This window comes from Helianthus annuus, chromosome 3 (assembly GCF_002127325.2).
Source record: "Helianthus annuus cultivar XRQ/B chromosome 3, HanXRQr2.0-SUNRISE, whole genome shotgun sequence".
Lineage (NCBI taxonomy): Eukaryota > Viridiplantae > Streptophyta > Magnoliopsida > Asterales > Asteraceae > Helianthus > Helianthus annuus.
In genome coordinates, this window is record NC_035435.2 from 159,877,882 (window position 1) to 159,947,990 (window position 70,109).

The following is a 70,109-nucleotide window of genomic DNA, read 5'->3' on the forward strand; positions in this document are numbered from 1 at the left end:
GGAACCATTTCGAGCTGAACCGTTTCGACGCGAACCGTTTCGACCCGTACCGTTTCGAGCCGAACCGTTTCGACCCGTACCGTTTCGAAGCCGAACCGTTTCGAGCTGAACCGTTTCGAACCGAACCGTTTCGACCCGTACCGTTTCGAAGCCGAACCGTTTCAAGCCGTACCATTTCGAACCGAACCGTTTCGAGCTGAACCGTTTCGAACCGAACCATGCCGTATCAAACCGAACCGTTTCGAACCGAACCGTTTCAAGCTGTACCGTTTCGACGCGAACCGTGCCGTATCGAACCGTGCCGTATCGAACCGAAACGGTTCGGCTTCGAAACGGTTCGATACGGTTCAGCTCGAAACGGTTCGGTTCGATACGGCACGGTTCGGTTCGAAACGGTTCAGCTCGAAACGGTTCGGTTCGAAACGGTACGGTTCGGTTCGAAACGGTACGGCTTGAAACGGTTCGGCTTCGAAACGGTACGGGTCGAAACGGTTCGGTTCGAAACGGTTCAGCTCGAAACGGTTCGGCTTCGAAACGGTACGGGTCGAAACGGTTCGGCTCGAAACGGTTCGGGTCGAAACGGTATGGACGGTTAAGCTCGAAACGGTTCGGGTTCGAAACAGTTTGCGCCGAAACGGATTTTTTGGATTTTTTAGTATTTTTATGATTTTTTAGATTTTTTATTATTTTTTAGAATTTTTTGGAATTTGTTTGGTTTTTTGGAATTTTTTTGATTTTTTGGAATTTACTATTTTTTTTGTTTTAATGTTTTAGAGTTTACACTTAAGTCCCTGTGTTTCTAAAACTGACGCAAACCGTCCCTGAATTAGTTAGTTAACTCAAAGTTAACAAAATAAATGGATGGAGTTAAGTTAGTGGACTGAAATGGTTACGAAAATGAAACTAATGGACTGAAATCGCAATTTTTAAACTAATGGACTGAAACCGTTATTTTTGACAAACCTCAGGGACGAAAACAGTAATTAACTCTTCGGTTTAATATAAAAAAAATTAGTTGGAAAACCCTGACCATTACATTGTGTATAAAAACTAGTTTTTGCCCCGCCGGCGTTGCGGGGCATGAGCCGAATATTTCTCTCTCATAACATGTATGTCTGTACAGATGGCAAAATCATAATTATATTTTGAACCGAAGACGAAATCATAATTTTAAACTGAGAGTAAAATCATAATTTTGAGCTAGGGGGGAAAACATAATTTTATTTTGAACTAGGGACAAAAACGTAATTTTGAGCTGAGGGCAGAATCGAAATTTTGAGCTAAAGGAAAAAAAACATTTTATTTTTAACCGGGGGCAAAAACGTAATTTTAAACAGAGGGCGAAACCGTAATTTTAAACTGGAAATAAAATTAAAAATGAGTTTTTGAACAGAGGGCAAAAGCGTAATTTTGAGCTAGGGCAAAATTATAATTTTATTTTGAGTTGGGGTAAAAAAGTAATTTTAAACGAAGGACGAAAACATAATTTTAAACTGGGAATAAAATTAAATTAAAAATGAGTTGGTCCAATAGGGAAGTGACAGACAGCTAATAATTTTGAGCTAGGGGAAAATATAATTTTATTTTGAACTGTGGCCAAAAACGTAATTTTGAGCTGAGTGCAGAATCGTAATTTTAAGCCAGAGGAAAAAACAACATTTTATTTTGAACTGTGGGCAAAAACGTAATTTTAAACGGAGGGCGAAACCGTAATTTTAAACTGGGAACAAATTTAAAAATGAGTTTTTGAACCGAGGGCAAAAGCGTAATTTTGAGCTAAGGGCAAAATTATAATTTTATTTTAAGCTGGGGTAAAACCGTAATTTGAAACGAAGAACGAAAGCTTAATTTTAAACTGAGAATAAAATTAAATTAAAAATAAATAAGTCCAACACTATTCCCTCAAGTTGAAAATGTATATGTAGGTAATAATTATATTGTATACAAATTCTCCCTTTTATGAAAACTTTTAGTGGTATAAACTTAAAAGAAATATATGCATCTATTTATATAACATCAATTTGTAACATATGTAGGTACGAAGGATTGTACCATATGTTTCATGGGTTGTATTCATATTTTGGTTCTTGTATTTCTAATTTGTTTCACTTTTAAGCACATACAAATTAACATTTGTAGGAATAAGGGTTGTACTCATATGTTTGGTGGGTTGTACCCATTTTTGGGTTTTTTTTCTTTCTTTTTTATCTTTAAATTTTTTAGCCGGGGGTCTCACTGGAAGAAGGCTTTCTATTCTTACATGGTAGGGGTAAGACTGTCTACATCTTATCTTCCTCAGACCCTACCTTAGCTTTGCTATTGGTGGGATTTACTGAGTATACTGATGATGATGACGATGACGACTCTTAACCCCCAACATTTATATGTTTTACATTTTAACTAATCACTTTTAACCCCATACAGATTTTTTGTAATACGTTTTGGTCAAATTTTGCGAGTTAACATGCTATAACGTGCGTGTAACATCAATTTGTAACATATGTAGGTATGAAGGATTGTACCGTATGTTTCATAGGTTGTATTCATATTTTGGTTCTTGTATTTCTAATTTGTTTCACTTTTAAGCACATACAAATTAACATTTGTAGGAATAAGGGTTGTACTCATATGTTTGGTGGGTTGTACCCACTTTTGGTTTTTTTTTTTCCTTTCTTTTTTATCTTTAATTTTTTTAGCCTGGGATCTCACTGGAAGAAGGCTCGCTATTCTTACAGTGTAGGGGTAAGAATGTCTACGTCTTATCTTCATCAGACCCTACCTTAGCTTTGCTATTGGTGGGATTTACTGAGTATATTAATGATGATGACGATGATAACTCTTAACCCCAAACATTTATATGTTTTACATTTTAACTAATCACTTTTAACCCCATACAGATTTTTTGTAATACGTTTTGGTCAAATTTTGCGAGTTAACATGCTACAACGTGCGTGTAACATTAATTTGTAACATATGTAGGTATGAAGGATTGTACCATATGTTTCATAGGTTGTATTCATATTTTGGTTCTTGTATTTCTAATTTGTTTCACTTTTAAGCACATACAAATTAACATTTATAGGAATAAGGGTTGTACACATATGTTTGGTGGGTTGTATCCACTTTTGTTTTTTTTTTTTCCATTATTTTTTATCGTTAATTTTTTAGCTGAGGGTCTCACTGGAAGAAAGCTCTCTATTCTTACAGGGTAGGGGTAAGATTGTCTACATCTTATCTTCCTCAGACCCTACCTTATCTTTGCTATTGGTGTGATTTACTGAGTACAATGATGATGATGATGACGACTCTTAACCTCAAACATTTATATGTTTTACATTTTAACTAATCACTTTTAACCCCATACAGATTTTTTGTAATACGTTTTGGTCAAATTTTGCGAGTTAACATGCTACAACGTGCGTGTATGATTTAATGTTTTTTTGCGTAGTTTTCCTGTTTAACACCCCATCGCAGCGCGCGGTTCTAGAACAACTTAGTTATTGTTTTCTATGTTTTACATTTAGCGTGTGTGGTTCAACATTGTTTCATTGTCTACTTTTGTTGGGTTATATATTTCGTTTTTTATTTCTTTTTTTACACGAACTTTTCTGGTGTTGATGGTCGCTCACGGTGATATAATATTGGAGCTACTTAGCACGGTTTTACGCCCCCACCACAACATGGGGGTATAATTTGCAACATATCTATGCATTATGATCTGTCACATGATGCTTAGTGGGTTCTATCCACTAAAGACAAATTTGTATTTCATTTAAATACTATAAATAATTTTGTATTTCATTTAAATACTATAAATAATTTTGCAAGTTAACACGACACAACGTGCGTGTGTGGTTAAACGATTTTACGTCGTCTATTTTTTTCCGTTTGACAGGTTAATCGTAACGCTCGGGTCCTAGATCGACTTAGTTATTTTTTTATATGTTTTACGTTTTGATTTAATTTCTTCGTATACTTCATTGTTGGTGGTCGTTGATAGTAGTGTAGCATTAGTGTTCGCCCTCGCCGCAAGGCGGGGTGCTTAACACTAGTTAAGTATATTTAACATTAGCATTGATAACTAAATAATAATAACTAGGATTACGACCCGCCGCAATGCGGCGGGGAGTCTTTATTTATAACTAAGTCGATCTACGACCAACACGTTATGTTAAACCTGTCACACGGGGTAAAAATAGACAATGTAAAAACGTTCACCCACACACGCACGTTGCGTCGTGTTAACTCGCAAAATTTAGAACGAAACGTAAAAACGTTAAGCCAAAGACACAGCTGTAATGTGTTAAGTCACAAAATTTAGAACCAAACATAGAGCGAAAAATTTGCGAAAAATGGAAACTATAAATGACCAAAGTTGAAAGTAAAAAAAAGTTATGAGGATAGATTGCAAAAGATAAAAAGTTTTGGGTTAAAAGTAAAAAAACAAATAGTTTTGGGTTAAAAGTAATTTATGAAATACTTTTGGGTGAAAAGTAAAAGAAAAAAAACATTTTTTTGAAACCCCCCAAAGCCAACGTTACGACAATAATATGCATAACAATTTTTTCTTTGAAAACCCCCAAAGCACACCCCGCGTTGCGGCGGGGCGTAAAACGGTATCAAATAGTACTAATGTCATACAACCGTCATCGACAACCAACACTGACCTGACCTATAATATGCGTATTGCGACAAACCTGTCAAACATGGAAAAATAGAGGTAAAAACGTTGAACCACACATGCACGTTGCGTCGTATTAACTCGAAAAATTTAGAACTATACGTAAAACGAAAATTTGCAAAAGATGAAAAGTATAAGTGACAAAAGTTGTGGAGTTAAATTGCAAATAATGAAAAGTTTTGGGTTAAAATTAAAAAAACAAATTATGTAGGGTTAAAATTGGAAAAGGTACAAACTTTTGGGTTAAAACTAAAAAATCAAGTTTTTTTTTTTTGAAAAACTCATAAAGCACAACTTACAACTAATAATGCACAAAAAGTTTGCAAACTTATATAGGTTTTAATATGTATGCATGTTTTTTTTTTGTTGAAATACCATATTTCTTTTGATACTCAGGACAGGGAAAACCTACTTTTATAAATACTGGTTCTAAGTATTCACATTCACTACTCCTGTGGATTATCAACACGATAATCACTAAACAACTAACAGATCTCGCCTCTAAACACACAGATTTAGGCTGAATCTGTGTTGAAAATATAAGAAAACCCTAATCGCCAAAGGAAGTGAAAGAGAAGAATTATTGAAGTGAACAATGACTTCTGAACCGATGCACCTCCTTTTATAATGTATAAGAATATAGTATATGCATACGGATACTTGGGCCAGGGTAATATCAGCTGGCCTAAGCCTTCTCAGCATTAAGTCAGCATGTCAAATCCAGCATAGAACATTTCAGCATTTCCAAAGCATAAGCATAGCCCAATTCAGCACTTCCAAGCCCAACTCCATATATATTTAAGTATATTCTCACACAAAAATTAAGACACCATTAGTTACAACCACAACATAATATAAGCATAAACCATATATATGTATGTGTTCAATTATAACACATCTAATCTAATCTAATCTAACTTATAATAAAATACTTCAAATAATGTCACATGTCATTCTCTCCTTCAACCTCATAAATTTTATTTATATTTGTTTAATAAATTTCTTTTAATATTAATATTAATTAATAACCAATATACAGATATCACTTATTTTTATCCTTATCTTTAAATAAGAATTAATAAATAACTTCAATTTTACAATTTAGACCTTTTTTTTTCTTTACTTTTAACCCAAAATTTTTCATCTTTTGCAATTTAATCCCAACTCTTTTTTATTTTCAATTTTGGTCCACGATACTTTTCATCTTTCCCAAGTTTTTCGTTTCGATCTAAATTTTGTGAGTTAACACACCGCAACGTGCGTGTGGGGTTCAACATTTTTTTTCGTATATTTTTCCCGTTTAACTGGCCTATCGCGTCACATCTATTTTTCTGTGTTTGACAAGTTCGTCCAATACGCAGGTCCTGGATGGACTTAGTTATTTTCTTCGGTGTTTTACATTTCGGTTTAATTTCTCAGCAACGAGCGTGCGTGATTCAAAGATTTTACGTCTGCTTTTCGCTCAACGTTATTTTTTTCCTGTTTTTATTTATTTTGTTTTTACGAGCTTTTCGGTGTTGGTGGTCACTAACAATGGTATAATATTGTACTATTTAACATAATTTTCTGACAACCGCTACAACGCATGAACTTAATGCTAGTCTCTAATATAAGCCCATTGATATGAAGATGTTGGTATTTTTAACAAGCAAACAAATTGAATGAATATATAAATCCTCTTTCGGATTGCACTTTATTTACTCAAAGAAGGACAAGAAAGACCACCCAAAACTCCAAAGGACTTGGATCAAAACTAATATTATATGCAAAAAAAAAAAAAAAAAAGAGTTTCTTGAAGATTTCCATTTCCAATCAACAGTTTCTTTGTAGACTTGTAATCTAAACCCAATCCCTTTTTACGATTCTTCAAATCCAGGTACACCTTACCAATTCATAAAATCACATCATCCTTTTGGATTTCTTGGGTTTAAAACACAAAATATTATATTCCCCAAAGGAGAAACACGATAAAGTTATTTAATAAGCATAATTATCTTAAAACAGTTGGTTTCGTGGTGTAGTTGGTTATCACGTCAGTCTAACACACTAAAGGTCTCCGGTTCGAACCCGGGCGAAGCCATGTTTTTTCAACTTCTTCTTTTACGCTGTTATTTACTTTTAAAGCTTTTATCTTCGTTCAATCAATTTTGTATAGAAGATACATATAAAACCATGGTCTGTTCATATACTCATTGAAGTAATTAAAATCAAGTTTTTGGGCATCTGATATTAAATGATATTGTTAAAATAACAACATTAATATAGCGACTGATAAAATGAAAAACCGGTCCCAAATTACGTTTGGAACTAAATCCCAAGTCCTTACATAAAGTGAACAGTTCGCATAAAAAAAACCATGAGCTTATCAATTACATGATGTGCCAGTTGCAGACTGTGGTGGGCGTAAGTGAACGCAGTTCTCCAAGTGTAAATATGGTCTCCTGGCTTCAGTTCATCTCGATCAACTCAGTGAGAAAGCTAACCCATTTTTATTGATTATTTTGACACTTACTTAGACACATCAAATTCAATTATATTTTGATTATTTTCCCAAACATTCTCTTCTTCACCTATTTGGTTGGATGGAACCGTAGCATCATTAATTAACTTAAACGATTCGACATCTTCCATTGGAACTCTGACGGCATCATTTCGAACACCAATGTCAGAATTATATCTGCCTAAAGGATTCAAAAAAGAGGATGGAAGAAATGCAACAAACTTTGATACACCAAAGATCTGCAACACCTGACTACTAGGAATCAAAAGGCCTGTCTTGCAATACAAAGCGAAATCCTCACAGTTGTTGCTGACCAAATTATAATTTCTAAATCCCTTTTGCTGTCTCAACAGATAGATGGCTCTGTTGATCACATCTTGGGGTGGATCTGATTGCGCAATGGTGCATGTGCCACTTCGGTATTTCGCAAAAAACACCCATCTGCTCACTCCATACTCATAGAGGTACAGTGAATCTTTTTCGAGGAAACAATTCAAACAAGAGAGGGTTACACCACTCTCTGGTTGATGAAATCCACAGTAGTAAGTGCATAAACAAGAACCAGAACCACAAGTGTGTCCATTTATAGGTTGTGAAAACTCACAGTCAGGGGAGTTTGATCGCTGTGGAGTCAAGTTCGATCCAGAGGCAGAAGTAGCCTTTGCTTGATCACTGTTGAAATGGATAACCTTGTTTTCACCAACATAAATACCTGTATTAAGTATTGTTTTACCATAGTTGAGGATATATTAGCTTTCACAAAATTTGATCAATATTAAGAGGGGGCTTTATTTAGATAAAATGATTAACAGTTTTGAGTATTTTAATGGAGGCAATCTAATTATTTGGGGATGAAACAATCAGCTTATTCAGAGTTGCTTTGCAAACAGGTCAAAATTTAGGAACATTAACTTGTCCAAACACTCATCTGATTGTAGAACACAGAATGCATATATTGTTAAAAATGTGTAAAAAAAGAGAGAGTACACAAAGCAAAGACAAAGGGGATACACAGTTATAGGGATACCGTGGTGGGAGTAAATGAATAGAGTTCTCCAAGCGTAAATGTGGTCTCCTGGCTTGATTTCATCTCGATTAACTCTGTGTGAAAAAAAACCCATTCTGATTACCGATTGTTTACAGAATTTTGATTCGAGGATTCGGAAGCATAGTATAGTCTCTCTATCACACATGCCCTTTACAAAGCCTTGAAGGCTTTAAATAAAAGAGTTAGTTTTGTTGTTATATAATTTAATTACTAAAACAAAATACAAGTAACGGTTAAACGTCATCTTCATCTCCATAATACCTATGGGGTATACCTTAATTCGTCTCCATAATACCTATGGGGTATACCTTTGGTGGAACTGGGGTGTGAAAACTGTCACATATCGAGCTAGTTTTAATTCATAAATAATATAATCAATAAAATCAATAAAACAATACAAAGTCACTTAATGTAGAAAATATAATGTACATTTAAATGGCCAGCACTATTTCATATGTCATGGCCCAACTTCTTCTGCCTCCATAATACCTCTGACAATTCTGTCTTTCCCCAAAAACAAATTTGTTATCTGGTGAAACTTGGTAAAGTTATCTAATAAATATAATTAACTTAAATAAAAATGGTTTCGTGGTGTAGTTGGTTATCACGTCAGTCTAACACACTGAAGGTCTCCGGTTCGAACCCGGGCGAAGCCATAATTTTTCAAACTTTTTCTTTTGTTTACTTTCAAACCTTTTATCTTCTTTCAATCAAATTTTTATAGAAGATACATATAAAACCATGGTCTGTTCATATACTTATTGAAGTAATAATTAAGTTTTTGGGCATCACATACTAAATGATATTGGACAAAAACAACGATAAAGCGACTGATAAAACGAAAAAGCCGTCTCAAATTACAACTTTTGGAATAATTCCCAAGTCCTTACATAAAGTAAACAATCCACATAAAAAAACCATGAGCTTATCGATTACAGTATGTGCCAGTTACATTCCACAGGTTTGTTAGTAGCCACGCTCCAACCTAAACGCTCCAACATCTTCCACAAGAACCCTAATAACATCACCTCGAACACCAATGTCGGTTTTATATCTGTCCCATGTATACCGCCCAACCATGGCTGCTACATCAAGTGGAGTCATAGGGGTCCGAAACACAACTTTTTGAAACATTTGAACAAGAGCGGGCTTCCATGGTGCATTAAGGATGGAATTCACCTGACCACTGCCTCCAGTAGCGAGCTTGCCATCGATCATAAGCTCTGTCTTGCAATACAAAGCGAAATCCTCACAGTTATTCCTAGCCACGTTATAATCTCCGAATCCTTTTTCTTCTCCCAACAAATAGATGGCTCTATAGATCACAGCTTGGGGTGGATTTGATGGTTTAACGGTGCAAATGCCGCCTCGGATTCTGGACATATGCACCCATTTATTCACTCCATACTGATAGAGGTATAGTGATCCAGTTCGACTGAAGCAATTCAAACATGAGAGGGTTACTCCACTCTCTGGTTGATGAAAACCACAGTCGTAAGTGCATAAACATGAACCGGAATCGCAATTATGTTGAGGGAATCCACAGTCAATAGGGTTCAAACATGAAGAGTTTAATGATGAAGAGTTCAAACATGAAGATGGAATCGGAAGACTAGAAGACAAGTTCCATCCAATTCCAACATCAGACTTTGCATTCCGTCCAATTCCAACATCAGACTTAGCATTTTCTTGATCACTGGTGAAATGGATCACCTTGTTTCCGCCAACATAAATACCTGTATTAAGTATTGTATTTCCATAAGTAAAATCAATGTTTTAAAAACCAGTATTATTGTTTCCAAATGTAAATCATGTACGAAACACCCCGGTAAATAAGTGAAACGGCATAAGGTTTGTACCGGCGGTAAAATCCGGTATACCGGTTTGAAACGTAGTACCGGTACCGGCCCAGGGTTATTTTAGTTTGGGTTGTTACTTATTTTTATTATATATGTTACTTATCTTACGTAATTTTTATATATTATGATTATATTCGTAACTAAAAGTTCTTAGTTAATACTGTATGAAACGAAAATAGTTGATGTATTCAACACTCAAATGACTTAAACATATCGTACAATTTCATTTAAAAGAGCTTGTTGGAAAACTGAATGATTTTCGATTATCTTTTGAATTATTTTTTATTATTGATTTACTTTTGGATCATCTTTTAATATGTAATCATGCATTTTTGGATTAACTTTTGAGTTGATGTTTTAATTTATGAAATTTTAGAGTTAGCTAGTCAACCACCGGTTGAACCATTTTCTAGCCTAATCCGGTTTGATTTAAAAACCGGTTTTTAAAACATTGAGTAAAATATGTATAGGAAAAAATTCATATAAATGTACAACACTGCAAAGAAAAAGAAACAGCATAAATCATAACCAAGGTTTTAACTAGGGATGAGATTTTTTACCGAAATACCGGTACCGTACCGGTACCATACCGGTACCGTACCGATGCCGTACCGTACCGATCATAAACGGTACCGGTATCGGTAATAGATTTTTTGAAATTCGGTATCGGTAAATAACGATATCGGTACCGGTATTTTTTGGTAAGTACCGATATTAATACCGAATTTAATAATGACTTTATGTATCAAGATTTATCATTATGCATTCACATTGATATAGATTTAGCTTTCTAAATACATGCTAAAAGTTTTGTGTCTAGTATATAAACTTGATTTATTTGTTGACATACTGACAAATATATATAGAAAAAATAAGAGATAAAATATCTGGAATCCTATCACTACAAATAAGCTACAATAAATCTATTAAAAGTCTATCAAAAATACGAACATAATTTGAATTTTGAATTATTTCTTTGGAGTGTATTATTATCTCTAATATCATTTATATAATATATTTATATGCTTTCATACTCATGTTCCATGTGACCTTGGCAAAGTCTTATTCTAATATACACTATACAGTTTTTTCTTGTTCAATTTATACTATTTTGAAGATTTTTTTAGGTAAAGTTTTATTCTAATATGCTTTCATACATGATATTTTTTAGGTAAAACAATGGATGAAACCAAAGCGGTACCAATGTGGTAAAATACCGAAAAACCGGTACCGATACCGGTACCGATACCGGTACCGTACCGGTACCGAATCTATAAATACGGTACGGTAATCGGTATCCACATTTCCTCAATTTCGGTAACGGTATTTACGGTAACGGTACCGGTACGGTACTGGTATCGTACCGATCTCATCCCTAGTTTTAACACCCGGTTTAAACCGGGCGGTTGAACCGGTTAATCCGGATGCTGGAAGCTTGCCTGGCACGAATCATACCGGTAAACAGAGGGAACAGCTAAAAAGTTGTACCGGCGGTAAATTGCGTTATACCGGTTTAAACCAGTATACTACTGGTACCAGGCCAAGGTTAAAATTTAGACTTTTAATTTTTTTATGGGCCAAAAAAGGTGACAATTTAACTTCTTAGTTTACCTAGCGCGCACAATCCACATAGATCAAACTTCATCCACAACCACATCGATCATTTGGTTATTTTTTGATTATGGATTAACTTTTGGAATATTTTTTATTATGGAAAGAAGTAGTTTTGGATTATTTTTGGAGTTGAAATTGTATTTTATGGATTTATAGGGTTACTCAACCCGGTTGAGCCGCCGGGACGCCCGGTACAACCTGGTTCAATCAGTTGACCATTTCTGAGTCTAACCCGATATGATTTTAAAACCAGTTTTTAAAACATTGATTATAACTATTGTGATCCATCAAAACCTGCAAACCCTAATTAGAATACAAAATTAAAACAGCAAAGTAAAAGAAACGAAGCCGAAACAGCATAACTATTGTCACCTAGTTGATAAATTTGCAACTTTATTTCCGAGTTATATCATGATAGAGTTGTTTTTACTGAATTTAAAACACAGAATGTATATATTGTTCAAAATGTATGAATAAAAGGGGAAAACAGAAAAGCAAAGACAAAAGGGGATGAATATTTGCAGGTACAGCATAATACAAAATTAAAACAGCAACAATTTTTCACTAAACAGAGCTTTGGCCATTTAATACCCAGTTAAATAACGAGAGACTTGTTCATGAAGGTAGAACACATATTGTTAAAAATGTGTGAATAAAAGAGAGAGTATACAGACAGACAGACCATGGTGGGCATAAGTGAATGCAGCTCTCCAAGTGTAAATGTGGTCTCCTGGCTTCAGTTCATCTGGATCAACTCGGTTCCAAACATAACCCATTTTGATTGATTTCCCGATTGTTTACTTAAGATGTGGAATTTTGTTCTAGGGTTTGGAAGGTCAAGTGTATATTTGGACAGTCTCTCCCTCATTGGCCCTTTACTTTGCTTTAACAAGTGTCTTTCTCAATACTTTAAAATAAAATATAACTATTAATAACTTTATTTTACACTATTTTTTATTTGAACCGTACAATTATACGATTACAACGTTAGGATAAACATTTGGTATTTTGTATCGAATTTTCCATATCAATTTGTTTTGTTCTATCCATTTTTTTTGCATTTTTTGTATAGTACTTTCAGTTTAGTACCAGTATTTTAGTGACTTTTACTTTTAAATACCAGTAACGTATCAAATAATTTTAGTACCAGTGCCGAGCTTATCCCTAAAAATGAAAAATACTTTTTCTTTTTAAATGATGAGAATTCAATCTATATGATGGATAAAAGGTGTATATTAGTTGTAGTTTTAAAGAGTGTGTGTGAGTTTCATTCTAAAAAGAACATTATCCTTATTATCAACTTTTATTATATACATACACATATCATTATCATTATCATCATCATACTTGGTGAATTTCACCAATAACAAAGCTAAGATAGGGTCACAACAGGTAAGAAAAGTGAGCATAAGGAGTCTTAGTGGTGGAATGAGGAGGTACAAACCAAAATAAAGGATAAGTAAGGACTTGTAGGGATCTTTTAAGGTGCACGGATGAGGACGTGCGAGTGGGATTAAGGGAGAGTTACAAAAAGACCAAGAGGGAGGCAATGACGGACTCAAAGAACATAGCCTATAAGCGGATGTATGAACGTCTGGAAACAAAGGAGGGGGAGCATGAGATGTTCAGGATTACAAAAGCGAAGGAGCGTAGAAGGCAAGATCTAGGGGTAGCGAAGTTTATAAAAGGAGAGGATGGACGAGTTTTAGTCAAGGAACACAATATTAAGTGGAGATGGAAAACCTACTTTTACAGTCTTTCCAACGACGGGATGGCTCGCCAACAAGGAAGTGACAACCACATTAATCGAAGCCAGCAATGGAATAACTACTACTGTCGACGTGTCACACCAACAGAGGTGAAACAACACTTAGGAAGATGGGAAGGGCTAAGGCAATTAGTCTGGACAACATACCAATTGAGGTGTGGAAATGTTTGGGAGATGAAGGAGTTCAATGGCTAACTAATTTATTCAAACTTATTCTCAAATCTAGAAGAATGCTAGATCAGTGGAGGAGTAGTGTCATAGTGCATTTATATAAGCACAAAGGAGACACCCAATGTTGTGGAAATTACAGAGGGATTAAGTTGTTAGGCTATACTATGAAATTATGGGAGAGGGTAATCGAGACTAGACTAAGAAAGTTAACTAAGGTTACGCTAAACCAATTTGGTTTTATGCCGGGGTGATCAATTAGTCTGTAGAGGTAGGCCTTCACCAAGGGTCAGCTTTGAGCCCGTTTCTCTTTGCGGTTGTCCTGGATGAGTTGTCAAAGTCGATTCAAGATGCGGTTCTGTGGTGCTTGTTGTTTGCGGATGATATTGTGTTAGTTGTGGAGAGTAAACAAAGTCTGAATGCGAGGTTAGAGGAGTGGCGAGAAGCTTTGGAGGACAAAGGTTTAAAGATTAGTCGCTCTAAAACTGAGTACCTTTATTGTGATTTCAGTGGGGCTGATGTAGACGAGGACACTCGGATGGTATTCAGGACCAAGTGGTCCCCTAAATAACTAAGTTCTAGTATTTAGGATCATTTGTCCAAAGGGATGGGGAGATAGATAGCGACGTAGCCCACCGTGTTCAGGTTGGATGGTGTAGGTGGGGAGTAGCCAAAGGGGTATTGTACGACAAGAGGTTCCCAACTAAATTAAAGTGGAAGTTTTATAGGGTGGCAGTTAGACCTGCTATGTTCTATGAAACAGATTGTTGGGCCACAAAGAAGACACAGGCGTGTAAGTTGGAGGTAGCTGAGATGAAGATGTTGTGGTGGATGTGTGGACACACTAGGTCGGACAAGATAAGAAATGAGGTTTTTCGGAAAAAATTAGGGGTGGCTACGGCTAGTATATTGGATAAGATAAGGGAGGGGAGGTTGCGATGGTTTAGACATGTTAGGAGGAGGTAGGTGACGGCCACAGTTAGAATAGTAGAATAGTGGAAACTCTCAATGTTGAGGGGAAGAGGGGTAGAGACAGACCGAAATTGACTTGGGATGAGCGGATTAGACAGGATTTGCTAGATAATGAAATCAATAAAACAATATTTACGCCTCGTCGTCGGAAAAAGTCGACTTGTCCGATAAAATTTCTTGTAGTGATAATACCTATGGGTATATCTTCGGGGGAAATGGGGTGTGAGAAAGATAGTTTTATTCATAGATGATGAAATCAATAAAACTATACAAAATCACTTAGTGCAAAAAATATAATATAATGTTCATATGCAATGGGCCAACGTCTTCTGCCTCCATAATACGTCTGACAATTTTGTTTTTCCATTTCCATTAAGCTATGGGGTAGAGGTATACCTTCGGAGTAAATAAGGTGAGGAAATTTCCACACATGCACCACCTCATTTCCATAGTATATGTTTTCCAAACAAAAACACAAAGGGAGAGGGTGTGAAACTGTGAAAGTATACCCACCGTCTTAACAATGTTGGACTCAACTAAATTTAACGTATAATAAGTTCCCGCAGATTGAACTTCACAAAAACGGTTTCGTGGTGTAGTTGGTTATCACGTCAGTCTAACACACTGAAGGTCTCCGGTTCGAACCCGGGCGAAGCCATATTTTCTACAACTTTTTCTGGTGCGTTGTTTTTCGTTTTAAGTTATTTATCTTTTTTCAATCAATTTTATATAAGATTCATATATAAAAACCATGGTCTATTCATATACTTACTGAAGTAAAAAAAAAAAAACCAACAAAACAATACAGTGACAGATACAATGAAAAACCTGTCTCAAATTTCAACTTTCTAAACAAAATCCCAAGTCGCTACAAAAATTCCCATAAAAAACCATGGGCTTATCGATTACATGATGTGACAGGTTTCTTTTTTTTTAACAGCCAAACAAATTTTATTCACCAAAACCGGGATAACATATCGTTAGCCCAAAGATTACAACCACCAATTACACACCAACAGTGCAACACTAGCTAAATTAAAATTACACCAACTATCCCAGCGACTTCGACCTACTCCTAACCCAAAGGAAGCTCAAGGACCGAATCTCGTCCTTAGTTCTCGCTAGATTAGGTTGCTTCTGCTGGAAAATGTACTCATTTCGACACTTCCAAAGGCACCAAATAGTGGTCATAACTACTGAACTAATGATTTTCTTCCACCGCACTGAACCTCGGCAAAAGTTTTGCACTTGAACCAAATCTTTAAGCTCTAGAATATAAAAAGAGTTCAGTCTGCACCAAACTGTGATGAAATCCCAAACCTGTTGCGTGAAGCTACAAAAGACGAACAGGTGGCAAGTCGTCTCCTCATGCCCTGCACAAAACTTGCATAAAGAAGAGTCTCATGGTATTTCTTCTGATCAAATTTGCAGCCGTAGGGATCCTATCTTGCACCACGCGCCAGACTAAGAAATTGACTTTTAGAGGCGCCCACTTATTCCAGGTAAACCCGAGACCCTTGTCCTCGAAAACCTTAGCTTCCATCTTGTTTCTCAAACTTTTTACTGAAAAGGCATCCGAGCTATCTAAACCCCAAGCCCAGACATCCGAAGCCGAACCAAAAGAAGCTGAGAAAAGGGCGCTGGAAAGCTGGTTCCGCTCCAAAAACTTGATTTTCTTTATCGTGCCCGGGTCATGTAAGGAATTATTGCCCCTAGATGTTAGATTTATTTGTTATTTCCCGGCATTATTTTGTAATTTTTGGGGTGTTTCAGCAAAACGTTGGCATGTTTCTATATTTATGTAGATCCTCAAGTCATATGTAATGGGTATTAAGATAATTTACTTATTTTTTTTACCTTTTTAGCGACTATATGTGATTGAGTAGGGTCTGAACCTAAAATCGGGGTTAGTCTAGAAGGAGTATCACCAATAATGTGACACCTTATGCATATTCCGCATCGTTGTGTTTTGTTTTATTCAGATCAGAGATATTGGGTCATAATAAATGTCTCGTTTCAAAGATTACCAACGTATTTTAGAGGCAACGGATGTGGATGAAAGGAAAACTCTACACTTAATAGCAGTATAGCACCCTTAATGGAAGTATTACTAGAATGCGTGACCTCGTGGGAAGTTTTCAATTAGATAATAAAAATATTCATGAGCTCCTTGTTGGCAAAGCATATAATATTGGTTTTGACGAGAGGTAGGATGTTACAGTGTAACTTAAGCAACAAGATGTTATACTTCGCAGAAAACAAATTTGGATTCTGGTGAAATGTAGTAACACTTTATGTAGCAAAAATAATTAACTTTAACCAGTTGGTTTCGTGGTGTAGTTGGTTATCACGTCAGTCTAACACACTGAAGGTCTCCGGTTCGAACCCGGGCGAAGCCAAGAATCTTTTATGTTTTTTTTTGTAATCAGTTCTGCATGGAAGATTGACCCTCATAGGATAAGCTTATTGATTACATGATGCGCGAGTTATTGATTACATAATTGCTACGAAACTACCTAAACGAACCAACATCTTCAACCGCAACCTTAACAACATTATGTCGAACACCAATGTCGGTTTTATATCTTTTCCAATAATGCCTCCCAACTACGTTGAGTGCGAGACCAGTGGGGATGTAGTTATACACAGGCTTCCATTGTGGATTAATGACGGCATTCACCTGACCACTGGCTCCAGTAGCGGAATTAACATTAACCAAAAGGCCCGTTTTGCAATACAGAGCGAAATCCTCACAGTTGTTCCCAACCAGATCATACTTTCCGAATCCGGTTTCTGAGTTGAGCAAATAGATGGCTCTGTGGATCACAACTTGGGGTGGATCTGATGGTGCAGTGGTGGATGTGCCACCTCGGAGTTTGGAAACATGCGCAGATACATTCAGTCCATACTGATAGAGGTACACTGATCCAGTTCTAATAAAACAATTCAAGCAACTGATGATTAATCCATTCTTTGGTTGATGAAATCCACAGTAGTAAGTGCACAAACATGAACCAGAACCACTTTCATGTCGCCAAAATTCACAGTCAACTGATGACTTAGCATTTTCTTGTTTGTTGGCGAAATGGATAACCTTCATTTCCCCAACATAAATACCTGTATAAAGTATTGGAAAAAGTTTTAAATACAAGAGTTTTCAACTTTATACCTAACATGGAGTAATCAGAATCAGAGTTGCACTCAGAATCTTAAAGCCTCTAGATAATCAGAACTGTCCAAGCGCTCATCTCATAATCTCATTATATCATATAGTTTTTTTTTTTTTTTTGAACGGCCAACAAACTCAATCCCGAGCACTCTCGGGACACCCACTGGACAAACGGAGTACTCCGAGAGTAACCCGAGTCCACCACCAATTCCGGGGAAAACCCGGTAACCCACCCGCCCGTAGGCACGACGGTGAAATTACCGGTAAAACCCGTTTGGCTCAAGGATCCAACCCAGGTTTCCCTGGGTCTCCTATCACTGCCCACCAGTGCCTCACTCTGCACCAAGTGGAAGTCGAACCTGCATCTCTCAAGAGAAATGCAAGTCCTCCACCACTTGATCTAGAGATCATTAGCAGTTTTAACAATTATAGTCCCAATACAACACAATTGTGATCCATCAAAACCTCCAAACTTAATTAGGATACAAAGTTAAAACAGCAAACTTAAAGAAAGAACTTAAATTCCCAGTTAAATCAGGAGAGAGATGTTCATGAATGTAAATATTGTTTAAAATTTGTGAATAAAACAGAAGCGAAGGTACAGACCATGGTGGGCGTAAGCGAATCCAGCTCTCCAGGTGTAAATGTGGTCTCCTGGCTTGAGTTTATTTCGATCAACTCGGTGAGAAACATTACCCATTCTGATTGATTTCTTGATCGTTTACTCAATATGCGGAATCTAAAAAAAATATCAATGCGTTAAATGAATTATAAAAGAGTACAATTTTTTGCACCCCTAGTTTAAAGTTTGTGAAGGATCTGATGCTTACGGGTCCCATGCGTGTCCGGAATATATTTTTAAACAAACTTATGCCCAGGATTCCAAACAATGGCAATGGCGTGGGTTTGAGACGGGTTTAGGTCAAATCATATCCTTCTAAATCAAAACATTTTGAAATTTTAATCAGAGATAGATGTGTAATAAGTTTTTGCATGACCATAAGCTTCATCAAAATTCAAGTAAATCTACAATATCTGAATCATATCATAAAGTACCCAACGATATAGGTTCATCCAATACCTGAAGAAAATGACAAAATTGCATGATTTTATAAGACATGGCCTGATTTCATTTTTGGACCAAAATGACAATAAAACTGAAACCACGGGGACCCAGATGCAAAAGGTTTGAGTTTTGGACTAAAGTGACAAAAGTAACCAAACCTCAGGGACCAAAATGACAGTTTACTCGATACAAAATATCATAATCCCAGAAAGCAAATTGGTTTAAAATCTACATGAAAGATCCATTTAAAAATGGCATGTTCATATAATTTTATCTTCTTTTAACCAATCCTACATTGTAAGATTCATATAAAACAATGGCCTGTTCATATAATTATCCTACTAATAATCACGATTTTGAGCGACATGGTAATGATATTGCATAAAAAAATAATCAACCACATTGTAAGGAAAGCGATTGAGAAAACAAAAGACCCGTCTCGAATTACAACTTTTTGAACAATAAACAATGACATAACAATTCACATCAAACACCGTAAGCTTATCGATTACATGATGCGCAAGTTACATTCCACCGGCTTGGTAATAGCGACGAAACGCTCCAACATCTTCCACGTTAACCTTAACAGCATCATCTCGAACACCAATGTCAGATTCACATCTGTTCCGATAATGCTTCCAAACTGTGTAACCTCCACCGAGTACACCCGCGACGGTGCCACACGCAACTCTTAGAGCTATTGAAACAAGAGCGGGCATCCATGGAGCATTATAGATGAAATTCACTTGACCGCTGCTACCAGTACTAACGTGCTTGATAGGAATCATATGGCCCGTCTTGCAATACAAAGCAAAATCCTCACAGTTGTTCCTAACCAGATCATACTTTCCGAATCCGGTCTCTGAGTTGAGCAAATAGATGGCTCTGTGGATCACAACTTGGGGTGGATCGCATGGCGCAGTGGTGGAAGTGCCGCCTCGGAGTTTGGTAACATGTTCAGATATCGTCACTCCATACTGAAAGAGGTACAGTGATCCAGTTCCAATGAAACAATTTAAACAAGAGAAAGTTACTCCACTCTCTGGTTGATGAAATCCACAGTAGTAAGCGCATAAACATGAACCAGAATCACAATTAGGTAGCGAAAATCCACAGTCAATAGAGTTCAAACATGAAGAGTTCAAACATGAAGAGTTCAAACATGGAGAGTTCAAAGATGGAGAGTTCAAAGATGAAGAGTTCAAACATGAAGATGGAACTGGAAGGCTAGAAGACAAGTTCCATCCAGAATTAGACATAGCATTTTCTTGATCACTAGTGAAATGGATAACCTTGCGTCCACCAACATAAATACCTGTATTAAGTATTGTATTTCCATATTTGAAGATCTATTAGAAAAAAATCAAATAACCAATAAATAAATAAAATCCGTAGCTTTTACAAAATTTGATTAATATTAGGTGGGCTTGATTTACAAATAAAAAAAGTTTGTTAACTAACACACCCTTTAAATCTACACCAACATCCACCATGAGACTAAACCCCTTGTGAGAAACACATTTACTAAGCACATTGATACGGCTAGGTTAGCTCTTTGATTATTTAGATACAAATGATAAAAAGGTTAATTGTGAAGTCTTTAGATGATCAAAATTGTCCAAACACTGATCTATTTTTTTTTTTTCAAATAGTATTAGCAATGTAAAACCCATAATGTATATATTGTTAAAAACGTATGAATAATTATAAAAGAGAGAGTATTGAGAAGCAATAAAAACATGTGAATAATTATAAAAGAGAGAGTATAGAGAAGCAAAGGAACAGACCATGGTGGGCATAGGTGAATGCAGTTCTCCAGGTGTAAATGTGGTCTCCTGGCTTGAGTTCATCTGGATCAACTCGGTGAGAAAGATAACCCATTGGAATGATTGTTCACTCAAGATGTGGAGTTTTGATTCTAGGGTATATGGAAGGGCAGGTGTAAATAGGGTCTCGCACGGGGACGTTACTTCGCTTCGGAAATTTAAACCATGATAAATGCTTTTACTATTCCCTAGAAAATAGACACTAGTTTCTCATTTCCCATATTTAAAAGACTCAGGGGCTGTTTGGTAGCCTCTTAATAACCATTCAGATGCTACCTCTTAATGGTTTAAAACCTCTGAATGAATAAGAGGTAACCTCAAGTCTGAATGATTAAGAGGTAACCTCTGAATGGTAAATCATCACATGTCACATTCTTCTACCTTCTCATTAGTAAAATTCTTAATGATTCCATTAAGAGGTAGCCTCTTAATGACCATTCAGAGGCTACCAAACAGCCCCTCACTGTTTATTCTCTAATTATTATTTTTTATACTTAATAAAAGGTTAACGATAAAATACATTTAAAAAATATAAAAACTCCAATATTACAAAATTTAGGTTTTATTAAATTCTAAAGTTTGAACTAATTTCACAAACATCCCAGAGTGCAAGCACCGTACTAGTCATTCTTGAAACTTAAAATATTAAAGATTTTAAAGTTTAGGCTATCTCTGAATAAAAACCAAACTTCAAGGACTCTGAATGCACTTCTTCTTCTTCTTTGTTGAATTAACGAACATGGCAAATTTTCATGTTTGTTTGTTGAATTAAATAAATAATATTTTTGTTATTCATTTTTTATTAAATAAATAACTAATTCCACCAAACAACTTACGAATGGTTCACTAAACCTTCAGGTAGTGTTTGGTATGAAGGAATGGAAGGTGAAATGGAATGGATCATTCTGATGTAATGAAAAGAAACATGTTTGGTTATCATGTGGTAATGGAATGGAGCATTCCAAAGGAATGTAACTCCTTCCAAATATAATAATTTCCATTCCTTGGTATGTAGGTGTTTTTTTTCCATTCCTTCAAGGAATGGAAAGAAATATGTTCATATTCATATTCATATTCATATTATTATTATTATTATTATTATTATTATTATTATTATTATTATTATTATTTATACTTATACTTTTATTTGTTTTTATATTTATATGTATGAATATTCATACTAATATTAATATATATCAAAAATCTATTATTAATTTTTTATCATTAATATATTATTTGGGTAAGGATAGTGTAAAAAGGGCCTAAAGTGTGAGAAGTGTAAGAAGTGTATTATAACACTATATATAATACTATATAACACCATATAAACACCGTATAACAATATGTAACACCATATAATACCATATAACACTATGTAACACTATATATCATTATATAACAAATATAACACTATAGGTTGTCTGATAGCATGTCTATGATAGATGTATAGTGTTATATTTGTTATATAATGATATATAGTGTAACATAGTGTTATATGGTATTATATGTTGTTACATATTGTTATACGGTGTTTATATGGTGTTATATAGTATTATATATAGTGTTATAATACACTTCTTACACTTCTCACACTTTGAGCACTTTTTACAGGATCCTCTACCTATATTATTATTAAGGCAATTATATTTTTGTCGTTTTTAATACAATTGTGTTTCGTTATTTCATCTTTTTTTGTTTATCAAATTGTACAAAGTAATGATTCATTCTATTCACATATGAGTAACCAAACATCACAATGGAATGGAATGATCCATTTCATTTCGTTGTCCATTCCATTACCTCGTCCATTCCATTTTCTCATCTATTCCATTACCTCATACCAAACAGACCCTCAGTTCGTTTAGATTCCTACATTTAATTTAAATTGGCCCCTTAACAACTCTTAACAAGGGCATGAAAAACTAACCAAAAACCTTTGCTGAGCAGTAATATTAGATAAAAAAAAGACAGAATTTGATCTTGTTATCATGAATATTTCAAGTCCCAATCAACAGTTTTGTTATAGGCTTGTCATCCAAAGCCAAACCTTTTTATATGAATCTTCAAATCCAGCTACACCTTTTTATACGAACCTTATGAAAACTAGTAAGTCTATGTAGAAAACATAATTAAACTCAACAAAAATGGTTTCGTGGTGTAGTTGGTTATCACGTCAGTCTAACACACTGAAGGTCTCCGGTTCGAACCCGGGCGAAGCCAAATTTTTTGTATTTTCTCCAAATCCAATTTACATGAAAGATTGATATTACAAAAGTAAAACCAACCATATGGCAAGGTAAGCGACCGAGATAAAGACCCATCTCATATTACAACTTTTGGAACAAATTACCGAGTCCTTACATAAACTAAACACTAATAACAATTCGCAATAAACGCCATAAGCCTATCGATTACATGATGCACCAGTTACATTCCACACGTTTGTTAAAAGCCACGAAACGATCCCACATCTTCCACCTTAACCTTAACAACATCATCTCGAACCCCAATGTCGGTTTTATATCTGTTCCAATAATGCGTCCCAACTGTGACCCCTACCGCGAGTGCACCCATGGTGGTGCTACACACAACTTTCGGAAGTACCGAAACAAGAGCAGGCTTCCACGGTGCATTAACGAGGAAATTCACCTGACCACTGCTTCCAGTAGCAGGCTTGACATGAACCAAAAGGCCCGTCTTGCAATACAAAGCGAAATCCTCACAGTTGTTCCTAACCACATTATACTTTCCAAACCCGGCTTCTGAGTTGAGCAGATACATGGCTCTGTCGATCACGTCTTGGGGTGGATCGGATGGCGCGGTGGTCGATGTGCCGCCTCGGAGTTTGGAAACGTGCGCACATTTATTCACCCCGTATTGATAGAGGTATAGTGATCCGGTTCCAATGAAACAGTTCAAACATGAGATGGTTACTCCACTCTCGGATTGACGAAATCCACAGTAGTAAGTGCATAAACATGAACCAGAATCACGATTTTGTCCACTTTTTTGTAGTGAAAATCCAATGTCGATGGAAGTAAAGTTCCATCTAGAACCGGAACTAGCAGTTTCTGGAGCGGTGAAATGGACAACCATGTCTTCACCAACATGAATACCTGTATCAAGTTGTTGATGAAATAATAAGTTTCAGAGTTGCAAACAGATGATCTGATCCTGAATAGGTTATCCATTAAGTCTTTAGATAATCAAAAGTGTCCAAACACTCATCTGAACATCTGATTATTTCAAATAGTACTAGCGGTTTCAACAAGCAATCCAAGTAGGGCCGCAAACGAACCAAACATCTGGTGAACGGTTCATGAACCGTTCAGAGGAAAGTTTGTTTGTGTTCGTTCGTTTATTAAACAAACGAACATGAACAAGAAATTTTGTTCGTTTATTAAATGAACGAACATGAACAAATCGTGTTTGTTCATTTATTTGTGTACACGTTTGGTAACATGTTCGTTTGTGTTCGGTAGTTCATTAGTGTTTTTAGTTTTTATATTTTATTTATAATACCTCAAAATTCCAATAAATAAAATATTCTATAAGTGTCAATGTATTATATATTTTATTCATGAATGTTTGTTTGTGTAATTGTGTTCATTTGTTACCATTTGTGCTCATGAACATTAGTTTGTGCTTATTTGTGTTCATCAACGTTCGTTTTCGTTCGTTGCCTAAAATTAACAAACAAACAAGTTCATTTTGTTAACAAACGAACATGAACATAACATCCTGTTCGGTAAGCGTTCATGAACAGTAACAAACGAACACGAACAATTCATTCGGTTCGTTTGCAGCCCTAAATCCAAGTGTTGTAAAAACTTGGGATTAATTGCCGATTAATCGGTAATCGTTATTTTACCGATTAAATTTCACATAGTCAGACCTAAAATCGATAATTGGTCAAATTTCAGTCAAAATTAGTCCAAATTGGTCAAAATCTTTCAAGTATTTGAAAAATTACAGTTATTAATCCAATCTAATCCAATTAATACCGATAAGTTTGAAAAAGAGTAAAGTTCTTTTTGAGTCCATGTGGTTTGTGCATTTTAACCATTTGAATCCAAAAACTAAACTTGTCTTGATTTGAGTCCCTGTGCTCTCTAATTTTAACCATTTGAGTCCGTCTGGTCTCTAATTTTAACCATTTGAATCCAAAAACCAAGTGTTTCTAATTTGAATGTTGTTTACGTTTTGGATTCAAATGGTTAAAATTAGAAACCACAGGGACTCGAATCAAGACAACTTTGATTTTTGGATTCAAATGGTTAAAATGCACAAACCACAGGGACTCAAAAAGAACTTTACTCTTTGAAAATATATACATAAATTTTTGAAAAATTTTGTGTGACACACATAAGTTTGAAAATTTACATATAAAGTTCCGGTCCGATTAATCCTGCTTAATCGCTAGTCAGTACCTACCAGCCGACTAGCACCTAACAATTTGACAACCATGAGCAATCCCTTATAGTCCCAATTCCCAATACAAACAACAATGTTGTAAATTGTGATCCAATAATTATATTTTCTTTGTAAATAAGTTGTGCATTTCAAACCCTAAGTAGAATACAAAACTAAAACAGCAAAGTTAAATAAAAAAACAAAACAGAAACAGCATAATTTGTCACTAATGAGATAACTTTGGCCGTTTAATTGCCAATGTAGAACAAAGAATGCATATATTGTTCAAAATGTGTGAATAAAAGAGACGGTATACAGAACTAAAGGTACAGACCGTGGTGGGCATAAGTGAATGCAGCTCTCCAGGTGTAAATGTGGTCTCCTGGCTTGAGTTCATTTGGATCAACTCGGTGAGAAAGATAACCCATTTTTGTTGATTTCCTGATTCTTTACTCAAGATGTGGAATTTTGATTCTAGGGTTTGGAAAGTGTTAGGGGCAATTGCATGTTTACATATCCCACAACTAAAATTACACTATACTTTAATTAAAAAGTTCTCAAGTTTAGACATCTCGATTTACTTTATTAAAATTAAATTATAAATTAACTAGTTTACCTTTATTCTTTACTAAAACTTTAACTATTCTTTACTAAAACTTTAACTTTTATTATTCTTTTTGGGTTTTTTGTTTTCTATTATGTTTCACTAATGAGTTGGTTTTTTGTTTTCTATTGGGTTGAATTATTCTACAATCAAACAAGTATAAAAATAAAAAAGTGTAAGAAGTCACTATAAAGTGAGAAGTGTTACAAAAGAAATCAAATGAGAAATGTAATTCTTTCAAAAAGAATAAAAAGATTATGCATATGCAAGTCACATGATATTTCTCTGCTATTTTTTGAACATCTATAATTTTTTTATATGTCATTTGTTTTAAAAAAATATATATATACCATAAAATCGAGCGTCTTTTTATCTTTAATATGAGTACCATATTGTTATATTTAGAAACAAAAATATTCAAAAACCCAGTTGTATATTACACAGTGGATATAACGTAAAATACAATGAAAAAACCCAGTTACGTATTACACAATGTACATAACATAAAACACAATGAGTATCAAACTAAAACACAATGTAAAGTAGACCGAAAACACAATCGATGACAACAGATAAAAGACACAATGAACATAACGTAAAACACAATGAGTATCAAACAAAAAACACAATGAAAAGTAGACTAAAAACACAATTGATGACGACATATAAAAGACACAATTAGTGAGAGGAAAAAAAGACACAATGGACAACAGACTATAACACAATGGACAACAAGCTAATACACAATAAACAACAGATTAAAACACAATGGATAGCAGAATAAACACAATGACCAAAACCTATAACACAATGTATAGAGTACTCAAATATAATATCATCTCCATTGTTTCATACATTGTGTTATAAGTTCTGATAAAAATGCAATGAACAAAGCCCAAATTAACATTGTGTTATAAGTTTTGATAACAACACAATGTATAAACACGTTAGTTAAAAATGTAAGGACCAAAACCTAGTTGAAAGACACAATGGTCACAACCTTTAACACAATACAAAGCAAACGCAGTAAAGGTGAAATTTTTTATTTTATTTTTATATAGTAATATCATACTCATATTTAAGATTAAAAACGCTCGTTATGATGAATTTTTTTTAAAATAAATGTTGTATGAAAAAGTTATGGACGTTTTAAATTTGATGGGGGAATTGATATGTGCCTTACATGTGGAGAGAGAAAATCAATATATGTAAGAATTTTTTTATGCCCTTCTATTATTTATTTTCTCTAAAACTAATCTCAACCCTCTAAAACTAATATCAATTGACTAGAATCATTCTTACCTTATTTATGTTGTCCTTTGTATTTGATCTTAAAACGCACGTTCATTTTAAATCGCGCACATTATAATTCAAATATCCAAAATCACGCATGTTGAAACACAATAATCACGTATATTGAAAACATTAATCAGGCATGTTATAGAACAAATCACGCAAGTTGTCGTACGTTAAGCCGTAATGTACGATATACTTTTTCTATATATATATATATATATATATATATATATATAGAGTGGGGATCCTACGGAAAGTGTGTTTTTCCAAAAAAGTATAAAAAGTCATAAAACACAATAATTTCAGCCATAAAACACACCTAAAACTCACAAATAATAGAATGAATATTACTAAAACACCATATTCAAACTCTAATAGTCCATAAAAACTTCAAACACACCATCGTAGAACTATGAATATAAAACACACAATGCTAAACAACATAAAACACAATAATATTTGTCATTCCACAATCAGAGCCTTAACATCTAAAACACAACACAAAACCCACATACATGATGTTTTAGTAATCTTCATCATATTATTTGTGGGTTTTTGGTGTGTTTTATGGTTGACATTATGGTGTTTTATGACTTTTTACACTTTTTAGGAAATTTGGACTTTCTGGCCAACTCCTATCCTATATATATATATATATATATATATATATATATATATATAGACTATCACTAGTGCTCTAGTGGTGGCTACGAGTATTTAAGTTCCACCTATGGTGGGTCTAGGTGAGTTTTCCTCTCCAGGTCTCAAGTTCGAGTATGGGTGATAGTGGTTTCTCGTTGAGGGATATAAATTGGGGATCTATTGTGCGAACTAAAATTAATTTTATTACCGCAGGAACCAAACTTACAACCGGTGAACCATTTGACGTTTATACCAAGCGATTCTTCGTCTAGCAAGAATTATTTAGAGACTTGTAATTTGTAAATGTGTTTATATATATTTGTAATTTGTTATTGTAGCTAGTATCATATACTATTATTAATCGTAACATTTATTTATTATTAAGGATCAGGATATAATAGGAAGTTTATTTAGGTAGGAATGATAGAAAGTAATCTTGTCTATCTATTTAGTAATCATGGATTAAGATTAAACGAGTGAATTGAACAAAACAAAGGAAGCGCGTGAGTTTGTTTAGAGGTATTCTAGCCAATCCAAAGCAATAGTTTCTCTCTCCTCCACCCCCCGTTTTTTAAACGTTAATAACTCTTTCATACGACATTTTTTAATAAAAATTGCACCATAAAAACAACGAGCGTTTTTTATATTTAAAACGAGTATACTATTGTTATACTTTTGAAAAAAAATTCGAAAACCTAGATACGTAAAATGCAAACAAAACCCAAAACCACCGCCCATAATTAGTTCATAAAAAAATTGATGGAACAACAAACCTAGTTTAGAGCTGATTGGAAGACCGAATATGTGAATGGAAGCATCAAAACCAAATCACTAAGTATTTAACCTGGTTCCAACCGAAGATAAGAATGATTGTAGAAGAATGTTAGCCTGACAATGATACGATAAATGGAGAGGAACGGGGGAATGATGAATGCCAATTAGGGTTTCTTCAAAATTAAAGATGAGTTATAACAAATGGAGTAAAAGATCCGCGTGTGTATGTTAAGTGGGTGGGGGAATTGGTGGGAAATAAAGGCCAAGGAGGCACCATAAAACAACTAGTGCTCCTAAATTTGCTCTTTTATTAGAGAACTAGGCTATCACCCGGGAACATCCCGGGATAAGAAAAATTATATTTGAAAAACAAATACATAGATATAATTAATAAACTAATTAGTTGTTCTTTCCCTTCCTAACAAAATCTTTTATTCGCTTTTAATAATATGCCAATTTGGCCTCCATGAGTGTTTAAAGGTTTCATGTGGAATTATTAACTTTTAGGTTAAGCCTGAAATATAATTATAATAATGTTTGGAGATGGTGAAGATATTTCTATGTGATGATTGTGTGAAGTTTTGAGAAGTGATAGTTGTTGATGTTTAATAATGCTCTGTAATAGCTTGGATATTCGGTCCAGATAGCAAAGGATAAAAAACATATTTACATAAACCTCGTTAACTTTTGTAAAATGTACATAGATATAGTCAAACTCATTTAGTATGATAGTATTTTTTTAAATCTTATTAATTAAATGAAAACAGAAAAAAGAAAAATAAATATTAAATTGAAATATGTTTAAAGCTTTGACTGGCATTTTGAAAAGCTTGGGGTATTTTTGGATACACAGTTATAAATTGTGTATAAAATCTTTGAAATTACTAATACAAATATTAAATTAAATAGGAAAGTTGTGTAAACGTATATAATTAAATTTGAATAATATATTTTTTAATGACATATGGTATTATAGTAATAGAAAATGTAATTATACCAGGTTAATTTAAAACCAATTTACCTTTACTATATTGTTCAAAGACATGAAATTTAAACTCACATTTATATCACAAATTAGACAAAATGTCTGACATCACTAATTATACTAATGACGAATTGGGCCGTTTGATTTAATGGGTCTGTCAAACAATGATTGGGCCGCTTTATAAAAAATAATCCAAAATCACATATACCAACAAATACTGGCCGACAAATATAATTTGTAAACTATCATAAAAAGATGAAATAGTTAATAGTATCTAATTAAATCATATTTTCTAATCGAAAGGAGAAACGATTGTCTCCAAAAATAATGCGCATTTCGGTCCGTTGTAGTTGTCAACATGTTGGATGTAGTTAAAAGAATCATTGCAAAGCACAACTTCAACAGTATCTCCCCAAATACTTGTTATCAACCACTTGTTGTTTTGAATTATATTTGTCCTTTCCTGCGTCTCCATATGATGAACTATGCGAGCCCTATTGAAAGAAAATACCTTGATCCACTCATCATTTTCATATTTGACCAAATCTGCAATTAGTTCACCAGCATATTGAACGACAATCACATGCAGCTTGTTGGAAATTGTTAGAAAATGTCCTTGACAAGGATTGACTTCCATATGCTCCGGAAAACGAAGTATACTAAAAGATTCAGATATAACATCGAAAACAACTATGTTCCTTTCACCGGGTGGAATCCAGTAATTGGAAACCATGAAATATATTTTTTTGTCGGAATAAATTCCAGGAGACCATGAATAAAAGTTTGAACCTAACTGAGTTCCGTTCAAGAAATTCAATTTTCTCCATGAGTCATTATGTCGTGAATATACACGAGCAGTAACTACGTCCCAGTAACAATTAATATGAAGCACTTTTAGATCGTTGTGCTCGTCAAAGTACATTCCACCCGTATCGTTGTGTCGACCAAAATAACTACTAAAATAGTCGTCCGATATCATCTTAAAACGCCTCGTCGTTGGATTCTAAATGACGAGCTCATTGTAACTCCTTTTAATGCAAAGTAAAATCAGTCCGTTAAACGAACCTATAATGCTTAAAAAGGATGGCTCGACACCGTATGGAAAAGTAACTGTTTCGCTTGTATCTTCTTCTAAGTTGCCAGCTACTATGTCATCAACGACAATTGAATTTTCTTTCAAGGAGAGCCGCTTCTTTTGTATTGAATTTCCAACTCGTCGAGCATGGATGAAAACAAACTTTGGTGTAGATAATTCATAACACCATTGTTTAGAAACACATTTGAAACGACAAACTACCTTTGCAGGTAGTCTCGATAAGATCTCTTCAAATATCATGTCATCCCCAACACGTTCCATGATTCGTAATACCCTGAAAAAAAACTATAAAAAAACGATTGTATAAGCTTTTTAAGATTTCTTAATTATTATATAGTTGTAACAGGAACATTTGTAATACAAAATACAACAAAAATAAAGTATAATATTCTGATTTACAATAAAATATTTAACATTCATCTTTTTGTGAGTAATACAAATTGAATCAAAAAGACTCATATACATAAAATTGCTAATTGTATAAAAACTTGAAAATTATCAATGGAACATTGAACATTTATAATACAGTATACAGTAACTAACCGTGTAACTGGAGGTGTTATGTATAAGAGTTGAACAATGAGAATGAATTACAGGAAATATGGGTATTTATAGGACTTTCATCATATATTGGAAATCTATTATTATTAAAAAAAGATGTCAACTGTAAATTATAAAATACGTAACATATATATTATCCATAAATATCATATTTCCATACACATGACTTCAAACGTATATTATGTTAATTTGTTAATGTTAGTACCGAATATAATGCAATAATATATAAAAAATATTTGAGGAAAATTAAAGGCGATTGAAAATCTATTTATAGAATGATTTTATATATTTTTTAGCAAATAATGAAAAAATTTTGTAAGATTCATCGACTTTTTTTTTCAAAATTTGTATTACGAATTATATTTATAATTTGATTGCAAATCATTTGGAAGATTGACTAAAATTGGTTTGGTAATATATTTAAGTATATATTTAAATATAAATAAAATGTTGCTATTAAGTGGCCAAAGATTAATCAAACTTTTGTAACAATTATACGGAATAATTGTTTGCTATAATAAATATAACAATTTGTTAGATATCTTATTATTTTGAAAAGCCTTTAGTGCAGCAAGTTTAAAAAATTAATCTTAGTAATGGATAAATTAAATTGGTTGTTCAATGTGTTTATTTTTGGTTGTATTGGATCAAATGGGTCAATTTACATACCTTGGGCTACAATTCATTATATTTAGACCTTCTAGATTCAAAAAAAGTGTTTTCATATTGGGCCAACTTCCTTTTGACCCACACAAAAATTGTTATGCATTGTTTCTTATTTTTTGATAATTATGTCTTAGTGTAATAACATATATGTAAAAATCGTTTAAAGAAACCGATATAAAATTTGAATTAAGAGCACCTTTTATATTATTAATAAAATATTTAAAAAACATATAACGATCAAATACCCACATCAAACATACTAAAAATCCAAAATACCATTGTTAAAAATGTAAAAATCAAAAAAACTGAATTTAAATAATAGAAATATGAGCTAATTTAATTTCTTGCTAACTTTCTCCAAACTCTTGAAAGTACTTGAAGTTGAAGACATGTAGACGTCATCCAATGTACGTTTTTTATTCTTATTGGTATCACAACTTGTGTTAACATCATCGTCCTTCACACTTGGGATGTGACTTTTCTTCTTTATAAATTCTTTATCATTTACCTAAAATAAATGTGAAAATAAATTAAAAAATAATATAATTAAAAATTATATAAATATTAATTTATTAGTATCAAACGTGTATTGAAAAAAAAAAATTACCTCCGTAATCTTCATCTTTTCTTTGAGCTTATTAATAATTGACTCATCATCAGTCAAGTTCGTGACAAAATACATCTCATCAAAGTTAGTAAGATTATAAGTTGTTATCTCAATTTTAAAGGCAAACTTCTTTCCAATCAAGTTGTTTAAATCCACGGGAAAGATTACTTTCTCAACAACCTATGAATCAAAATATTGTATGAAAAACTTATTAATAAGAAATTTTTAGAAAATACAATGAAAAAAAATAGACAAAGGGAAAAATGATTTATACATACAGGTGTTATATTTTCTTGAAACAATTGTTCAGCTGACTTGAGAACAACTTTTTCAATGATTTCATCAACCAGAGGATGAAATAATATCAGTGGAACATCATCACTGTTGTCTTCCACTTGAACTTTTATTTTGAATCTAATTAAGTTAAATAGAATCATACATATATACAGATAGATTATTTTACAAAACATATAAATATTAAAGAAGAAAACAAATTATCATATTACCTTGGAACTGGATATATAACACTTTCATCACAATTAGGGTTCTTGCACACATAGAAAAATTGTTCCTCCATACTCGGGCTGTCTATAAAATCTGTACCAGCCTCGATTAAACATTTAGGACACTCCATATAGTGCCAACCAAACTGCTTATCGATACCAGTAATAGTACCAAGTATGATAACAAATTGAGGCTGTATAAAATAAAATTTATGAAAATAGTTAATTTAAAGACAAAGTTCATCTACTTTTGCCATTATAAATATATATACACACCTTCATAATTTGCCAAAGATCATATATATTCCTCAAAGGAGTATTCATGATAAATTCATCAGTTGACATCTACAATAATATAAACGAAAAGTTAATTTTGTATGTAGAAAATCAACTACAAAGTGGCATTAATAAATTAATAGAGTTCTTGTATATTACAGTAAAAAATAAAAAATTAAACTCATACCTTCTCAAATTCAAGGTCAAATAAAGTTTTTCCTCTTCTAATGTATAGATTTCTAACAGCTTTGAACATGTATTTATAAAAACGTTTTAATTTAGGAAGTTGTTTCATTTACAAAGTTATATTACGATTTAAATTTAAAATAAAAGTATATATAAAGTAAATACTAAGATGATTGTATTTATTTTTGGATTTATGAATTTTATATTTAATATATTTGTTTTTTTTAGAAATAGTTTGACTATTATGTTTTTGGAATGAGTCGATGCCTATATAATTAATACACTTTATTTAGAAAGTTTAAAACTATGTTAATAATTAACAAAGTGTAACTAAATATTTTTATGCAAACTTAATAAGTTCTAAGTTAAATTTAATAGACTTAATATATTGCAAAAAACCAAAATTTACAATTTGTATTAACTAAATTTACGGCCAAAATTTAATTTTATGAAATCGCTAATATGTATATGCATATATTTAAATTATGATAATAAACTTTTAATTTTGGAAGTTGTTTAATCTAAAGTGATATGTAAATTGTTTTGGAAGTACTGAAATTAGTTTTGGTAATTAATCAAACAATATCAAATTCATATTAATTCTGTATTCAAGAATATCAAATTTAAAATTGAAATAATGAAGTATGGATTTTATAACACATTAAACTGTCTTTTAGTACACCTGATAAGTTTAAAACCTATATTATAATAATTAACAAACTATAAAATTAACAAACTATATTATAATAAGATTCACGCGCGGATCCCGGTTTTATATAACCGACCCGAAAAAGGAATAATGATATAAAATTGTATTATTTTTTTTTGTACAAAATCTTTTAACACATTTGTCTTCTGTATATTCAAAGATTTTCTCCCACTTCCCAATAACCTCCATCTTCTTCATCGGTTACATCATCTTCATCTTCTTCAAGTAATTACAGATCATAAAGGTATCATTCAATAACTTAAATTCTGAATTTCGTTGTACTGTTCTTGTTAAATCTTGCAAACCATTGTTAAGTTTGAAGTTCTCTTCTTCCATTGAGGATTTTCTTTCTATTCATCTTTGTATATCTATTTATCACATTCGGCTGTTTATTAATGATATTAGTTGAACGATATGTGTTATTTTTGATGTATTACATGTAATATGATAAAAGACATGTTAAAGCTAAGTTTCAAAAATTGTGATGTTGAATTTTGTTTACTATGTTTTGATTATATGTTGCAATCGATTTGTAGATTTTGATTTGGTTGTTCATGTAGGCCACAGTGTTTTTTATGTCTTATTTTGAAGACTTTTACTAATTACATGCGTTATAGTAAAGGATTATTTTGTATTAGACATATGGAATATGTTATATTTGTAAGTATATTTGGATTAATATTATTATACTCTGCATGTTTATGGTATTAGGTCTTAGTTTATAGATATGTTAATTTGATTATATTAGGCATCTTCATCATTTTTGGATTATGATTAATGTGAAAATCATTATATTATGTGAATATGTTATTTAAATTATGTTCATTACATTCATTATGTTTTTTATTCACCGGAAGACCTAATCCAATTAGTTCATGTTTGTTCAAACGCAGATCAGTATGACGTCTTTTTATAAAATATTTTCCTCCGACTCTTCAGAATATCTAGTAAGATAATTAATCTTATAAGTACAACATTTTTTCTCATTTATTTATGTTAACACACGTTATTTTTTTACAGGAAATACCAAATCAATATAGCAAGAGATTCCTATTGAATGCTGAACCAAACAATCAAGCCATTATCAAATGTGTGAACGGTAAACAATTTGAAGTTCTTTTGACTAAAAATAAAGATGCGTTTGTGTTCATGGATGGTTGGGAACATATTGTAGCCAAACTATCGTTTACGGACGGTTGTTTTCTGATGTTTAAGCAAATTGACTTGTATTCGTACTTGTTAACACCCTTTAATAATATGCAAGACCATCCGATCTTCGGATCTAGTGTTCCTTTGTTTACCTCCATGTCGACCGAGAAAACGATAAGCAATGTTGAGTACTTCTGTCAACGCTTCACACAAGAGTCCAATGATAATTTGGTGAGTATACAAACAATATTTTTTTATGGTTTTCAATAACAAATTTAAGTTATTTCACCTTCATGAATATTATACGCAGATAATTCCTGCTGATTTCGTTGAAGATCCAATACGTTTACCATCTATTAGCAAGTTAACATTCAAGGTCCATGTTAATTTGTGGGACAGTTTTGATGTGATGATTCAGAAAGACCGTAATCTTAAGGTGTATCTTCTCTACGATTCATGGGACAATGTTGTGTCTTACGTACCTATATATCCGGACTATTACGTTGTGATGAGGTACATTTTTAAACAAAATTTTCAGCTGATTGTTTATGACTTGAATGGTTGTGAGATTCTGGTGCCGAAGCGTGTATATACGATTGCTGCTGTAAACATACCTAAGCCAGGTACTTTAAATATTGATACACAAGACAACGATGATGAAACCAATCATGAAAACGATGAGGATGAATCTGTTCAAGATTATAATGAATCAATGGATGATGATTCCGTTGATGTTTCTTCTATCTTAACCAACTCTGATATCGATGGAATGTATAATGAGGAAGACGCTGAAGTTTCAGATTGTGAAGAAGATAAAAAGGGCGATCCGGACTACAATCCTATTGAGTTTGAATGGAAGTACGACATGCGTTTTGTAAGTTGAGTTATTGTTCATATTTTACATATATTGATATAGTCGAAAAACAAAAAATTTGTTTTTAGTATTTAATTTTGCAGTGTTATACCACTCATAATCTAATATTTTGTTTTAATTATTTATCTTAGCGTCTAAGTGCTGATCTTGCTGAAGCATCAAGAATTGACATGACTATGGAGATGTATGTACAGAACTTGGATGGAGTGGATACGTTGATTTCATTTCGTGGTGAGAGAAACGGTGGTGGTTTTCGATATGAGGCTTTGGAATGGCGTACGAAATTTACCAAACCAAATGGTACCAATCCTCCTGCTAAGTGCACGTTTGTTTATTGCCCAGTTCAAAAGAAATTGATTTTGAAGAAGGTTGCCAAATAGTTCCTTTCAAACTTAGTAATTTTGTTGGTTGGCTACTTTAGGTTCATCTAATTTTGGGACTTTATTTTATAATGCTTTTTGAACGTATTAACAGATGATGATGTAAACCTATTTAGACTACTAAATGATATAAAACTTATTTTGTGGTTTTATTGATACATGTTTAATGTTTAATAATCAAGTATTTACTAACTGTTATTTCAAGATGATTGTTGTTTATTCATTATAATCAATATATTAAAAAGGTTAGGTATTTGATGTATCCATTTGGGCCTTCAATCAAATGTTAACAAATAAGACCATATAACCGATGATTATCTATATGTGGATAAAAAATATATGATTTAATGATAACATTATACAAAATTAATATATGGAAATTTAATAAACAAACTCAAATAATTAAGGAATGTTTATAATAATATAGTACATTAAAAAAATGCATAAAGTTTTGTTAAAAAAAATAATATACAAAATTATTTATTAGACTTAACATAGGTGCGTGAAAACTTCTTTATAAACGACATTCGTTGTAGTATCTGTCGGTTTACCATCCTTATCTAGAACTAAGATCTTAACCCCTTCTCTTGATTTAACTCTTGATAAGGCTACATATAACTGACCATGTGTAAAAACTGGCTCTTTTAAAAAAAGTCCAACCTTAGATAAAGACTGTCCTTGACTCTTATTGATTGTCATAGCGAAACACACAGCAACAGGAAACTGTCGTCGTTGAAAAGCAAAAGGTATTTTTTTGTCCGACGGTATCATGGTAATTCTTGGAATAAACGTTCTAGTTCCAACATTAGCACCTGATATAATTTCAGCTTCTATAACCCGCTTCCCAAGAAATGTAACCTGCAACCTTGTACCATTACATAATCCATTTTGTTGGTCAATGTTCCTAAGAAGCATAATTGGAACACCGACTTTCAAAACCAGACGATGATTTGGTAAACCGGATATCTTTAACCCATTCAGAACATCAGGTGAATACAATTCTTGCTCGAAGGAATCATTAACTTGTTCGGTTTGACATATACTATCAGAGCTTAGGTACTCTGTTGGTTCACCAGGAAACAACTCTAACAATCGATCATTGATTTCATGTACGACCTCATTTTTTGGTGTAAGAATGGCCCTTTCTGAAAAATAATCTCGATCCATATATCTTTGCAAAACGGATGGATATACAAATTGAATCAAGCTTTCAATGGGATCCAAACAATCTCTGATTAGAAGATCAGAAGGTATTTGTACAGTTGCCACACCATCATTGTCGCCTTCTACTTTACCCTCACCAATATCGAGAAGCCATTTGGCAAATTTGTGCATCTCCTCCAATCTAGATTTATCAGCACCAATAGTCAATCTCATGTTTTTGGTCAAAGTAAGTAACTTACATTAGGACCATATATAAGATGAACTCAACGAAGCGTTGACAATTTGTTGCCTACTTCCGTTTGGAATTACTGGAAGAATCTGTCTAAAGTCACCACCAAAGACGATTACTTTACCTCCAAACAAACAATCCGAATTAATATTGCTTTTGTCGATCAACACATCTTTAAATGTTCTATCTAAAGCTTCGACAGCATGTCTGTGTACCATAGGTGCTTCATCCCATATTATCAACCTAGTATGTTTAAGTAAGTAAGCTACATCACCATCAGGCCGTATGTGACACATAGAACTCTCATCTAAATTTATGGGAATGTGAAATCTAGAATGGGCTGTTCTACCTCTAGACATTAGTAAGGAAGCAATACCACTGGAAGCAACATTTAGAACAATCTGCTCTCTAGACCTAACCGATAAGGCTAACGTCCTCCACAAAAATGTCTTACCTGTGCCTCCATAGCCGTAAACAAAAAATACACCTCCTTTATCACCTTCAACGGCTGCCATTATTTGATTATAAACGGAGAGTTGTTCATCAGTTAGAGAAGATTTTAGAGTAACTAACTCGCTATGCATATGAGGAATATCGAAAGATAGTTCTTCGTCAACCAAGCGATTGTTTCCAACAGCAAATGAATCATAATCAGGATAAGGAATTGTTGACCATCGTTTCAATGACGAACCGTTTCTGATCAAGTATTTTTCAATCTCCACCAATGTTTGATTCTTCAATCTCTCATCCGACATTACAAGTTCTGAAATAATAAAAATAAATATCTATAAACAATATGAATAAAATGTACTGAATAATAATATGTGTAATATATTAAAAAGATACCTTTGTTTTTTGTAGCTTTTCTTCTGTTATATAAAATGTCATCACCCAAGTATTTCCATGTTTGTTCAAATACATATTCGGGTCTTGATAAAGTGTTTGACAAAAGCAAAGTAACAAATAGTGCACGAGTAGAACGACCATCTTCCACAAAACTGGCTTCTTTGATAGCTTCAATATATTCCATGTCATCATCCAACAAACCCATAGCGTAACACGCATCTCTGAAAGTTGGAAACAACTGACCATCAACCGTTCTAATTTCTTCAAATGATCTTGGTCCTTTTACTTTGTTTAACAAAATTCTAAGAAAATACGGTTCACCCAGTGCAGGGGGACACCGAATGAATGCGTCCGAGCTGTAACAGTTTTCTTTTACGTGGTGCCCATATTCTCTCTTTTAATTTCCAACAGAATTTAGTAGGAAACTCAACATAAGTAAGTTTGCGGGCTTCTTCGTCGTTTATGTTCATCTCAAACCACTTTAGAAAAATCGAAGACGAGACTGATGGCTTTTCCAAAACAACCTCTATATCGTCTTCAGCTCCAAACACAACATTTTGTTGACCTTCAAGATGAAAAGGAAGTCTCATAACTGGAGGAAACCTGTAGTGAACTTCATTTGCAAATATCCTCCATGAAGCTTCACAGGCGGAAACATACCTACAATCATAATAGGCTTTGATCTCATCCTTTGCCTTTTCTTCATTTTCTATACCATCTCTGTTTGACACGACAAGCGAAGCTCTGTCTGCACCTTTATTAATGTACTTAAACAGATATTTGATAGAACCAGCTTGATTGCACCATTCAACATTAATGTGTGCCTGGTATCTTTTTAAAAGAACGGGACTATAAGGAACAACACTTCTGTTGTCTAATTGAACTTTAGACTTTATAATAGTCTTACCATTGTCTCTTCTTCTATATACAGGGAAACCATCAGCATCTGTGGTTGTTTCCGGGTTGAATTTTTTTGGATAATTCTTTGAGCATCTACTATCAACCATACAAGGACAATTTGGATTTGCATTCCCAAATGGACCATGAATCATAAATTCGGATACAAGGGCATAGAGGCTAGGATCTTCAATTTTATCCGGTATCTCAGCAGAAACAAATTTGTCTAAATGATCAATGGACAGAAGTTTGGATTCCGGTTTCAAGAAAATGCAAATGTGAGCATGAGGCAATCCACGTTTTTGAAATTCGACAGTATAAACGGCTACAATAAAAATAACGATATTCAAAAGATTGTAAAACATAACATTATAAATATTTTTGGTATTATAATAATGATATGAAAATAAGATTTATACCTGCGCTTAGTTCTCCAAATATATTTTTGTCCTTCAGATCCTTTGTAATTGAATCTAGCTTTATCTTAAATCGACACAAAATGTCTGGTCTATCCTCAGGGTTGATTGAAGTATCTCGAAGATATCGTTTAATCTCTGGCCACTTCGGATTACATGTAACCGTAATAAAAAAATCCGGATATCCAAACCATTTACATATAGCCATAGCATCAAGATAGTTTTGCTGCATATACCGAGAACCACCGGTAAAAGATGATGGTAAGACTACCCGTATACCGGTATTAGATAAATCATTTGTTCCTTGATTGTTCAACTTTTGGAGATTTTCATATGTTTCAGACCTAAGATGTTTCTGCTGAAATCGGATATAATTAAGCCTTTCACTCTCAATCATGGTGTATGCATCTACTAAAAATTGTTGGAACAGTCTCCGAGCATTTAAAATTAGAGAAAAAGAAGTTGATCGATCCTGAATTCTATAAGCAAAGAATTCTCTCATTGTACATTTGGGACGAATTTTTTTTAAGGTTCGTACACCGTCCCTATGTGGAATGTCTATTCTATATCCGTCATCACCATTGGGAAAAAGGATTGGATACTGAAGAGCTAAATACGATGGATGAAGTTCACTAATACGTTGAAGACCGTCAGTGTGCGACTCAACAACAATATCACGATGATCAATTATTCGTTCGAGATCACCAACAATCAATGCAGCAACTTCTGAAGTTGAGGGCAAATTGTAAGTACGACCATCAAGATCTCTTTTGTAAATGAGACGAAGCTTGAAGTTTTCATTAGGATTGTCATTGAAATGGTTTCTTTCCATTCTATAACTTTTAACCAACTCATTATTACGATCCAAGAAGTCTTTTATAAACTTAATTAGATGAATATCTATATGCTTTAAATGCCCATCCGACTTATTCGTAGAATCACTGTTAAAAAAAAGGTATCAAGTAAATACAAAATAATATGTAACATATAAATATTTGTATATTTAAAAGACTAAATGAATAAATATTTTGGTATGATATTACCTGAACAACCTTTTTCGGTTTGAAACTTCATTATCAGTATCATAAATATAAAGCTGAGAAAACTTTGGATCTTTTCCAGGTGCAGGTACCAAACCACCTAATGTATGAAAATTCTGTCCACTTATACGAAATACATAAGGTGCTTTACCACTATTGATGCTCGAATCCACTTTTCCACCCATCGATGTGAAAGAGAACATAGAATTGTATCGACGGATATTTTTAGAAAATACTTGCTGTTTTCATTACAATTTACAAATAGATCCTTGTATATTGAAGGAGGCTCTTTCAAATCTGGAAGCTCCACTTTTCCATAACCACAACATAAGTAATAAGTTAATTTACCAAATGTAATTCTCCCTTTTCCACCTTCATCAGACCATAATAATGAGTCACACATCTCACATTTAAGGCTTTGATTACCATGATCCAAGTACTCTGAAAGCATAAAATTTATTGACCAATAAATAATAAATTAATTAATAACGTTTTTTTAACTACAAAGATTTCTAGTTTTATTGTTACCTTTGGATAAACCTTTAAAAGGGTCTTGAATGCAATGTAACTCTGCATTCTCATCATCAGAAGTAAGATCTACCATTGGAATAGGTTCGATAACGCGTTTTTTAGGTAAAATCTTTTGTTTACCAGATTTAAGCTTTGTCAACGAAGAAGCTTGAATAGAGTTGCTATTTTGTGTAACAATGTTTGAAAGCACAGAAGATGGATAACTGGTAGAAGTAGGGGTTAATTGGTTATCCAAATTAAGAGTACCTATAAAAGACACATATAAAAAATACTACCATAAATTAGGATTATATCTATATCTATACATATATGCAGATTTATATAAAAAAAATTTTGAGAATACGTACCGTTTGTTAGACCACTTAAGGGTGTTGTTGTGGTTAAAGATTTCACACTATGAAGTGTGTGGAAAGTATTAGATGATGAAGGAATATTAGGATTATAATTCTCTTGGTTGATGAAGTTGGATCTTTTAACAACTTTAGATGAGCCTCTACCACGCGGAACATTATTTTGTTTATTTAAAGTTTTCCGCCTACCATCGAGATAAAGCTTGCGCATTTTCCTTCTATGTGCGGCAAGTAATGCTGAAATGTAGATATTTTTAGATTCTATATAATTCGTATTAATCTATATATAGACTAATAATATACAAAAAAAAAATTAAACAAAAGTGTATCAATTATTTTTGGTCATATAACATTACGCTAAGTTTTAACATACCATTTGAGTTAAAAGATAATGGAACTGCATCATTTATACCTAAAATAGTAAATATATAAATAATTTGTAAGTACAAAACACAATAGACGAAAATATATAACAAAATCAAATGAGGAAATATAAAATACCGATGGATGATTCAGTTGTCGTCCTGAATGAGATACCTTATTGAATTGCTCAAAAAAAGTAACAAATTAGAAATAGATTTTAAATGTACATTAAAAAAAATAATGTAAAATTCTATAATGTAAAATGTAAAATATTACCATTGGTGATGTTTGACAAAGGTGATCTTCTAACTGTACCTAAATTGTTATTTCATAACAAACAGTTATTAACTTATATTAATTTAATATGCTAATGCTATAACTGTTAACGACATACTAAACATAAAAATAACTTACTACTCGATGATTCTCCAACTGAAGAAGAACATATAATCGGTGTACTTTCTAATCTTCTCTTATTTGACATTTTCTATATTAAATAATCAAAAAAAAAAACAAATATATAAGTCTTATTTTAATTTTAGTATAATATATAAAAAAGAAAAATAAGCAACAACACATAGCCGTTATATATACCTATAACATCAAATCAATATATATTTTAATTGAAAAAAATGATGACAATGTATAAGACACATTTCTCAACACATTTACCAAACCAAATTCATCTTCATCTACGGCAAGGGTTTTCAAAGTCCATTTCATATACTACCTCGAAGATAATCAAAGGATTTCGACCGACTGGGTTAATTTCAAACAAAAAGGTACGATTTGCATCTTCGATTATCATCATCATTTAGAAATTTCGAAGTCTAACAACTTCATGAAATCGATTTATATGTTAAAATATAATACAGTATGAACAGGGTAATAATTTGAAACTCGAAATCAGTAATATTAATAGCTTTCATGTTTGAAATATATAAGGATTAGGGTGTTGATGAAATTTACTTGTGATCTTCATTAAAAAAAGCATAAATATTAGGTAAGAAAACACATTTACAAATGACGGAATGTGGAAAGAAATGTGGAAACAAAACTTTATATTTTCAAGAAATATTCATAATTTTTTGTTTTGGTATACATATTATATTGAAATACTTTGATTAGTAAGTAAATAAAGTTTGTTTCTTAGATACTCATAAGAGTGGTATGGTCTGTAATTTAGTCACTGAACGAATGTAATATCAAATATAGTAAATTTGTGTGTTATTTATTATAAAGTCATAAGATACAAAAGATATAAAAAAAGAATATGAAATAATAAGTTTGGTACATTGCAGTTCAGAAGATGGTTTTATCATTTGTTCAACGGATGGATGAACCTAAAGACATGTCATTGGTATGAGTACTTTGAGTATCTAAGTTGATTAAATAAAATGTTGTAAACATTACAGTCCATATTTAACTTTTTTGTTTATGTATAATATGACATTTTTAATGAAGGTGGTACCTGTTGAATTTGTTATTAAAAAATGGGGACAAGACTGGCAACATATGAACATAGAGGTTCATCATGAAGACGGTAGACATTGGATGGTAAGACTTAGACACATGGATAGCCTACCAGTATTAACCGATGGTTGGAGGGCTGTTGTTAATCATCTTCATTTGCCAAAAAACACTTGGCTGCTCTTTAAAAGCATTGGAGACAAAAAATTGGAGGTCTATCCTTTCCTAAACGATGTGTGTGGTCAAACTTACATAACAATGAACAACTACACAAAATTGGGTCTTACGTTAAACGTATTATTTGTAAAAACTTTGTTAGTAACACATATGTTACTAACTATATTTTTATACTATATTTGATTAACTTGCAGGTAATTCCAGACGAGTTTATTAACATGTTTTACAAAAACCACGAGTTAAACGGAAATTACAAAGTATACGCAGGTGGTAAGTACTGGGATGTGATGGCAGGAAAACTTCATGTAACATATGCTTTTACAGGAGGATGGTCGAAACTGTGTGAGAGTTTGAAAATTATGAATGGTGACACAATGACGTTTGAGAAGATTGATAATGTTGTATTTCAGTTGAGGGTATTCAGGAATGGCGTTGAAGTTGAATTGGGTTTTAAAGAAGAATCACAAGACAATGATTCTTGTGAGCTTATATCCCGACAGACATTCCAAGAAAGTGTTTATTTTGTAAGTATCTTTTATTACGGAAAGATCATTTAAGTAAAAAATATTACTTATGTTTTAAATATTTAATTACAGAACTATGATAATTCTGAGAATGGAACGGATACAAGTGGAGATACTTTGATGCATGAGGTAGTGTATTAGAATAAGTTTGTATTATTTAGAATAAATTGATTAATAAATTCACATAACTGTTTAAATTGCAACAGTGCATAAATGAAAGTTGAACTAACCTTAAATAGCAAGAAAAAAATTCTGGGAATGAAAGTGACGAAATGTTGAATATGACCCATGAAGTTCAAAAACGTGAAGACATGACACCACAAGCTAAAAATAGCTCAAGTTCTAAAGTTCCCGTGAACGAAGAGGTAATACTAACTGAATAAACGTTTATATGCCATTATATATGTCTGTATATATAAGAATTCAGCTGAAGCATAGTTATATACTGAACTTATTTTTATCATAGATTGGAAAAAAAGGCAAAGAGGTTGCTCAAGTGATTTGCTCAACATCAAAAAAAAGAAAAGTAACTGACCAAAGTCAAGAAGTTGTCACACCGTCAAATTCATATTGTCTTCGATCATCAATCAAAAGAGAGGTAATTTTGACTAAACTGACAAGTGTAATATAATTATCATTGCTTACTTTTTGTAACTCTAGTTATATAAAGATTTAATGGTTTACATTGATATTGAAAATTGAAGGTAAAAAACTACAATGAGAATGCACGTAAAGCTGAGGGTGAAAAGCAACGGAGATGTGATACAAAAAAAACAAAAGCTCAACTTGATCCTGAAAATTATGAGTTTAGTAAAAAAGGAGAAAACAGATTGGTATGAAATTATGTAACATAAATTATAAAAAGTTTTGTATGATTTGTAGGGAAATCATAATAATGGTATGTTTCATGTTTTTTTGGTAGCGTCTACCAATGGAGTTTGCAAGGAGATCAGGTCTAACAAAGGCACTACATTCATTGAAGATTCAGACACTGGATGGAAAAATGATCGACAACAAAGTGGACATAGAGAAAAATGGTCTAAAACCACGTTACTCAATGGTCAAGTGGGGGAATTTTATGGCTGCAAATGGTTTTAAAAAAGGTGACATTCTTCACTTCAACTTTGTTACTTCAAAACAGGTGCTGGAGTTAAGAAATGTGGATCGAGTTTAAGACAAATGTGTTGACTGATGCTAGTAGGTATAAGTATGTTTCATATGGGATGTTAATGATTATGTTTTTTTTGAAATATGCATATATTTGCATATGAAAACGTTGGTAGAACTGTGGTTAACTATATGCTTATGTAATATGTGCATATATATGCATATATGGATAATGTTAAGTTTTTGGAACAATATATGTTAGTATGTTATGAATGTTAATCATCTAATTTATCTGTTGAATTGAATATAGTAGAAATAATCAGTCTAATAAAAACAAACACCATTAAAAGTTGTTAAAATAAGGAAGTAACATATAAAATGAATAAAACATACCTCATAATATGTATTCACTAAACGGCTTGATATGATTAGGAACAAAAGACACAGAGATTAGGGAAATGGTAGTAAATTAGTCTTGTAAGTGATTAAGAAGGAAAAACCAGAAAGTATAGCGTTTATATGAAACAAAACACAATGAGAGCCAATATACTTGAATGTATACTTTATATAAAACAATATCAGTATTTATAGAAAAACGATAAGTTTGGAATATCATTATCAATTTCTAAAATTGTAACAATTATAACATAAATTAAGGAATATACAGTTGTAATGATTTTTAGGAATTTAATAACAGATTACTAATATTAAGAAAGGAAATAAATATATATTATTTGAATTATAACCAACAACCATGTAGGGATGATTTTAATTAGACAATGACGGGAAAAATAAATCTCATGATAAAACATACTTAAAATACGATTATTCCATAGTGAAATCACAAATTATTTGATGTGAACAAAACTGCTAATTGTCAACATCATAAACTTGATAAACAAAACGCTGGCCATTCTGAACAATCACCATCTCCTCCAAAACATTTGCATTAGTTTGAGTTAAATGATAATCATCACCAAAATATAGTTGACTGAGTTCACGCGGCCACAAATCCATCAAGATAGACGAATTGATAAACAAACCTTGGTCTTGGAGCATTTCCTGGAAAACATATCATAAACAAATGAGGTTGAAAACACAAAAACTTAATAAGAAAAGTAATTGTGTTGTCATGTAATCAATATAAGACAATAAATAGTACCATATAATCCTCAACATAAGAACCACGTTGTTCAACAAATTCTTTGGAGGACAAACCATCAAGCCATTCTTTGCATACTAACTTGAAACGATGTATAGATTTGGTATCAATTTTGATTAAAATATTGAAAAGTATCAGGTGAAAAGGAAGCTCAACCATTCTATCTCGAATACCTAAAACATTTTAATCATTGCATAGTATCATTTGGCGGTATGAGAATGAGTTGTGAAGAATGAATATATATAACACTATTACGAATTCATGAAGATAATAAGAGTAATACCTTACTGACCTGCTTAGATGTTATAGAATAAGTGTTCTAAAGACAAGGGTCTTCTATATATAATAATAATAAAGATATCAAATATGGAATGATAATGAGAAGGATGTTTCCCATTATTAAGAGATTTAAAATATTATATTAACTTTTAATATTATACAATGTTATTTTTTTAGAAATATTATATGTAAACGATTAAAACTATACCTCAAAATTAAATATTTTAGTTAGAGTAAATAAACAAAAATATTTAAGTGTCATATCATTTTAATATAGTATGTTATTTTTAGAACATGATCATTATGATATAATGTTTCACAACGAATATATAAAAAATAGATAACATTATGATTATATTATTTTGTTCATTATGATGAGATTTATAAAGATAACATGAATATCATCGAATTTGAATTGTGATCTGTGTTTAATATACTTTGATAATAACATTAAATACCGTTATATATTTAAATATAATATTTTCTGTTCATGTAAAATTATTTACCAAATATATACAAAAAATTATTTTTATAAAATATAGATAAGGTCAACAATTCTTTATTACATAAAAATGGATACTTATGTTGTTATAATAAATTTGATGTTTAGCAAAGAAAATAAGGTCAACAATCCTTTATAACATAAAAATGGAGACAAAGATTGTTACACGATAGTAAATTAAACCAAAACAATCAATGGAAGAAAAAAAATGTGTTTTTCATCATTAACATTAGAATCATATTAACTAACAATTAAATACGTACTGGACTAACTAATAATATTTACAAATTATTCACCACAAAACAAACCAACTAACAATATAATGTATATTAGGAAATAATAATATCCATTTAAAAACCAGATCAATAATCAAAACAAATTGTCAAATGTCTTCTTGAGAAACACCAAACTTAAAACAAAAATTGGAAATTAAATTTGACACGACACGGATATTTCTTTATTTCTCTAACTTTGGGGTGATCAGGTCCAAGTTGACATCATCGTTGAGTTGCTCATTCCCAGGACTGTTTCGACGTTTAGTAGACGAACTTTGAACAGCATCAACATCATAAACATCTTGAAGGTTACGTTTAATGTTGTCGAACTTTGACTGATCTTGATCATTAACATCAAAATTATCTGGCGTAACACTATCGCCGATCACAGATTGAGACCCCTATAAAAAAGTGAATATAATAATATATGATAAACATAAAATAGTTATTTTTCTAGTAATACAAAATGACGTTAAATAAATAAATAAAACAACATACCTTTGAGCAACATTTAACATTTCCAACAGAATCGGACAAGCATTGAACATTTGACTCAGACATATCAGACTGTAAAAAATATACAAAGGTCGGTTAACTTGTCACAGCATGACTAATAGGATATATAAAATAAAAAAAAAATTGAAAATAAACACTAACATCATTAATTTTCCATTTATTCTCCAGAGCAGAAAGTATGTCATCATCAAAAGTTAACATTGAAATTCCATAGTTTTCTATCTGGTGTGAAATGTTAAAACTGGAAATTTTGATTTGAAATGCAAACTTTTTGTTGATCAAGATATCAAACTCAGATGGAAGTGACTGAAAGGAGCCTTCGGTAGAATTGTCAACCTATACACAATTACACAAGCTTAGTATATATAATTACATATTGATTGAAAAACAAATTAATTTCACCTTTGAGTAAACATCAAGAAGCTCTTTGGAGGTTTTTTTAATAAGCTTAATAGCTTCATAATCAAACAACGTACAAGAAACAGTCCCAGTCGAGTCCTGAACCCTTAGAGGAATCTTGTAACTGATAGATGAAATAAAATAAAATATTAGAAAGTAAAAAATAAAGAGTATAGACTTTTTTGGTAAAAATTTAATTAATTAAAAACAACAATACCGATAAACAGGAACAACATCAACAGCATCACAATCAGGGTTTATACACTCAAAAGTCTTCTCATCCAAAACATCAAAACTGCCGTCATCTTTTTCAACCAATGTTGATTTCTCTTCAATTTGCTTCTTACAATTATTGCATGATAAATAATACCAAGGCTTATTATTTGAAATTGCTATAACAGTACCAACAATGATAACCTTTTTCTCCTATAAAATTTATATTATAATAAATAAGATCAATACCATAATGTACCAAATATCGGAAGTAAACAAAAAATAAAATAAATATAAATTTATTAAAAACTTTACCTCAGAAATTGATGCAATAAAAGCAGTCAACACAAAGTCTTCAGCATTAAGAAACTCATCTTCCGGACTGGATATAACTTGAGAGCATGACTGTTTAATGGAAGATGAGTTAGAAAACTCCTTCTCAAGATACCTGTAACAGTAGAATATATTATACAACCGGAATGAAAATTTAACATGGGAATCATTAAAAGATATATTATTATACCTGTCTTTGAATTCTTGTATCTGATCCAGATCTGAATTTATGAACACACGACTTGCTTCAAACATATTAGTAAGGCCAATTTTACCTGAATAGAACGTCAAAATTTACTAAATGATTAAAAAACGATATAATTTTGTAACATCATATAAGGAGGTACATATCATTACAAATATTTAATACAGCTTTCGGAACTAATTTTCAGAACTTACATTTATACCTTGATAAATGTTTACTGTGCCAAAATGGACGAGAATAACAACATGATCAGGTCTGTTTTTATCATTCATGTACTCTGACAAAGTGATTGCATAGTTTTCCCATAATGTAAGACTAATCTTCTGATCTCTGTATAATGAATATTTAAAAAATTAAAATAACACATATAAATTAATAAAGATGTACATACGCAAATATAAAAAACTCCATATATATATATATATAGTCAATACTCGAGATCTTTAAGAGTTATGTTCATTCTTTTGGTTTTAGAGCCATCCTTCCTGTTTGCGTCTTCAATAGGATAAGACACAAGAACGTAACCGATGAAATCTGTATGTTTACAACAAATTGTCAGTAGAAAGATCTGAATTTATTTAAATGTTATAATAATAGTGATAGAACCGTAAATACCTATTGGAGTATTGACTTCAACTTTTTTACTCAACACTGATTTAAAATCAGTGAAACGAAAAAAGTACCGAGGACCAGACCAGTTTTCAGTTTTCAGAACAGAACTGAATGCGTACAGAGATAGCTTCTGATCATTTCCAGTAACCTTAATCTTGGTTGTATCTTTGGCTAGTGATGGCTTGTGAACCAATAAACAATCATCAACAACCAAAAATTTAAGGAACCGTTTGAAAAGTTTATGTAAACAGCTACATTGAATGAATGAACCCTGAAATAGTAATTATATAATGTGCAATTTAGATAAACAAAATGGATAACAATTGTTAAAGAGGAATATAAATAAAAGTTAAAAATCTCTAAATTTGTTACCTCCTCATCCATCAACAACATGTCAACTCGATAGATCTGACTATCAGAACCATTCATTTTTTTATTCCACATGGATATGATCTTTGCCTTGATTGTGTAGTTCGTAGAATGAGCATTAAGAGAACTGAACATAGTAATCTTATTGTTCTCCATTTCACTGTTAAACGAAGAAAAATATGATCAGAGACTTATGATGTTTTTTATGATATTAATATCAGAATTGAAAAACTGTTAACGGTTGTACCTTCAATAGTAAAGAACAGGCTATGAAATTTGAGAACGAATATGACTGACAAACAATAGAGATGACTTCTATATATATATATATATAAAACAAAAGAGAAAGATATGGAATGATTTGAAGTTGTTTTTGGAAGTTATAAATTAAAATTAATATTTATGGCAAATGACAGGAATAAATTTATGTTTCATTGGTGTTTCCTAACATAATAGTATTGGTAAAAAATTTGAAAATATTCAAACATAGTCTTTTGCCGGGTGAAATTATTCAAACACAGGAATAAATGTAACAAAATAAAGCCAAAAATTGAAGGAATAATAAGTTTGATGTGGTAAGGATGAGTGAATGAAAAACGACTAAATTTAAGGTTATCAAATTATTAACTAAGCTTGTGTAAGATTTTAAAGAAATGGATACAACTATATAATTCACACATACAACTCGGTACCCACTACATACGACAATTGACAATTGGATATTCATCAACATGAAAAAAATTATCGTATGCATAAAACAGAGACAAGTATGACCATAAATAATATAAATTGTAATCTTAGAATAAAAAAATGAAAACTTACATTTAGTCATATCTGGCTTTGGTGTGGTTAAATACCTGAATATTATGAAAATGAAAAGAAAATCAACAAATTAATACAAAATTAAGGAAGATCACGATAAGAACCTACCAAATAAACATAAAAAGATTGAATAAAACAAAGCAGCAGTTTAAGATGGAAAAAAATGGATCAAACCTTGTAACAAAATTCCTAACCCTAGCTTCTGTAATTCAGAATCCGCATGTATCCCCAATGTTTCTTCCTTACAATAAAACAAAGATCAAGTTACGGGAGATAAATTAAATGAAAGTAATACAATTGAACTGATTTTTGTACCAGAAAGACAAAAAGAAGGACAGATGGTACAAAAAGCACAAAACCTAGGTTATGAAATCCCAAAATTGCTTATATATCCAATGTTATATGTTATACACACAAATCAAAAACCACAATCAAACAATACATCTCGAGAAACCGTTCATGTAACATAGTAGACAAACCGATTTTTGGAATTAAGAGGTTGAAGATGAAAAGTTGTTGTTCAATCACGTTGAAAGGGACTCGAAAAAACTGTATCGTTGAAGAGTAAGGAACAAAAGAAGGAGAAGTTAGAAAAATTAGGGTTTTTTTTTTTCTTATATACCCGGGTCAAAAGTATGCGGGTTTGGATAGCAAATCCGGATCCCGTGTAGAAACATCAACATTCGCTAAGTTTCCCGCCAAAAAGATTGTGAGGTTGCACCACATAGGGACACGTGTCCCACATCTTGTTTATTTATTATATATATAGATACGAATTTACACTTTCCTTTTCTTTTTTTTTTCTTGGAAACCGTGAAATAAAATTCCCCATCTTCTGTAAGCAATCGGAAAATCAAAACGTGTTATCTTTCTCAGCGAGTTGATCGAGATGAACACACTCTTTAAAACTACATCTAATCTACACTTTTTTTTTATCCATCATATAGATTGAATTCTCACCATTTGAAAAGAAAAAGGTATTCTCTCAGACATTAGTCACTTTTAGATAAATGTAATAGTATAATAAGTTGTAATAGGGATAGACTCGGTACAGGTACTGAAAATGTTTGATACTGTACCAATATTTTAAAATAAAATTCAGTAAAATACTGGTACCAAACTGAAAATACTGGTACGAAAAACGTAAAAAATGGGTAGAATCGAAAAACATCAGTACGGGAAATTCGATAACAAGTACCAAATGCTCATCCTTAGGTTATAATAGTATAATGGTACGGTTAAAAAAATAGTGTAATATAAAGTTATTAATAGTTATATTTTAGAGTTAATTATTATTTTCGTCCCTGTGGTTTGTTAAAAATCACTATTTCAGTCCATTAGTTTAAAATTTGTGATTTCTATCCCTGTGGTTTCACTTTGTAACCATTTCAGTCCACCTCGTAACCATTTCAGTCCTTTGTACTTACAGAATAAATGGATTGAAATGGTTAAGTGAAACCACAGGGACTGAAATGGTTACGAAAGTGAAACCACATGGACTGAAATCGTAATTTTTAAATTAATGGACTGAAATAGTGATTTTTGACAAATTAAAGGGACAAAAACAGTAATTAGACCGCCCGTAATGGGGCGTTTGTTTAAAAAAAAAAAAAACGCTCGAAAACGCCCCCCACCCATTACACCCCGGCGTGATGTGGCGTTTTTCGACAAAAAAATTGGCCCGGCGTGTTTCAAAAAACGCCTAAACTTGAATTGGGAAAAGAGTTGACCGTTGGCAACGGTCATTTGTTTATTTATTTATTTTTAATTCCAATAATATATCACTATATATATTACCCACTAGTTCATCATTTTTTATAAAAACCCACTTGTTCTCTCTACTACTTCTACAATTTTTAAAAAGATGCATCCATTCCGACCCCCATTTGGTGTCCCCTCAAGACCCATGAACCCGAACACAACCCAACCGCAACAACCTTTTACCCTTCAAGACATGGACCCGGACATGTTATTGTACGCTGCTTACTTTAGTGGCGCTACTCCATTCGTGCAACCCACTTTCGGGTTTGGTCAAGCTGGCGGGTCGCAACCTTCACAACAACAAGCCGAACCCGATGTGGATATCGTGCCGGAGACGCAACCCGAACCGGAGCGAGAGATATCGAAACGCGGTAGAAGGTCGCATAAGAAGAAGGAAACAAACGAACCTCGACGTAAGCATTCTTACCTTAATTGGACGAAGGAGGAGGAATACACGTTGGCTTGGGCGTGGCTCGAGGTTTCAAAGGACCCCGAAATTGGTAACTTTTATATTTTTTTTACTTATTTTTTCGTACACGTCTATTTTATTTTATTTTTAACGTACAACTTTATATTTCAATTTGTAGCAAACTTTCAAACGTGCCCCGAATTTTGGAATAGGACTCGTGCACTCTTTTATAGCCCATGGGGTAAGGGCGAGCATCGTGACAAAGATTCCATTTATAGCAAATGGACCGACATCAACAACAAGTGTCACTCCTTCCAAGAAATGTATCAACGTAACTACGATAATCGCCCGAGCGGAGAAGGTGACGTCGGGGTTTTAACGAAGGCTTTGGAAGAGTACGAGAGAACGAAAAGCGCTTTCCCGTACTATAAGTGTTGGAAAATACTACGAAAAAGTCCAAAGTGGGCGGGCATAGTGACCATGACGTCGAGTAGTAGACGTCGAGCTAAACGGTCAAAAACATCATCCTCCGTTGACCCTGAAACACCGACCTCTGATGCCCGCAATGTCGATCTAAATGAAGTTGTGGACGTTGATGAGGAACTTGAAGAAGAGTTGGCCCGACCGCCCGGTAGAAGAAAGGATAAGCGAACCGGGAAAAAAAAAACGGTGGAGTCGTCTTCCGATCTCGAGTTGAAGGAAGATTTCGAGTAGATGAACCGTCGTCTCCAAGACATTCGTGACCTCGGCCACCAACGTTTGGAGTCTATGAAAGAACGCGTCGCCGAAACCAAAAAGTTTAACGAGATGCAAGAGGCGAGGCAAATGGAAAAGGACATTGAGTTTTTGTCCAAACCGATCGACCACCTCCAAGGCGACGCATTGATCCTTGCGCAAATGCTTCGCCAAAAAATTCGGGAAAAATTCGGACTCTAGATCTTCATCTTTTTTGTAACTTTATTATTTTTTTTCCGTTTTTTAATTATGTTTTTTTAGGGGTAAATTTACAGAATAGTAACCAAGTTTTTAACATGTTCCACTAAAGTCACCCAATCTTATTTTATCTCTCAAAATATCACTCAAGTTTAATTTATTGTTCTAATATTATGCAATTTCCAGGTTACCCTAGTAATATAGCAGGTCATGTTTCTTTATTTAGTCTTTAAACTTGAATAAATAATTATATTTTATCTTTACCTTAAAATATAATACTAAAATTTATTATAATGAACCTTTTCAAATAAAAAATTCTTCTTCCTCGTCTCTCATGAAGGCCATCTTCCACCAAATAAATTAAAGATACAACATCAAAAATGAATTCTAAGGGTGTACGGGGTGTAAGCGGTGAAGGCGATCGGTGATGGGATTCCCCGATCGGGAACACCGCCGCCATCACTGCGGGGTCCCGAATCGGGGTCTGATTTGGGTGTGGGTTCACCGCTGAAGAAGGAGAGGGATGGTGGGGCCAAGATAATTTCCAACCAATCAAAGCTTTTCCTTTTTTTTTTTTTTGAATAAAAAAATAAGGAGAGTTAAGAGGGGAGTGGCGCCATCAAATTGGGGTGTTAGGGGAGTTTAAGAGGGGAGTTGACGTGACACTCGGGGATTGGTTTGGCGTAAGAGAGGGGACTCACCTATTAGGTGAGCACCCCCTTCACCCTAAATTTTAAATATTCATAAAATTCAATTACAAAAACACCATCTAGATCTCACTAATCTTCCAAAAATTCATGCAACTCTCTGAAACTCTTTCAAAATCATTACCTATGAATCGAACATACAAGATGATTGAAAAGTAGTTTAAAATATGTTTTAATTTTATAAAATCCATCGTACATATAAACATTAAGATAAACATAAGCATTAAAAGAAAATAAAACAATAAAAGAAAAAAGTGGTAACCTGTTGATCTGGTAATTACACTATTAGAACACTAAATTAAAATTTAGTTACTTTAAAGAAACAAAAAAAGTTTGGGTGACTTAATTGAAACACTAGAGAAACTTGGTTACATTTCTATGACATTTCCTTTTTTTTATTTCTAGTAGTGTAATTTTTTTTTAAATTAATGAAGTATTTTTAGTTTTAAATTTAAAAAAATAAATAATTGTGTAATGATTGTATGGGCGTTATTGAGCATTATTCTTACTAACCACTACGTATGGTCTTTAACTCTATATTTTATTTAAAAGCATCGAGGGAGACACTTGTCAAAGCAAAGTAAAGGAGTCATGACAGAGACTTTATGTCTGTATCTACCCTTGACCTTCCAAACCCTAGAATCAAAATTCCACATCTGAAATAAACAATCGGAAATCAATAAAAATGGGTTATCTTTCTCACCGAGTTGATCCAGATGAACTGAAGCCAGGAGACCATATTTACACTTGGAGAACTGCATTCACTTACGCCCACCACGGTCTGTACCTGCAAATACTCATCCCCTTTTGTCTTTGGTTCTGTGTTGTAAATTCATTAAAAACAACTCTATCATGATATAATTCGGAAATAAAGTTGCAAAGTATCTTTTATTTTGCTGTTTTAATTTTGTATTCTAATCAGGGTTTGCAGGTTTTGATGGATCACAATAGTTATGATTTATGCTGTTTCTTCTACTTTGCTGTGTTGTACATTTATATGATTTTTTTTTTTTTTTTTTTTTTTTGTTTTTTTTTTTTTTTATAGATCTTTACTTATGGAAATACAATACATAATACAGGTATTTATGTTGGTGGAAACAAGGTGATCCATTTCACCTGTGATCAAGAAAACGCTAAGTCTAATTCTGGATGGAACTTGTCTTCTAGTCTTCCACTTCCATCTTCATGCTTGAACTCTTCATCTTTAAACTCATCATGTTTGAACTCTTCGTGTTTGAACTCTTCATGTTTGAACTCTTCATCTTTGAACTCTTCGTCTTTGAACTCATCATGTTTGAACTCTTCGTCTTTGAACTCATCATGTTTGAACTCTTCGTCTTTGAACTCATCATGTTTGAACTCTTCGTGTTTGAACTCATCATGTTTGAACTCTTCGTGTTTGAACTCTTCATGTTTGAACTCTTCATGTTTGAACTCTTCATCTTTGAACTCTTCGTCTTTGAACTCTATTGACTGTGGATTTTCGCTACCTAATTGTGATTCTGGTTTATGTTTATGCACTTACTACTGTGGATTTCATCTACCAGAGAGTGGAGTAACTTCCTCTTGTTTAAATTGTTTCATTGGAACTGGATCACTGTACCTTTATCAGTATGGAGTGAATAAATGGAGGCATTTGTCCAAACTCCGAGGTGGCACATCCACCACTGCGCCATGCGATCCACCCCAAGTTGTGATCCACAGAGCCATGTGTTTGTTCAACTCTCAAGCCGGATTTGGAAAGTATGATGTATATACAAACAACTGTGAGGATTTCGCTTTGTATTGCAAGACGGGCCTTTTGATTCCTGTCAAGCGCGTTACTGGAAGCAGTGGTCAGGTGAATTTCATCTATAATGCACCATGGAAGACTGCTCTTGTTTCAGTAGCTCTAAAAGTTGTTTGTGGCACCGTCGCGGGTGCAGTCGGAGGAGGGTACACAGTTGGGAAGCATTATATGAACAGATATAAATACGACATTGGTGTTCGAAATGATGTTGTAAAGGTTAAGGTGGAAGATGTGGGATCTTTTCGTGGTTGTTAACAAACCTGTGGAATGTAACTGGCGCATCATGTAATCGATAAGCTTATGGTGTTTGATGTGAATTGTTATGTTATTGTTTATTGTTCAAAAAGTTGTAATTTGAGACGGGTCTTTTGTTATCTCAATCGCTTTCCTTACATAGCAAAGCTAAGGTAGGGTCTGAGGAGAAGATGTAGACAACCTTACCTCTACCTCTATAAGAATACAGAGGCTGCTTCCAGTGAGACCCCCGGCTCGATAGTAGTTTTGCATCAAGCCTTGGACATAAGGCACATAACACTCAACAATCGGGACAAAGGGCGATTAGTGCATGTACCATTTTTTCGGCTATCAACGCCTCCACATGATGCATGATTAACTGTCCGCCGTTTTAACGTTATTTTCACGTAATTAGTAAAATAACATTAAAATTAGTGCAATTTCACTTTTGCCTCCAAGGGCCCACACATATATACGTTATATGTGCACACCGCAAGCGGGGCGTAAATCGCTTCCCTTACAATATGGTAGGTTATTTTTTTATGCAATATCATTACTATGTCGCCCAAAAACGTGATTATTAGTAGGATAAATATATGAACAGACCAGTGATCAAGAAAATGCTAAGTCTGATGTTGGAATTGGATGGAACTTGTCTTCTAGTCTTCCAGTTCCATCTTCGTGTCTGAACTCTTCATCATTAAACTCTTCATGTTTGAACCCTATTGACAATGGATTCCCTCAACATAACTGCGATTCTGGTTCATGTTTATGCACTTATGACTGTGGTTTTCATCAACCAGAGAGTGGAGTAACCCTCTCTTGTTTGAATTGCTTCACTGGTACTGGATCACTATACCTCTATCAGTACGGAGTGAATAAATGGATGCATATGTCTAGAATCCGAGGCGGCATATGCACTGTTGAACCATATGATCCACCCCAAGATGTGATCAACAGAGCCATCTATCTGTTTGGCCAGCATAAGGGATTTGGAGAATATAACGTGGTTACGAACAACTGTGAGGATTTCACTTTGTATTGCAAGACAGAGCTTATGATCGATGGCAAGCTCGCTACTAGAGTCAGTGGAAAGGTGAATTCCATCGTTAATGCACCATGGAAGCCCGTTCTTGTTCAAATAAAACCGACATTGGTGTTCGAGGTGATGTTATTAAGGTTGGGGTGGAAGATATTGGAATGTTTAGGTTGGAGCGTGGCTATTAAGAAAATGTAACAGGCACATCATGTAACCGATAAGGTCATGTTTTTTTATGCGAATTGTTTACTTTATGTGAGGACTTGGGATTTTGTTCCAAAAGTTGTAATTTGAAACGAGTTAGTATGTATGTTGCACAAAAATTTGATTATTACTTCAGCAAGTATATGAACAGATCATGGTTTTATATAAATCTTCCAGCGTTAAAAAAAGTTGAAAAAACATGGCTTCGCCCGGGTTCGAACCGGAGACCTTCAGTGTGTTAGACTGACGTGATAACCAACTACACCACGAAACCAACTGGTTACAGTTAATTATTTTTGCAACATAAAGTTACTGCGTATAACCAGAATCAGCGTAAAAGAAGAAGTTGAAAAAATATGGCTTCGCCCGGGTTCGAACCGGAGACCTTCAGTGTGTTAGACTGACGTGATAACCAACTACACCACGAAACCATTCATGTTAAATTTAATTATGTTTGCTACACAGTCATTTTGCTATAAGTATGGATAGAATGACTCAGTACGAAAGTGGTAAATCTTTGGGTTGGTTATTGACATCCCATTACCTTGTTTGTTCGTCGAAGATGATTTTTTTAGCACCATTTCACTTTCATGTGAAATGGGCTATATTAAAGAACGGGTCAAAAGTCAAATGGACAAAACCTGTTGAGTGTCTATGTTTTTCAATTTAAATTATGATTATAACATGTTAATTAATTTATATATATAAAAAACATGGATAAAAAAGTGTTTGTGGGAACGCTCAGCCCCATGACCCGTTTTGACTTGTGCAAAAGTCAACCCCTTTCGACCCGTTCCTTAACTATTAATACTGTTTGTGTGTAATATCGATTTACAAGGAGGTCGAGGCCCGTTAAATGGAGTAGAGGCCGGACATTATCATCAGTGTTCATCCTCTAATGCAACACATTCAATTATGGACTCTTAAGTAGCAAGGCTTAAAAAATATACGGTTGACTTTACCAATCTACTCTGATAGCTGTGAATCCTCATTTAATATCTTGTATCAGACTATAAACCGGTGTACAAATTTTCAAACTAACAGTGTGTTGTTAGGGGTGTGTAGAGAGACAGTAAGAGAGATAGAGGGATGAGTAGATCTTACAGCATCTTCAGGTGAGAGAACTTGTTTAACGGGCGTTTTGGTGTCAAATTCGGTCATTACCCCTCGCACAACCTTGGTATCTCATAATTAGTTTTTCAACCTTTCCCGTCACGAATAAATGTAAAATTTGGCAGCATTCAGTGTCCTCTTTAATTTGCTTGCTTCATCCTGCTATATATATAAATCATCAAAAGAGATAAAGAACAAAAAACTAAAAAGGATGTTGCTTCAAAATTGCCAATAAGAAAATGTAAATGTTCATGGACATGCGATATAATATTACAACTAGGGATATGCATCAACAACCAAAAATTGCAGTTTGCGACACAAGGAGTAATAGATTCTCATAAGTCATAACAAGCTATAAAGATGAAAATTTCACAAGAATAAATGAGGTCATATTATGAGAAAAACTGTGCAAGTTAACAAAGTTTTGGGTGTTTCCAACAATCTAGAAGTTGCCAAAAATAATATGGAACATCCAGAATCAGCAATAACCTCAGCTTAACAAAAGAATGCGGCTGCTACTGTTGCTTCTCATACCTGTTAGAACAAAGTTAAATTCTATTATGTTTATGTTTTATTTATGTGATATGTATCTAATTAGACATGATAACTTATGCACTTTAGTTGATAAGCGGGTTAGGATTTTTAAAAAACTGCCGGAACAGTTTCCCGCCACATCAACCGCCAAAAGGTTCTATGTATTTATATGACTTTGCCGGCAATTATGTTTGGCATCAAGACAGTTTCCCTCTTAACAGAAATTGTCCACCAAACCTTGTTCTTATTCTTGTTAATTGTCTGCACGTTATCAAGATTAAATATGTCCATGAATCCGAAACAAAACAAGTCTTCCGCTGCAGATGTATCGGATTTCCAACATAGTGGTATCAGAGCCACTTCTGATAATCGTGCAGAAATCAAACCAAATTCAACCACTTTACCATGCCAACATTGCACTGACGAACAGAGTGAAAAAGACCGACGAATCCCTCGCATAAAACTCTGCTACTATTGTCATTCACCAGGCCATCAAATTTACAATTGCAAAGTCAAAGAAAACGATGAAGTGACGCAATTGTTGAAGCAGGCTATAAACTCTGGAACGAGAAGACAAGAAAGAGATGTACACTGCCAGAACGAGATGATTGTTACAGGCACTGAAGGCGGATTATGGTCAGATATCTGGTACGTAAATCCAACATTCGATCATCATTTTAGTGGTAATCTGAATGTATTCAAGAGAGTGAAACATGTGATGGGTGTGGAAACGAGATCTGGGATGAATAACTTCATGTTTATAAGAGGGGTAGGAAATGTAGAGATAAAATCTGGGAATGACACGATGAGAATACACAGTGTATTCTATTCACCGGATCTCGAACGAAATGTTCTAAGCCTTGATCAATTAACCCTTCAAGGGTTCACGGTCAAGAAATCCGGTGATATGTGCAAGATATATCCCATGTTCTCATCCCCGATAGCAAATACGGTAAATGAAGTGAGTGGGTTGTCAAAGGAGGAAGAATTAGGATTAAATGAGAAACGAAAGTTGCAGTGTCTGTGTTCCGTAGATGATGAATTCAAAGAAAATTACTTGAATTCATATTTTGAAACATTAAATGTTTCAAATGAAAACGAGAATGACTGGACTCGCATGATCATAAGAGCACTCGAATTTCATGAATTTACTGATTGTAAAGCATTGCTCGACATGATTGATGATCGGGAATTCATATTCAAATACAAATATGATCTCGAAATGAAGTTTGAAGAAATGGTGGGTTGGTTCTTAAAAGAAAAGATGGGCATAACATCAAGATCAATTCCCCCACTGTTAACTGATGGTAGAAAGATAAACTTGCTTGGCTTGTATGTGATGGTTGAGAGAGATGGTGGTTACCGAAGTGTTACCGTTGATAACTTATGGCCGGCAATAGCGAAAGATTTAGGCTTTGAATATCAAGATGGTGATTTTATTAGAGTCATATATGCCATGTATTTGGATGTCTTGATTTACTATTACAAGTTTAAATCTACTGAAGAGAAAGTGCAGATCAAAGAGATGATGGAAGAAGGTGAAACCTCAAAGGAGGCAACGATAAAGGAAGAAGTAAGAGTGCAGATCCAACACCGGAGGATGCTGCTTCGGAGCACTATGCTCTCTATGCCGGAAATAGCTGGGAAGGTTCGTGGAATCTGCATAAGAAGCGACGCCGTTTTAATTTCAACGAAGCACAGAAAGCTGTAGACGAAGCCAATCGGAGTGTCATGATGAACTATCGTAAAACATAATCGAATTTAGGGGGATTATGTTAGAACAAAGTTAAATTCTATTATGTTTATGTTTTATTTATGTGATATGTATCTAATTAGACATGATAACTTATGCACTTTAGTTGATAAGCGGGTTAGGATTTTTAAAAAACTGCCGGAACAGTTTCCCGCCACATCAACCGCCAAAATGTTCTATGTATTTATATGACTTTGCCGGCAATTATGTTTGGCATCAAGACAGTTTCCCTCTTAACAGAAATTGTCCACCAAACCTTGTTCTTATTCTTGTTAATTGTCTGCACGTTATCAAGATTAAATATATCCATGAATCCGAAACAAAACAAGTCTTCCGCTGCAGATGTATCGGATTTCCGACAATACCAGACCTCTTCAGACTTGCAGTACTGAACAAACACCCTATATGATCCTTCACCTGGTTTGTAGGGCTGAGCAATTTACGGTTCTCAACCGCCAGAACTGGGGAACCGAACCGGAACCGCCAGATCCGAACCGTATTGTTGGATTTCGGGTCCGGTTCCAGTTCTTAAGTTTGGGAGAAAACGGTTCCCTGTTCGGTTCCGGTTATAACCAGCGGTTCCGTTTAAAGAACCGCTAGAACCAGTTTGGTTTTAAACTTTAAATAATATATTTAAAAACCCTATTAATTCATTTAAACTTTAAATATTATATTTAAAAAAATGTAACTAGTATTAAAGAATATACAAATAGTTTTGATACAATGTTTGAATGAAGTTTTTGTGATGGTTAACTAAAAGTTTTTTAGTTAACTTTTGTTTTTTCACATTGTATACTTTCGGCTTGATACAAGAAGCGACATGATCAAGCAACAGTTGGAGATAAACACGTTGAATTCCACTGTAGGGCGTCAACAAGCTGAGATAACACGCCAACAAGCAGAAATTGAACAACTGAAGGCTGAGAATGCATGCTTGAAGACTGTTGATGAAGAAAGAGAACGTCAATTGCAGCAGATGAGAGCTGCTGATAATACTCGTGGTATTGAGATGAACCGCTTGAAAGAAAGAAGCATCGAGGTTAAAAGGTTGGCCGACACTCTTAAAGAAAAGCATGACGACATGAAAGAGTGGTACCACATCCGCAATACCAAGATAACAGATGGGGTCAATAGAATCACTGATGGTTTCGAGGCTGTAAGAAAGCGTGTTAATGTTTTGTGGGGTGATCTATGCAAACAACAGGAAGCTTTGAAGAAACGGGATCATGATTCTGAGGATCCGGGTAACCCTGACCCTTCTGCGACATCTGAGTAACCGCCAGCCACTGCATCTACTCAAATTGTTGTCTTCAAGCCTTCTCAGATTGAATCTACACAAGGAACCTCTGGTGAAAATGTAGAAGAAATACAATAGCTAGAGAGCAGTTCTTACGTTGAAAGCTCCTTGCCTAGTACATCCTCTGTTCCTAGTTCTGCTGATCTTGCTTTACAGGCTGTACATCCTATTACTGGAGAAGTTCTGGAAGAGGGAGAGATTGTTGCTGACCTTTCGCATGAGCAGTTGCTAGCATTGAATGAGATGAAAGGAATCGATGATGCTGCTATTGATAATATACCAAGTGAGCCGGAAACAGCAAATTTAGAAAATGTTGAAGAGATTGTCTTTGAGGGCGATAATGAGAAGTCGACCTACGTACGAGAAGACGGGACTGAGTTCACTCCCTTTAATGAAGAATGGTTGAAGGAAAACGTGGACGTCATCGATGAAAAATTGAAAAATCGTGATACTTCTAATAATGCCTCGGATGCGTTCACAGAATGGCGAAAGCAGTTCCTATCCAAAGTTTCCAAGCCTATGCCAGCTGAAGTTCAAGTTGACTACCTGAAGTACGAAAAAGAGAACTTGCACGGAAAGATTCTTTGCTGGATGTTTGTCAAGGAAATCCACTGCATGGCCATCAAACGTGAATACGGTATTCAGTATTTCAGGTCGCTGCTGAGCATTTTGTCCTTACCGTTTTATGACGTTGCAGCCTTAACAAAGCTTGAGCTCATTAATCGCTCAAACTTCGAAGGAGCAACGTTGTTTGCTCGCAAGATAAAGATGAACAAGAGGACGGGCTGGAAAGACGAGTTGTATAAGCCTCAGTTTCCAATCTATCAGCAAATCAAGTTCACCTTAGATCCATCGACCAACATGGCGCGATACAAGCTTGTTTATCAGCCGGCGAAGGTTATGGACAAGATTCCTTTGATGCCGATGAAACAGAACTTTTTGGAAGACATGGCTTTATGGTGTTACGACTGGGATACACATGAGGCCGTTATTGTGTTCAAGGATGACAAAGAGAACTTCCGCATGCTCGGCCCGACGTGGATAGTGATTATTCGCGACCGACATCAACAAGTTGTTCCGACACGATATATTTTACGAAGACAAGGACGCGCATCAAGCGTTATGATTTCAGCGCGTCGCTTGCTTTTGTTACTATCGTGGGATCCACGCTGGCAGTTCCTGGTCCGAGAAACATTGAAGATTGAAGAATGAAGACCAAAGACCAAGTAACAGACAAGGGGGAGTTTGTTGGTGCATTGTTTTGTGTCTGTAACTTGTTCTTAATTAGCGTCGTTATTTTACGGTCTTTGTTTATCGAGTCTGTATGTATTCGTTAGTCGACTAAGTCGGATATCCTCCTATCTAACTTTGGTCCGACAGTTGTCTCTTTGGTATGTATGTTATAAACTGATGCATGTTGCATTTGGTCAGTAGTTTATGTCTATGCGTGTGTTTTTACATGTTCAGCTGCAAATTGTCAAACAGTTTGCAGCTGTTCTGTTTTGCAGCCCTCGACGAAAGACCCATCTTTCGTCGTTCATATGTGTGACGAAAAACCTAGTTATTCCTCACTCTATGTTTCGTCGTGAACAGTGATGAATAACCTGGTTATTCGTCGACCATGGTTTTTCGTCAGGCCCTTTATGTGTTTCGTCATGTTTGGGCTGGGCTGCCTATATAAACCACACTTGGACTTCTGTGAGAGGTTATGAGAGCATAAGCTACTGTGAGTTTATCTTCAAGCATTGTGTGTATGTGTTTGATGATTGTTCTCATCCGTTTAATCAATAGACTGTGAATCTTTGATTACTTCGTGTTCTTGATATTCTGTGTTTGGTTTAGCATCGTCACGGGGATTCCATACTCGTAACCATGTTTGTTATAAACAGGGATTTGGTTTCGTGATCGATCCTCCGAAAACGGACCTACATTTGATGATGCGATCACGTATTATGGAAATTAGTAGGGTAGTCATGATACTGGTGCAAAAGTTTATCATTCAGGTTATCTGACTATTTATGGGCCAAAACGTAAAAATCCGCAATGATGAAAAACTGGCGTTTTGAGGAATATTATCATATTTTCGGCATAGTCGAGTTTTTCACAGATAAAAGAGGACTAAATTGCTCAGTTTGAAGGAGAATTCAGTAATATAGACTTCAGAATTTGCAAAAATGAGGGGGAATAAAATTTTCAGATGTTCCAGCATTTTTGAAATTCGTGACGCTGCAACAGTATTCGGGTGGTTCTGACTTCAGGATTGTCTGGAGATGCATAGGATCTGGATTCATGATTTCATGATCATAGGAAGTTCAGACTTTACAGATCAGGGTCAGATTGACGTCTTAGGGTTTGAGTCCTGGGTCTTCGTCAAGCCGGTCAGCAGGATTAGCATCAGGAGATGCAAACAGTATTGTGGATGCTTAAAAGATATCACAGACGTGTGATAGTCTAAAGTGTCAGAATGGTTAATCTTCGAGCAGATGAATTGTTTTTCGAGCTAATCACCGGGGAATGATGATGTTTGTTGTTTAAGTTGCTACCAGATCTAGCGGAGAAGACTATACATCTGTTATCTGTTATCATGACTGAAGAGGAAGAACGTAATTCTGATCATGAATGAATGTTTCTAAGATCTGAATATGTTACAAGATGGTTCATCAGATTGGCAGGGGGAATGTGAATCTGATCTTGGGTAAAAGCTGCTGAGATGAAGATGATCCGAGGTGTTGATATCTGATCGTGGACGAAAGCATCAGAGATCTGAGAGTGATCGTGGACGATAGCTTCTGAGATCTAGATTATCCGAGGAGATGAATCTAATTGTGGACGAACGCTTCAGAGATCAGAATGCATGACCAGAGAACATCTGTTTTCCGATGAAGAGATTTGTTGATTGTGGAGATTGCTGTTTTCCGGGTCTATCATACTTGAAAGTGGGTTTCAAGGCGCATAATGTTGATCACAGTAAACGAGATTTCAGATCTTCATGGGGAATCACAGATTTGACGTTAACCAGTGGGGTATTTGAAGTTTCTATCAATTGCCGGTTGAGTTTTTGTATTCTTAGATCGAGCAAGCGGAATGCGAGATCGTGGTGCTTACATGACATATCAAAAACTGAACTCGGATGTGGTTAAAGCTGAAATAGAGAGTACTGCATTGATTGGTTTCAAGTAGGTGATTGTTCGTGAAGATTGCAGTTTTGAAATTCAGAGGAGGAGTCAGGAACCATGCAAACAATGAAATGAATATTCATTTCAAGGGGAATACATTGTTAAAGAATGCAAACCCGGATCACCAATCAAGGGGGAATCTATTGTAAGAAATCAAATACTTGATTGGAGTTACAGAATATTCAAACACGGCTGAAGGTTCTTAAAGTGTTAGTGACGATTCGACAGTGACAGCCGAGGGGGAATCTGTTGGTGCATATTTCGTACGTCTGCCGCTGTGCGAATAGTTAGATAGAGCGTGTGTTGAATATTGTATAGATTAGAGAAAGTCGGACACGGATTAGACATTGTAAAGGTCTATCCGGACGGATGGACAACATATAGTCCAAACCCCCATCCGAATGTAGGTTGTGCAGTGTAATAGTCCATCCGGACGGATGGACATAGGTTCATTCGGATGATAGGTTGTTGCCTATAAATAGGGAGTTGGGGTTCCCATTTGGACAAGCTTTTGGATCCCAGAGGGAACATGCTGTCCGACTGGTCTCATGGTGCTGTAACTTTCAGATATGAATAAGAGACCAAATTATAAGTGACTGCTCGGTGTCGTATCTATCTTCTACTCCTTTCTTAGTAATAATAAACGCACCAAACACGTCGTATCGGGACCGAGACTCCGTCAAACTCGCCTGATCCTGGAATATCATAGCCCTTGATTATCAACACACAAGTGTAAATCAATGATCAGGATTTAATGATAAAAATACACTAGTGTATTTTATGATTTGATGAAGTATTCAATAGACAATATTTGTTCACTCAGTTCACAAATACACTAGTGTTCAATTGTAAAATATTAAGTAGTTTTTTTATCTCATTAATTACTATCTTTAACTAATTAATTAGTTATAAAGACTATCATCTTCTACACTACCTTTTTTTGCTTACACACATAAAAAGTAATCCTACACATCTCGAAATTATCCTACACAACTCGTAATTTATCCTACACATCTACTAATTTGTCCTACACTATAATTTTTTTTATTTTTTGAAAAAATATATATTTTGAAAATACGTTACAAATTTAATGTAGCTAGATATTAAAGAGGAAAACCAGAAATTAATGATCTATGAATGTTTACAAATATAGCTTTATATTAAAATTAAATGCAAATATTAAATAAAGTAAAATAAAACGTTCTTATTGATTGAACTTCTTTTTTTATCTTATTATAAAAAATTCTTCTCATTTTAACTCATATATATATATATATATATATATATATATAAATATATATGTATATATGTAGGATTGGGTTAAAATGAGAACCACCTTAGTTGTGAGAAACATGAGAACTAGGTCATTCAAAAGGTTTTTTTGAAATTTTTTTTCTCAAAAGTCATAAAAAATCACTTGTTTCAGCAAAAAAATAATAAAAAATAAAAAATGCCGCATACCCACATCTACACGAGGTGTAAAAAAAAATTTATTTTCATACAAAATTTGTACCAGCGCGCAAAAAAACTTGCATCAGTCCAAACTACCGACTCTACAATTTTCTTTTACTTTTTTTTTTACAGATGTGTTTATAATATTTTTATCTACGTTTGTGCAAAAAAAAATTGGCACAACTCGTGCGGGATCAAAAAGTTATCACAATTCTCACAACTCGTGGTGGTTTTCCTTTGAACCCTGAGGTCATTCACCGTGCCCTACTCCGAGCCCGTCCCATCCAACATGATTGATCAAGACTTTTTTTGAACCCACTTGTTTGCTATAATTGAATTAATTTTTGGATGTCTGGATTTGTCTCTACCATGCATACTCATTCCACATACGTAATTGAGTTGACTCATCAACAAAAGACTGAACATTCAAAAGTCAAGCAATGAAAGGATGGAGCCACTTTCATCTCTTTTTCCTCCGCAATGAGAAGGATAAAGCCACTTTCAACTCTTTTTCCTCCTTATATAAGCATGTGTATATATGCATATGATCGAATACAACCTTGAGCAATTTATTGTAACATATGATCGATGGATCTATTTTCCCAGAAAATCGAAAGATCCGAGCTAAAGGAAGGAGACCATGTATATAGTTGGAGGAAAGAAAGATTAATCAGCCATCATGGTTAGTCTGCTAATCATAATAACCTAGTGTATTTATGTTTGTTTTAATGGCCGACTCAATCACCCATTAAATCTACTTAGAAATATACAACCGTCAACCACATAAGACGAAACATGTTTACTGCAGTTGTTGATACTGATAGCGCGCTACAAGAGTGTATTTATGCTTTCAAATTGAAGCTAATTAATGTGTGAGTTACATGTGCAGGCATCTTCATCGGGGAAGGCAAAATTATCCATTTTGTGAATCCTAAAAAGAAATCTACGGGCAATCCCTATTTAGCGCCGTTTAGAGGATTCGCAACAAGTAGCGATGGTAGTGGAAAGAAAGAAAAGACCATTTGTCCGAATTCGTTTTGTAAGTTGGAGAAAGTGGCTGGAAGCGGAGTAAGAACGTCTTGCATAGACTGCTTCGTTAAAAAAGGGTCACTATGTCGTTATAAATATCAAGCAAGTCGCGAGTTTCTTCTAGCAAAAACTGTTGGCGGAACATGCACAACCGCGGAATCTGATCCTCCAGAAGAAGTAATATATAGGGCTACTTATCTGCATGAAAATGGGTATGGAAAGTATGATTTGAGTAGTAATAATTGCGAAGATTTTGCACTTTATTGTAAAACTGGTCTATGGAGCACTGATAAAGAGTATCAAGGGAGGAGTAGTCAAGCGAATATGGTTCATTCAACACATAAAACAAAAAAAGAAGAAGCTATGGGAGAGAAGGTGTATCGATATGCAACGGCTATTCCAAGAACATTTTTGAAAAGAGAGAGTAAAGATTTGGGTCTTCGTAATGATGTTGTGAAGGTTCCCGTAGAGGAGTTATCGTCCTTTTGTACTTCTGTAAGGCAAAAATGAATAAACAACGTACGTGCAACTTCGATCCTTTTACAAGTCTTTTATTTATCAGTTTGGGATGTGTTATATGGAAGCTTGGAAAAGCTTTCATCTATGAATATATTTGTGTCAATCATTAATTATGCAGAATGCGTGCATGATTCAATGAATCCAGTGTATATGAAGATATATGTTTCTTTAATGTCTCTCAATGAATATTAGAAGATATAAGCTAGATATTTTATATTAAGTATATGTCACGCATTATGTTAGGATAAGTTTTATTATTTTATGTCATGGGTCATGTCGGTTTTCTGGTAACCGGTTATGTATATATGTAAAACAATAGTGAATGTGTAGGGTTACCAATTTCTGAATACAGAACACAAATTCGTTTTCTCTCAAAACCCTAATATTCAATCATACTCAATAAAGTGGTATCAGAGCCACACCGATCCAAACAACAACATCGAATCCTCAAATCATTCAAAACAAAACACAGAATTTCAATCGTTCTTAACCATGACAACAACGAACGGAGGCATACAGACCCAGATTCCGAAATTACTTGGCCAAAATTACTACCACTGGCATATTCAAATGAAAGTTTTGTTAGAATCACAAGACCTTTGGATTATGGTGGAAGAAGGATACAACGATCTGCCGAATAATGCTTCAGATAATGATCGGGATGCACATAGGGAAAAAGTTAAGAAAGACAAGAAAGCCCTGCATATAATTTTTCAAGCGGTTAATGAAAGTGTATTCGAAAGAATCGCAATGTGCAGAACTTCTAAGGAAGCATGGGACGTGTTACACAAGGCATATAGAGGGGAACGAAGAGTAAAAACGGTAAAACTCCAAACCCTAAGATGTGAATTCGATGCACTTAGAATGAAAGAAAACGAGACAGTAGAAGAATATATGAATAGAATAACTGTCATAGTAAATCAGTTACGTTTAAATGAAGAAAATATTACTGAACAACGCGTTGTTG

At 33.8% G+C, this 70,109-nt stretch overlaps 10 protein-coding genes and 7 non-coding genes across 23 annotated transcripts; 8 read left to right on the forward strand and 9 right to left on the reverse strand.

Annotated features, from left to right (window-relative positions):
* Positions 1-6,687: 6,687 nt before the first annotated feature.
* TRNAV-AAC lies at positions 6,688-6,761 on the forward strand. The gene has a single exon. It is a non-coding gene; the product is annotated as a tRNA-Val (tRNA).
* A 197-nt stretch (positions 6,762-6,958) lies between these two features.
* Positions 6,959-25,617, reverse strand: LOC110930471. Of its 3 annotated transcripts, none has more exons than XM_035987652.1 (2): positions 25,419-25,617; positions 6,959-7,893 (listed from the first exon to the last, which is right to left on the reverse strand). In XM_035987652.1, the coding sequence occupies exons 1-2, from the start codon at positions 25,510-25,512 to the stop codon at positions 7,190-7,192; spliced, it is 798 nt and encodes a 265-aa protein (XP_035843545.1). In that variant the 5' UTR covers positions 25,513-25,617; the 3' UTR covers positions 6,959-7,189. The 3 variants fall into 3 exon arrangements, with proteins under 3 accessions (XP_035843545.1, XP_022029463.2, XP_022029464.1); XM_022173771.2 differs by lacking the exon at positions 25,419-25,617 and adding an exon at positions 8,209-8,387; XM_022173772.2 differs by lacking the exon at positions 6,959-7,893 and adding an exon at positions 22,971-23,787.
* On the forward strand, positions 8,812-8,885 carry TRNAV-AAC. Its single transcript has one exon. It is a non-coding gene; the product is annotated as a tRNA-Val (tRNA).
* LOC110930472 lies at positions 9,039-18,520 on the reverse strand. Of its 3 annotated transcripts, none has more exons than XM_035987653.1 (2): positions 18,386-18,506; positions 9,039-9,965 (listed from the first exon to the last, which is right to left on the reverse strand). In XM_035987653.1, exons 1-2 carry the CDS (start codon positions 18,477-18,479, stop codon positions 9,196-9,198), a joined length of 864 nt encoding a protein of 287 aa, XP_035843546.1. In that variant the 5' UTR covers positions 18,480-18,506; the 3' UTR covers positions 9,039-9,195. The 3 variants fall into 3 exon arrangements, with proteins under 3 accessions (XP_035843546.1, XP_022029462.1, XP_022029465.1); XM_022173770.2 differs by lacking the exon at positions 18,386-18,506 and adding an exon at positions 12,385-12,584; XM_022173773.2 differs by lacking the exon at positions 9,039-9,965 and adding an exon at positions 17,064-17,727 and having other exon boundaries at positions 18,386-18,520.
* Positions 15,195-15,268, forward strand: TRNAV-AAC. Its single transcript has one exon. It is a non-coding gene; the product is annotated as a tRNA-Val (tRNA).
* TRNAV-AAC lies at positions 16,936-17,009 on the forward strand. The gene has a single exon. It is a non-coding gene; the product is annotated as a tRNA-Val (tRNA).
* Positions 19,270-20,833, reverse strand: LOC110930468. Of its 2 annotated transcripts, XM_022173769.2 has the most exons (3): positions 20,633-20,833; positions 20,016-20,160; positions 19,270-19,985 (listed from the first exon to the last, which is right to left on the reverse strand). In XM_022173769.2, the coding sequence occupies exons 1-3, from the start codon at positions 20,724-20,726 to the stop codon at positions 19,370-19,372; spliced, it is 855 nt and encodes a 284-aa protein (XP_022029461.1). In that variant the 5' UTR covers positions 20,727-20,833; the 3' UTR covers positions 19,270-19,369. The 2 variants fall into 2 exon arrangements, with proteins under 2 accessions (XP_022029461.1, XP_022029460.1); XM_022173768.2 differs by having other exon boundaries at positions 19,270-20,160.
* TRNAV-AAC lies at positions 22,818-22,891 on the forward strand. Its single transcript has one exon. It is a non-coding gene; the product is annotated as a tRNA-Val (tRNA).
* Positions 25,618-32,039: 6,422 nt separating the features above from the next.
* Positions 32,040-33,350, reverse strand: LOC110932453. Its single transcript, XM_022175786.1, has 6 exons — positions 33,282-33,350; positions 33,095-33,163; positions 32,822-33,012; positions 32,594-32,729; positions 32,316-32,495; positions 32,040-32,216 (listed from the first exon to the last, which is right to left on the reverse strand). The coding sequence occupies exons 1-6, from the start codon at positions 33,348-33,350 to the stop codon at positions 32,040-32,042; spliced, it is 822 nt and encodes a 273-aa protein (XP_022031478.1).
* Positions 33,351-34,848: 1,498 nt separating this feature from the next.
* LOC118490548 lies at positions 34,849-36,392 on the forward strand. The gene is made up of 4 exons (XM_035988243.1): positions 34,849-34,936; positions 35,010-35,369; positions 35,449-36,012; positions 36,144-36,392. Exons 1-4 carry the CDS (start codon positions 34,865-34,867, stop codon positions 36,390-36,392), a joined length of 1,245 nt encoding a protein of 414 aa, XP_035844136.1. The 5' UTR covers positions 34,849-34,864.
* A 489-nt stretch (positions 36,393-36,881) lies between these two features.
* LOC110932452 (ATP-dependent DNA helicase PIF1-like) lies at positions 36,882-37,769 on the reverse strand. The gene has a single exon (XM_022175785.1). The coding sequence runs from the start codon at positions 37,767-37,769 to the stop codon at positions 36,882-36,884; it is 888 nt and encodes a 295-aa protein (XP_022031477.1).
* A 27-nt stretch (positions 37,770-37,796) lies between these two features.
* Positions 37,797-42,951, reverse strand: LOC110932451. Its single transcript, XM_022175784.1, has 11 exons — positions 42,901-42,951; positions 42,643-42,715; positions 42,505-42,543; positions 41,863-42,102; positions 41,513-41,761; positions 41,237-41,425; positions 40,988-41,084; positions 39,948-40,885; positions 38,953-39,853; positions 38,632-38,852; positions 37,797-38,548 (listed from the first exon to the last, which is right to left on the reverse strand). The coding sequence occupies exons 1-11, from the start codon at positions 42,949-42,951 to the stop codon at positions 37,797-37,799; spliced, it is 3,750 nt and encodes a 1,249-aa protein (XP_022031476.1).
* A 5,658-nt stretch (positions 42,952-48,609) lies between these two features.
* On the reverse strand, positions 48,610-50,527 carry LOC110928238 (replication protein A 70 kDa DNA-binding subunit C-like). Its single transcript, XM_035988244.1, has 8 exons — positions 50,375-50,527; positions 50,006-50,273; positions 49,825-49,924; positions 49,593-49,720; positions 49,376-49,460; positions 49,168-49,300; positions 48,857-49,065; positions 48,610-48,763 (listed from the first exon to the last, which is right to left on the reverse strand). The coding sequence occupies exons 1-8, from the start codon at positions 50,525-50,527 to the stop codon at positions 48,610-48,612; spliced, it is 1,230 nt and encodes a 409-aa protein (XP_035844137.1).
* A 5,047-nt stretch (positions 50,528-55,574) lies between these two features.
* On the forward strand, positions 55,575-57,184 carry LOC110930467. The gene is made up of 2 exons (XM_022173767.2): positions 55,575-55,782; positions 56,083-57,184. Exons 1-2 carry the CDS (start codon positions 55,689-55,691, stop codon positions 57,045-57,047), a joined length of 1,059 nt encoding a protein of 352 aa, XP_022029459.1. The 5' UTR covers positions 55,575-55,688; the 3' UTR covers positions 57,048-57,184.
* A 1,285-nt stretch (positions 57,185-58,469) lies between these two features.
* Positions 58,470-58,543, reverse strand: TRNAV-AAC. Its single transcript has one exon. It is a non-coding gene; the product is annotated as a tRNA-Val (tRNA).
* Positions 58,544-58,626: 83 nt separating this feature from the next.
* Positions 58,627-58,700, reverse strand: TRNAV-AAC. Its single transcript has one exon. It is a non-coding gene; the product is annotated as a tRNA-Val (tRNA).
* A 9,395-nt stretch (positions 58,701-68,095) lies between these two features.
* On the forward strand, positions 68,096-69,362 carry LOC110930466. Of its 2 annotated transcripts, XM_035987654.1 has the most exons (3): positions 68,096-68,276; positions 68,484-69,182; positions 69,229-69,287. In XM_035987654.1, exons 1-2 carry the CDS (start codon positions 68,183-68,185, stop codon positions 69,131-69,133), a joined length of 744 nt encoding a protein of 247 aa, XP_035843547.1. In that variant the 5' UTR covers positions 68,096-68,182; the 3' UTR covers positions 69,134-69,182; positions 69,229-69,287. The 2 variants fall into 2 exon arrangements, with proteins under 2 accessions (XP_035843547.1, XP_022029458.1); XM_022173766.2 differs by having other exon boundaries at positions 68,484-69,362.
* The last annotated feature ends 747 nt before the right edge of the window (positions 69,363-70,109 follow it).

Excerpts from the sequence above, each read along its gene's own strand:
- LOC110930471 (XM_022173771.2), bottom strand. The coding sequence starts at position 8,374 with ATGTGTGATAGAGAGACTATACTATGCTTCCGAATCCTCGAATCAAAA. Across the intron at positions 7,894-8,208 it reads ATTCATTTACTCCCACCACG|GTATTTATGTTGGTGAAAAC; the intron begins GTATCCCTATAA and ends TACTTAATACAG.
- LOC110930472 (XM_035987653.1), bottom strand. The coding sequence starts at position 18,479 with ATGGGTAATGTTTCTCACCGAGTTGATCGAAATAAACTCAAGCCAGGA. Across the intron at positions 9,966-18,385 it reads ATTCGCTTACGCCCACCATG|GTATTTATGTTGGCGGAAAC; the intron begins GTCTGTACCTTC and ends TACTTAATACAG.
- LOC110930468 (XM_022173768.2), bottom strand. The coding sequence starts at position 20,726 with ATGGGTTATCTTTCTCACCGAGTTGATCCAGATGAACTCAAGCCAGGA. Across the intron at positions 20,161-20,632 it reads ATTCACCTATGCCCACCATG|GTATTTATGTTGGTGGACGC; the intron begins GTCTGTTCCTTT and ends TACTTAATACAG.
- LOC110932453 (XM_022175786.1), bottom strand. The coding sequence starts at position 33,350 with ATGTTCAAAGCTGTTAGAAATCTATACATTAGAAGAGGAAAAACTTTA. Across the intron at positions 33,164-33,281 it reads TTGACCTTGAATTTGAGAAG|ATGTCAACTGATGAATTTAT; the intron begins GTATGAGTTTAA and ends ATATTATTGTAG. Across the intron at positions 32,217-32,315 it reads AAAAGATGAAGATTACGGAG|GTAAATGATAAAGAATTTAT; the intron begins GTAATTTTTTTT and ends CATTTATTTTAG.
- LOC118490548 (XM_035988243.1), top strand. The coding sequence starts at position 34,865 with ATGTTTGTTCAAACGCAGATCAGTATGACGTCTTTTTATAAAATATTT. Across the intron at positions 34,937-35,009 it reads CCGACTCTTCAGAATATCTA|GAAATACCAAATCAATATAG; the intron begins GTAAGATAATTA and ends ATTTTTTTACAG. Across the intron at positions 35,370-35,448 it reads AAGAGTCCAATGATAATTTG|ATAATTCCTGCTGATTTCGT; the intron begins GTGAGTATACAA and ends TATTATACGCAG.
- LOC110932452 (XM_022175785.1), bottom strand. The coding sequence starts at position 37,769 with ATGAGATTGACTATTGGTGCTGATAAATCTAGATTGGAGGAGATGCAC.
- LOC110932451 (XM_022175784.1), bottom strand. The coding sequence starts at position 42,951 with ATGAAATGGACTTTGAAAACCCTTGCCGTAGATGAAGATGAATTTGGT. Across the intron at positions 42,544-42,642 it reads AGTTGGAGAATCATCGAGTA|GTACAGTTAGAAGATCACCT; the intron begins GTAAGTTATTTT and ends ATAACAATTTAG. Across the intron at positions 38,549-38,631 it reads AAAAGCTACAAAAAACAAAG|AACTTGTAATGTCGGATGAG; the intron begins GTATCTTTTTAA and ends TTATTATTTCAG.
- LOC110928238 (XM_035988244.1), bottom strand. The coding sequence starts at position 50,527 with ATGGAGAACAATAAGATTACTATGTTCAGTTCTCTTAATGCTCATTCT. Across the intron at positions 50,274-50,374 it reads TGTTGTTGATGGATGAGGAG|GGTTCATTCATTCAATGTAG; the intron begins GTAACAAATTTA and ends TTACTATTTCAG. Across the intron at positions 49,301-49,375 it reads ATACAAGAATTCAAAGACAG|GTATCTTGAGAAGGAGTTTT; the intron begins GTATAATAATAT and ends CTACTGTTACAG.
- LOC110930467 (XM_022173767.2), top strand. The coding sequence starts at position 55,689 with ATGGGTTATCTTTCTCACCGAGTTGATCCAGATGAACTGAAGCCAGGA. Across the intron at positions 55,783-56,082 it reads ATTCACTTACGCCCACCACG|GTATTTATGTTGGTGGAAAC; the intron begins GTCTGTACCTGC and ends TACATAATACAG.
- LOC110930466 (XM_022173766.2), top strand. The coding sequence starts at position 68,183 with ATGGATCTATTTTCCCAGAAAATCGAAAGATCCGAGCTAAAGGAAGGA. Across the intron at positions 68,277-68,483 it reads AAGATTAATCAGCCATCATG|GCATCTTCATCGGGGAAGGC; the intron begins GTTAGTCTGCTA and ends TTACATGTGCAG.